The 72,089-nt window shown below is 39.3% G+C and overlaps 1 protein-coding gene across 1 annotated transcript; it reads left to right on the plus strand.

Moving 5' to 3' along the window:
- Window positions 1-32,376: 32,376 nt before the first annotated feature.
- Window positions 32,377-49,401, plus strand: AGA (aspartylglucosaminidase). The gene is made up of 9 exons (XM_072862685.1): window positions 32,377-32,542; window positions 34,509-34,662; window positions 35,308-35,420; window positions 39,009-39,121; window positions 40,098-40,212; window positions 42,248-42,323; window positions 43,135-43,242; window positions 45,356-45,489; window positions 46,329-49,401. The coding sequence occupies exons 1-9, from the start codon at window positions 32,395-32,397 to the stop codon at window positions 46,427-46,429; spliced, it is 1,062 nt and encodes a 353-aa protein (XP_072718786.1). The 5' UTR covers window positions 32,377-32,394; the 3' UTR covers window positions 46,430-49,401.
- Window positions 49,402-72,089: the final 22,688 nt, after the last annotated feature.

Consider the following 72,089-nt stretch of genomic DNA (forward strand, 5'->3'; position numbering starts at 1 on the left):
AGATATTCAGGGGAGGCAGATGATGGCATTTTTTTATTTTAAAAAAAAGCATTTCTTAAAGTATTGCTGGACAGGCATTTCAGCCCCCAGTGTTCTTAATCACTTGGGGAAAACCTCAGCTAGTCGGTCATATACTGTAAGTGGAGCGAGTGCCCTGCTGTTTATGTGTTTCATGCCTGTTGCGGTGAGCAGGGATTTTTAAAGTGTGTACATGAGTTACAGGCAAGCAAACAAGGTACAATAGGGAAAGGTAATGCAGGGCAGGCATTAAAATCCAGTTAAATTAAATCAGTATATTTCAGTGTTAATGGGCATTGGTTCTGTTTCCTCTCCTGTAAAGTGGGTATTGGGGTGTCAGACTCTAAAGTGTAACTCATAGGATTTGTGCTGCTTTTTCAGAGAAATAAGCAACAAGCTGATTTCACTGTGTCTGTGCCTCTGCAGAGTTGTCAGGGAAACACTCATATTTCCGAGGGGAAGAGAGCCAGTTCCTTCCACAGATGTTCTGCACTTACCAGACCTATAAACTAAGCATCTTAGTTGTTGGGGTTTTTTTCCTAACCTTTTGCTGAGCTCCTGTCTATTTGCTCTTGAGTATAAGGCACCAGCATCTCATCCAGCAGGAGCCTGATGAGCAGGATTACGCAGGTCAGGGAACTCTGCAGTTTGAGGAGATCCACAGGTTCCCGGCAGAGAGCAGTGCTCTGTGCCCTTCAGAGCACCAAGATGCTGACAGAGGAACACCATCTTGTCAAGTCTATTGTCCATGAGGAACTGTTGTGTCTACCAGTGACATACCGGTTGGGAAACGGTGCAGATGATAGTGTTCAAAAAATCACGGACTTTGAACCACAGCGAGGAGCTCAACTCTCAGCTCCCTTAGCACCGAATTCTTTTCCTGTCCTATGCCATACAGTGACAAATAAAAAATATTTGTGCTGGAAGCCAACCCTGCAGACCAAGGAAAAAAGTAGATTTGTTATCAGCAGACCCCTGACAATACATGGTCTAAGAAGACTCAGTGGTGTTATCATCCATCTTTGCTTACCTGGGATAATCCCCCCTTACTGAATTCCATATGCCTATCATGCTGTCTAAAGTAATGCTAAAATGAATCAAAACAGTAAGGAAGACAACAGAGCCCTGTACACATGAATATTGTACTAGTTAAGAAAAAAAAGGGAGGGGAGGAGTCCAAAGAGAAAAGGGAAAAGGGTAGATTTTCTCTAACTAGCCTATATCTTTTACACTGAATTCAGGGAAAGTAATTCCATTACATACTGATAAAATATTTCTACAAACTCTATGAAAGCTGACAGCAGAAACTTTGGAAACATCTCCTACTTATACAGATAAAACAAACCCCTAGATTGGAATAAGAAGTCCAGAGGAGGGATATTTTAAGATCTTTGTACAAGAAAGTCTCAAAAGTTAGAACTATGGATGTGTGTATGAAAAGAGAATATTTAGGTAGTGGGTTAGTTCAAAATTTGACAAAAGACAGAATTACTGTGAGGTTAATGAGCAGTTTAGATGAAAGGAAACAAAGCAGAGAGCAATTGTACATAATGACAGAGAACCAAACCCCGGTTACTTTACTCAAGTTCAAGATGAATGAAACTGTGTATGAACAAAACCAGAAGAATTTGACCTAAGATAGTAGTCCTACTCTCCTCCCACTGGTGGAAGCAAGTTGAGATCTGACATGAGTAATTCAAGTGAGTTATGTCACAAAGCATGTAAGAGAGAAAAGGGTATATCTGTGTGCAAAACCATGGCCTGAAATTCAGTTTTACAAAAGGAAGCTAAATATTAATAGACAAGTAACAAGATATGACAATATAAAATACATGTAAAAGAGTTGTTAAAAGGTAAAACCCCTACAGGCAATGCAGTTTTCAAGTAGCTACCCAAACCATAAAGTGGAGAACATTAAGCAAAAGGAAAAATCAGGGAAAACAAACTGGCATAAAATACTGAAAGAGTAATACAATGCACACAAAATGTGAAAGAGGAAATTGGCAAGGCAGTAATGCATGTTTATACTTAGAAAAGCAGAGACATGCTTAGGGATGTACAGAAAAGATGGAGGAGTAGCTAGACGACAGTAATCAAACAATTTATGTTTGTAAGTAGGATGGTGGGCATACATAGGTGGACATAAAGAGACTACAACTAATCAGAATAAATCTTGGAGGGACATGGAAAATACAGAGGGAAGTGGATGGGATAGAGCAATAGAGTGGAAGGGTACAGGGGGGAAATAATTAATATATGCCCAACTGCTCTGTGGCTTTTCCCACAATGAATGAACTTTTAGAGAAAACTAGACTGATGAGCAAGCAAGCACAAAAAGTAACTGAGAATTTAAAAAAGATTAAAGAAGGATTATAGAATTCAGTTAAGTTTGCAAACAAGCCTCAAGGAAAAAATCAGAAAACAGGAATGAAAGTTAAATTGCACAAGAGGTTAAAACACACAATAAAAGATTTTTAGAAACTGAAGAAGGAACCACTAAAGGTAATTGTAGAAGTGTTTATCCAATCCAGCTTCTCTTTGTCATTAACAGACATTGAAATCAATGAGATCAATGGGTTCAGCTGAAGCATGTGAGTCATTCTTATTCTCTAATAATAGATGAAAGCTCTTTTAAGCTGTGGGCTAGATGACTGGTGTAATGCCTGAAAGCAACAGCACATGAAGAAATAAAATGTTTTCTTTACAATCTGTTTATTTTGTGTATTTGTCAGCACTTGAGAATTATCCACATCACTGGTTTGCTGAAAGTTTGCCCCCTTTCTTCATCTCTACAAAACAAAAGTGCATGCCAGTAAAAGCAGTAGCAAAGCTGGAAGTGAAAAGGTAGTGGGAAAGGTATATAATACAGAAAAGTGTAAATAATTTATGTTAAGAAAAGCTAGGCATGCTGCAAACACAGGTTACCCTCAAAGCTAAGCTCTGCAGAAGAACTGAATGACATGGCATGACTTCGTGTGGTGTAGGAATGTCAAATCCCAGTAAGTCAACAGTTGCAACCCTGAAATATTAGCTCTCCTGAACAGTCAAAAGTAAGATAGTAAATACCACCAAAATGCTGCTAAAATCAGAAAATGACTGAATTATCTCAGAAGGAACTACACTTGTACTCCACTTCTAACAGACTGTTTGTGCCTATTTATGTTAATTTTGATAAGATTTGCACACACCACTGAGTCTTTTAAGAAAGAAGAAAGACTCCTATCCTGCTTGAAGGATTTTGAGTCTTCTTCCTTCTCTCAGCCACCTAATAATGACTCATTTTTTTCTTAATGACGGCAGGAAATGTTCAGCTCTTGAGTTTTCAAGAATAAAAACCATCTCAGCTTTTTGATCCTGTGGCTGTTTACTCTAAAAGCTATCAATTTAATAGGTTCTGAGTTTTGTTCATATATACGGATAGGACATAGTAGGATATTTCAAACAGTGATTTAGAAGTGAAACCTTCATGTAGAAAGGTTGAGAGGTATAAAGCTTGAGAAAAGACAACATCCATAAAATTTTGACCAGATCTAGGGTACAGAGGGGGAAACCTTATAAAGTCATAGCATACTGCTTAATAGAATTTAAAATATGCTATAACCCACAAAGCAGGGAATCAAATATAAAATGGAGAAAACAGATCCAGCGCTAGGCAAGTAATAGAGAATAAGATCATATTTGGAATAATGGGCATTGTTCTGGTCACCTTATTGTAGAAGTGTTGAAACCTCATTGGCTGACATCTGATACGAGGTGGTTTTGGATGTCGTCCTGTTTCTTCCATTATTAATTTTGTGCTCGAGGGCAAATGCCAGCAGTGCTCATTTTAGTTTTTACCTCCTGCTGCAACTTCAACTGTCAGAGAGACAGCAGGAGTCAAAAATTAAAGGAGCCACCTTATAGAAATGCTGTGCCACTATGTCATTTTTAAACTGACAGCTTTTTACAGTCCAATTTCTCAGGGAAAGAAAAAAAAGACTTTCATTTTCACCTCCCACTGCTGCTTTGACAGAGAAAGACATTCACCCAGGTTTGAATGCTGGTGGGAGGCAAAAATGTAAAACTGCGGCAGAGTGTTTGTAAGTGGGCTTTTACACCCCGTAGAAGGATAAGCTGATTTGGGACAAGTTGAACTCTAACCTTTGCTTACCAGGTGGCAAAAGAGAAAAATGTGTCCACCTGCCCTTAATGCAATAGAAGGAGACTATTCTGAAGGATGTACGTGAATAGAGAAGAGCCAGATACGCCTAAGGATTTCAGTTCATCTGAAAACATTGAAATGGCTGTTTTAATAGTCTTTGGCCTTCAAGAAATTGGCAATTGAGAAGATTCTTCAATGAGAACAACCATTGAGGAAGATAGAAATGACTAAGAGGAATTTAGGAAAAAGATAGCATGCTCCTTATATTAGTAGTATATAGTAAGGAAAATCCCCCTCAACCAAAGGACTCAGAAAAAGAAGCTACGAAAAAACTGAATGCTGAAGAACCACACATAATAATTTTTCTACAGTTATTAACATAATAGGTACCAAAGCAAAATATTTATGATGGTGAAAGCAAAGTAATAAGAAACAGTGATATTAAAGTACATCTATGAGAGATCCCTCTAGCATCCTAATCTATCTAGCTTCCATGACATGTATAGTATTTAGAAAACTGAGAATCTAATATAATAATATAATGTAGTAATAGAATATAAAAGTAGAAATAGCCCCTACTCGCTGCTTGATTCAGTTTTTCATTTGCAAAGTACCTGTTACATACTCTTCTGAGCTCAGAGTTAAAAGTGATTGCAACTCTTATTGTTAATCTTGTATTCCTTGTTTTGGGTCTCTGCTTCTAACAATGTCTATGACCTTGTCAGGCTTAGAAGGATGCACTTGACTAGAACATGCACAACGTTTGGCTCTCAAGGACAAGAACTCTGAGTATCTCCAAATGCATAGTTTAGTGAGACTATCTAGAATAGCAACAAAGATGTGGTATCTGGAAAACATGCATACTTTCCAAGAAAAATAGCATATACATATATAGGCTATACACTTACATATACATATATTCATACATATATGTATGTATTTAAAAATATAAAATAGCGTGCATTAAACACACAAGCTGTACCTGGGGTTTTCTAAGGAAAGTTTGGAAGTCTAAGCCTTGTAATAAAAACGCATCATGGATTGTAATGTTATCTCAAGTTATAATTAAATCCATGGGCACAGCTCCAAACGTTTTTCAAGTACATGGGACAGCAAAACAGCATTCTCCATTCTGCATCTTTTACACATTTTATTTTCTATTTTTTCAGTTAGAATGATTTTGAAATCCTATTTCATTCTTCCAAGCTCACTGACAAAATCTTTTTTTATTATATATTTCTTACCTTGTGATAATTTTACATGAAGAAAGTTATTTTCAAGTCCCCCCTGCCACTTTCTAAGATACTCGGCTGCTACCAAGAAACCACAGTCCTCTTTTCCCTACCTGTTTCATTTTCACACAACACATCCTGATCCACAATTTTCCTTTAAAACAAGTGCGCTTGCACACACAGATACTTTCCTGTACAGTTGATTCTGTGGTGAAAGATATTGAAACAATTCTCAGTAAAATTGCCTTCAGTGTTTCTAGGCTTTACTGCTATAAAAGAAAGCTTGAACACATGAACTGGGCAAAAAGCAATACAAATGATGTCTGCATAAGTGCCCTTGTAATACGAAACATTATCAGTTGTATTTATGAAGGGTCTGTTGATGGAAACATCAAGATGACAATAAGTGATACACAAAAAGAATGGGAAAGGTAGGACAATGTTAAATATATAAAATAAGCAGTATTGTAGTGGCTGAACTGATTGCATAATCACTTCCCGATTCAATTATTTTTTTATTATTATTTATTCTAAGTTGCAATGTAAGTTTCCGACTTTCTATCAATCAGAGCAGTTTACAGCAATTTTAGAGCAGAATTTGAATCCAGCTTCACTGGATGAAGCCAGTAAGAGGTAAACCAAGGAGCACAGAGAATTTATATGCCATCATATTTGAAATACCCATACAGTCTGCTGAGAGCATCATTTTATGTAGGTGGAGCTTATTTTGTAGTTGTGACTAAAGAGGGTATAATTGTCTCCTTTCCCCCTTTCCCGGCTAGCCAGCGCTCCAGAGAAACAGAGAGGCAGGTAGCTGGAGCGGAGGCAGAAGTTGCGTGGGAACAGGCTTTGAGGAAATGAGGAGGGGAAAAGTACTCAGGATAAACGGAGCAATTGTCTCAGAGATGTGAATCTCAGAAATGGAGTAAAAGAGCCCAGGTATGTTCAGAGGTAATTACATGGAATAATAGAGAGCGGTTTCTCCTAAGTAATCACCTTAGGGAAGAGAGTTTTTACCATTGATAGCAAAAGCAAGGCAGGCTGCAGAGAAATTACATCAAGAAGGGCTTTGGGGTTGGGGTTTTCTTTTCCTCTGGTGCTTAATCCAAAGTTTTCTCCGTTTCTGTCTGAATTCAGTGTAACTCGCCATGACTTACTGCCTTCCCCACTTACAGTACAATTGGGTTGGTTTTCCACCGCCTTTCAGTGGTACATTTGTTCCCAAGTCAGTTTTGAACATCAGCTTCAGAAAGGGACATATCTGTGAAAGTATCTGTGTACCTAATGATTTGGAGGAGGGCCCAGTGGAATTTCAGCTGTTTTCCAATAAAATCCCATCAAGCACTAAAAGAATCAGGTGATTCTGAAAAATTTCTGCTACGTACCCTTTTGTTTTAGAGTTTTAAAAACTCTGTTTCTTAATCAGACTGATAAAGCCAGAGGCCAAGTCAAACTGAGTATATGGTGGCTGTTTACTGCAAGTAAGGGGGGGGGGGGGGGGAGAAAGGGAAAAAAAAAAAAAGAACAAACCTGAAACAATATTGGTTTTGACTTTGCATAGACACCTCCTGATAAGAATTTTAATGCAACATATATGAAGTCCAAATTCCTCTCTTATTTGCACTTGATAGCTAGAGGAAATGTTTTGACTGACAAGAAGTCAGTTCATGTTCTGATATACAGCTTTTCATTACTACAGTGTTATATAGGTTCAGCATGAATCCCCAAGAGCAAATCCCTAGTATATCCTAGCACATTGTTCTTTTCACTCCTGATGGCTGAAATCCTAATTGAAATCTTATGTTTATTTATTTATTTTCTAAATCTTTCTTTCTCTCACTCAAACCTCAAGTGATTTCATTACAATTCCTATCTTTTCATGACTACTTGACCAGCTCTGGGTCTCACCTTGTCCACATTAATGCAAATATTCTGAAGAGTTTTATGGGGCCAACTATAGAAGCAGCAAAGACTCACTTCGGTGTGTTTTCAGGACTTTTGGTTGGTAAATTATTCAGGTTCAAATATTAAAGATACTGGTTTTTAATTGGCAGATTGGTTAAATGATATAACTGCAAGGAGCTACATTTATCTCTAGTATAAATCCCACGATGAAATGGCTGAGCAATGGCAGTCGTCAGGATATGGCTGGGATATTGTCAGAGGTGAATCAACGGCTACGGAGTTCACTTGACAAAGGAACTGCAGTGAGCCAGCAAGAGAAAGGTTCGGTTCTGCAGTAAGAAAGTGGATGCCAGGGTGGGCAGCAAAGCATAATAATAAAAGCTCTTTCTATCAACCCCCTCCCCCCAGAAAAAACAAACAAACCAGCAACAACAAAACAGTAATTACACACCCTATTTTTACCAAATGGGGAAATCAGCTTTTTCCAGCCAATCCACCAAGGCATCCCTGGAGTGCTAGGCATGTAGAAATGTGTTAGGAAGAACCACACCTGAAAAGAAACCTGCATTGCCATTTGTACAAGTGGAAGAAAGCTCCAGATGTAAATGATCCCTTTTGCATCATCAGAGGGAGAATGTTTGGGAATTTTTGCTATGGATTATGGAGTCGCACAGAAAATCCTCTGTTTCCTCAAGGCTAAACAGAAGAGGGTCTGAACCCAACTTAAACCTCATGACTCATAGTTAAGCAAAAGCAAAAAAATGTCCTTTAATTATATCATTATACTTCTGACTTGCCCAGAAGGTTTTACAAAATAATAATTTTAAAAAGCAGTATTTTAAAGGTTTGTGGTAGGGTTTTTTTTCTGATGAAAAGAGAGAGAGAAAATAAGATCTCATGAGAAAGTCTCTTCTCATACTGCAGTCTTCTATAACCAAAGGGTTCAAAAATTTGGATAAAGACTGACATTTTTACCCTTTCGTAATCAGAAATTTTTAAAAAGCTATCTTATTTTCATTTCATGACCACCCTGCTGCTATTATACTTAATACATATCATTATACTGATATTCTGAGGCACAGACCTACTAGTTATTAAACAAATCTAAGTATCTCACAGGAACAGATTATACTGTTGTATGAGTTACTGAGTTATTGGGATCTGTTTGAAACAGCAGTACTGGAGAATGTTGAAACAATAATAATGAAGGCCTTAAATTAATACAGAACCTTTTTATTCCATATGATCACAGCTACAAGTTTCTTCAATCATATGTACACATGCATATAAACAGATACAGACACAAATATAAAAGTATTTGGATACAGAAGCTTGTAAACAAGAGCACAAAATTCTTAACACAGAAAGAGACAACCACATCACTATGGTGAGGATGAGGAACTGCATCACAGTTAAATCATAATATTTTTAACTAGTCAAAATAAGAAAAAAAAATCTTTAAAAGTATGTCTCGATTCACCGACCCCTGTTTTGGAAATCTTGCCGAACAGATAGAGAAGGGAGCACAGACACAGAGTAGTTAATTTCACTTCTCTGGTAATACAGTTAATTCGAGATTCTGCCAGGATAACGCACAATGAAGCAGCAAAACTGGGCTGCAATTCTGTAGCATTTAAAGGAAAATTTCTACTACAGTTTACAGAAAAATCACACTATTGTCACATTGATGAGGAGCTTGTTCACCTTTTTACAAAAGCCTGGAATGTCCCAAAAATGCTGAACATCTTCTAAAATAAGCTTGATCTTAAAATAGGTATCTTTATTACATTGGAAAGAAACTTGGGAGCACCTATCTGTGTTTAAAAGAATTTTAATTACACAGAGCAGCCATCATTTATATACTCTGATTTGAGCAATTAACTTGCTATTAATTAGTATTTTAAAACCTCGATAATACCATGAAATGTAATATTTTTTAGTACCAAACAGAGTATTTAAGTTGTGCACTTACTTTCAGTCAGATCTGTAAAGATAAGAGACGAAGTAAATTGAGGCAAAGTTCAGTTGCTATCTCTCACTGCCTAAAAACCACAGAAAAAGAAAGGTAACATTGTCAGTGTTTTCTGACTTTAACTCAGTTGGGAGGCATCAGTGGTAAGTTTCAACTGCTGAGATGCATTTGATGAAAATCTTAAAAGCAATTGAGTAGTCTAAACTGTTGACTTTTATGAATTTGTATTGCGAATTACTCTTTGAAGGCTCTTTACCTGGGATGCTTTGAACTGCCATTGTTGTGCTAAGCTTCCTGTATTTGGAGATAACAAAAATTAACTTTTCAAAGATGCAGTGGTCTGGAAACTGGGAAGTTATTTAAAAGGTTTAGTTCCAAGAGTACAGCAACACCCCAAATCCTTAATTATTGGAGATAATCTTTAATGCTTATCATCCAAATAAGAACAGGTTTATTCATTATTTTTTTAAACAGATAACCTGAGCTCTTTCATTTGTAGATTAGTTGGACATTTGTTTTCACAGAATTTTATGGATGATTTGATATTGCCTTTGAAAGGTTGTGGGACACTGCTGTATTTACTTCATTTTCTTTTTATCCCTGTAGATGTTTTCACACAGTCATTAGAAGCACAAAAGCAGCTTCACAGCGAGTTTATCCCTTTCATTTTGTATCTTAATGGTAAGATACATTTCTTTTTTATTTCTGAGCATAAAGGGCCTGATCCTGCATGGTAATGAGTGCTTTTAGCTCCCTTCGAAGCTAACAGGCAGCAAGTTTGTTCAGCGTACTGCAGAAGATACCCAGCAGGATGCAGATCTGGGCTCAGAGTGATTTAAAAAGACAGTATGTGTTTCAAGTCCCATTCAAACCATATTTCTGCACAAGAAATTTATTTTGACATGACTGAAAGACAAATCAAGCATTCATCTTCTTTCCTGTGGCATATGAAATCATAGATTTAATAAACTCAGAAGACACATTGTTTACTGCAGCAAGATGGCCACTGCAGTGCTAGCCCATTCAATCTACCTAGTAAGAAACCACATTAATTACAGCAAGGAGACATGGGGGATAAACCTTCCTACTACCACAAGCTTGCCTGAACTTGAAGAAATGCAATTGTTTTTAACATCTGAAATACAGACGTTTGAGATTTCTCCTTTGCTTCAGCATCCAGTACTAAGTTGGGAAAGAATATCTACCTTTTCTGGATGTTTCTTGTTATGATTAGGGCTTTTCATACAGTATTTCATAGGAATCTTTAATTGTCAGTTTTGCATAATAGAGGGCATGTAGTTTGCAAACAGCTATCTACAAACTCAGACAGCTAGCAGAGAAGCCAAAGTATATCATTCAAATCCAGGATGCAACTTTTTCCCATGAAACATCAATATGATACAAAGGTAGGGTCGTCTCAGAAAAAAAAAAAAAAATTGCAAGATACTTGTTTTAAAAAGATAAACTACCAAAAATGGACTCTAACTTTTCTGAGAAAAACTGACAGTTTGAAGCTGCACAAAGGATTCTAGGGAAAAAAAAAGATTATTGAGAATTATTTTCTTTACAGACACTCTGAAGTCTGCAAATGTGAAGGAAATGTTTTGGTTAGTCGGAGCCTACCTGCATTACTGAGAAGCCTTACTACTCTCAGCAGCCTTAATACAAATCTGTTCTCAGGTCACTAACAGAGTCAGCAGAGCAGAGCTTAAAATTGCTAAGTCAAACATCAGAAGAACAGCTCCAGTTAACATCCAATTTGAGTAGGACAACATTTGTAATCCCTAATACTTTTCTAACTCACCTAATCTACAGAGGCAATGCAGTATAACCTACGCCAAGAAGGATGGAAGTCCACAAAGCAGAGGGAAATGAGTGGAAATCCTTTCCTCTCTAATTGACGGGACCTAATGCCAGATGACCTTGCCCTTTAAACAACTCTTCAAACACACATGCATAGTCTGGGAGGTGAGGAACGGACAGAATGTAGCATTACTACTGATTTCCAGAGTTGCTGATGAGGGGAAATAAGATCATCTGAGTTTCCCCTTCCATTCCCCATCCCCTATCTCCCCCTTAGCCTGTAAACCTACTGCCTCATACTTTGCCTCTCAGAAGGGATACGTGCTTGGACTGGCTGACAAAAAACATAGGAAATGCAGCCCAATACCTGGCTATTCTAACTACTGTCTCACATTGTAATTATGTCTTAACCGAAAGGGAAAGAAGTATGAAAGATGTTTAGCACACAAAGACTTAGGAATTTAGCTAGGTTTTATCATACCTTTAAAATAAAAAGTAAAATGGCAGGTCATGATTCTGACAAGCTGGCTCAGCCCTGTGGTGGCTGGATGTCCGCACACCTTAACTCCTGGACTCCCAGAGTCTCCCTGACCAGGGGTATTTCTGTATTCACCATAGCATTACACTAAGCAAAGCAGACTAGCAGGAGAAAAAGCTGGAACGGACTAAACTAAAGACAGTCTAAAACCCATTCAAAATCCACACACCGGCCAGACAGAAATATATTCAGGCAACGCCACAAGAGTAAAAGAAATAAGAAGAGGTTTTTTCTTCTCCTCCACACACCTGCAAAATACTGACTGGCAGGGATCAATATCAATTCAGTGGATGAAACGTTGGATTCACCAAACCCAGGAAGATGAAAATGACAATGATAAGAGTGAAAATATGCTTCAAAAAACTACTGGAGCACTATTGTTCTTTTCCGTTGAAGACAATTACCCTTTGTTCATCAAATGTCAATCTAACTCGCTACAGCTTTCATGATAAGGACTCATGAGTAGGTGCAAATGAAAGAAGAGCCTCTGTTATTTAAATTGAAATTCTCTTGCAATTCCTTGGTATGTAAATTACAGATTATGTTATACACTGATAGAGATGGTATAAATAGATCTGGCAGAATCTAAGGGGACCTTTTGAATTATTCTAAGTAACATGCACCACATCTGAATTTGGCCTTTTATACAGACACAGAGGCAAACACAGAAAGGAAAATTTAACTGCTGGAGAAACTTTGAATGTGTCTATAGGCAGTGCAGAAATGAACAGGCACAGCAAGGAAGATGATACGTCCTCCCTTACATTCAGGGTCAAACAAGAATATCAGCAAAGAAAGACATTACACTTTATGTGGAAAAGAAAGTTTCACCAAACTGCTTAAGATCCAATAGGACCGTTACCAGTAAAATGTCTCCAAATGACAGCAAGACCTAACACCTTGTGAAATCCAACCCTGCTTAGTACCGCTGGAGATGTAAAGCACAAGAATCCATGAAGGTGACATGACACAGGAAACCTTTACGTCTATAATGGTGATAAGGATTTTTTTATCAAAAAAACTTCCACAGAAGTGTAAGCTTGTTAGTCTTTGGGGACATAACGTATGGCCTCGCCTTTTAAGACATCCTTGTTTCTTAACTGAGAAACCAAGCGCTTTAGACTTGAAAGCTGCAAACTTCAGCAAGTCTGCTAATAACAGTATATTGAACTTGTGCAAAAGTTTAATACTCTGGCCTTTCTTCATGTACTGTAGATGATACATGTTATGCTGGAGGATAACATTTTTTATATTGTCATAATCATCAAAACTGCAGCTGACAAGAAGAAACAAGAGGGTGTGCTAAATAAATAGGGTATGTCTCATCTTGGCTTTGAAAGGAATATTACATATGCATGTAATAGAATACCTATATTGAAAGTTAAATGCTAGAAAATAACAGAAAAGTATTATACAGTATCCTGGCTGTGAGCAAGGATGACAGAATGATAAAGCACTTAGGGACCAATCCATAAGGTTATTTAGGTGTCAAGCTGCCTATATTCATTCATTTCAATGGAAAGTAAGATACTAAATAGGATTTAAGTAACTAGAAGCCAGTGTGGATATAGGACTTATTTTCTTTTCTCTTTTTTTTTTCTTTTGATCGTGCCTTTTTTAATGGAGCTTAAATGTGCAGATGATGCTTTCCACTAATCATGCTTAGTGGTAGAAACATGTTTCAAAATGTAGGCTCAATACTAAAGATGCAAATATATACATAGCATAAGCAGCATATAATGGTCAAAAAAGGGAAGGATTAGAACAGAAAAAAGACAGAACTATAGCAGCCAATAAACCTGTGTAATAATTTTCAAAGCAAAACTGTTTTTATAAGCTGTTTTATATAAAAAGGTCTTGTTTGCACAGCGAATTCTGTAGGCATTCGTGTGAAGTACACAATCAATATAAACAAATTGCTTTATATCTTATTCCAAAATATAGAAGGAAGAAAGAGCACAACTGCATAACTAAAGATGTCTTTCCTATCCTATCTGTGAGATACAAAAAGTATAGGTAAGGGAGGCTTATCCTTTTGACAGAGAGCAACATCTGTATTAGAAACACTTCTGTTATCTTGTTAAATTTCTTTGTATAAAAATCCTCTCGTGACTCTTAAAAAATCAGAAATGCCAACGCTATTGCTGGCATTTGAAAAGCCCTCTTGTAAAGTACAGGGATGCTGCAACTCTGAAACAGTTAAAAAAAAAGGAAGCCTTAGAATGTTCTATTAAATATATCCTGACACAAAAGAGATGCTGGTGACAGAAAGAAAAGTTAAGCAACCCACCACAGTCTTGACCTCAAGTCAATGACAAGACTGACACTCCAAATCTGTTCTGGCAAAGTGCATTCCATAGCTGCATGAAAAAGCTATGGGACACAGTGATTTGTAATTCTCGCTCTGAACAAATGAAAGCCCAACATTTTTACACTTGAGTAAAATTGGGCCTGGACAATAGGGAACCAAAAACTCATTTGGATACATGTGGTGTTTTAAAACACATCACCAGGATCTTCAAATCGATCCAGTACCTGATGGCAGGCAGCACTGAGATCTCAGCACAGAGACATATGATGACTGGCTATTGTGCATGTTTAAAATCTCAGTGGTTGCATTATTGTACAAGTTCTTGTTTTGTGAAAGGAGGGCTGAGTGAGACCTGCAAGCAGGGAATTACAGTAATCCAGACAAGATGTCACAGAAGCATGAATTAACGTTTCAGTATCTCTATGCGACAACGCTCTCAAACTTGTTATATTTCTAGGTTGATAATAAGAGTTTTGTTCCCCCTGAATGCACATGATCCCCAAAGAAAAGCCCTCAATTAAAGTTTACCTCTACATTTTGCACAGATGAAGACCAAGCAGTATTTATGTGCGGTACAGTGAAGGAACAAATCTTCAGACACAGTGTTAACAGCATTATTAAGCACAGTGGTCTCATCTTTTTCATGTTTAAAGCAATTTTGGGGCAGTCAGAACTACACTTCATAAGAAATGGGGATCAGATGCTCCTATTGAGTCTGTAGCAAAATAATGTAAGTCTTCTTTCCAATAGCTGTGCAAGCTTTTTACTTCTACTCTTCTCATCTTCCCCTGGATCTTATTATCCCCTTTTGTCTACGATGCTTAATCAGAGACACAGCAGTTTAAACTGCTATATGACCTGAGATATGACTTCTTTATCACCTCTGCACTTTTATAACATAAGTAAGTGACGGATAAATTGTATAAGAAAGCCCAGACTGTGACCTGAGCTAATAATTTTTGTGGGCTAAGTCCTGGCATTGTAAGTCTTGCACAATGCTTGTTCAGGCAAAACCCACACAGGAGTAAGAGCTTTATCAGAGTTAAGCCTGAATAAAAGCAAAGTAGGGACCTCAAGATTTGGCCCTTTTTGACCTTCTACTTAGAATTTCTTGCAAGCATATTGGGCCACGTTTTCAAAAGCATTCAGAAGAGTGAAAGTCCTTTCTGTGTTATTTTATAAAACACTACAGTTCTGTACCTACATTATTGGGGTATTTTCCAACAATTTTCTGAATAAATCCAATATGCTACACAATAGCACTTCAAGTTTGCCAATAAAATAATCAAAAACTTTAGCTTCACAAATTACTTTAGTTAGAAGAGATGGCACTAATACTGAAAAACCTCTAATGCATCTTGTCATTTTATAAGGGCTATGCTTTGCAAATAAACTTGGTGGTGCTTACAGTATCAAAAAAAACATATATTCAGAGCTAGTCACCAGTCAACAGGCTTCACCAACAAAGCTAAAAATTAACACACACTTTTAATTTCTCTTCATCAGAATATCCCTGGAAAAAGGGCTGAGGATGCTCTCTCCCAGTGTCCAGGCATGAAACCCATCAAAGTGAGTCATTGGGAGCAGCCCTCTGGATCACCTTTCAGACTAAGAGGGGTCACTGTGTAGGGGTGTGGGACACACCATGGAATGCAGGGAAGAACATTTTGGAAAGCAGCTTTGCAGGAAAAGACTTGGTTCCAGTGGGCAGCAAGCTGAACATCAGCCAACAATGTGTCCTTGCAGCAAAGGCAGCTAACGATACATGCTGGGATCCAGCATTATGGGGAGTGCTGCCAGCAGGTCAAGGGAGGCGATCCTTCCCCGCCACTCAGCACTGGGCAGGTCACACCCGGAGCAGTGTGTCCCCTTCTGGGCTCCTCAGTACAAGAGAGACATGGACATACTGGAAAGAGTCCAGTGAAGGGCCACAAAGATGAGTAAGGGACTGGAGCATCTCTCCTATGAGGAAAGGTTGAGAGAGCTGGGACTGTTCAGCCTGGAGGAGAGAAGGCTCAGGGGGGATCTCATCAATGTATATCAGTACCTCAAGGGAGGCTGTAAAGAAGACAGAGCCAGGCCCTTTTCAGTGGTGCTCACTGACAGCGCAAGAGGCAATGGACACAAACTGAACCACATGAGGTTCCCTCTGAACAGCAGGAAACACTTTTTCACTCCGAGGGTGATCGAACACTGGTGCAGGTTGTGCACAGAGAGGTTGTGGAGTCTCCAGCCCTGGAGATACTCAAAAGCCGTCTGGACATGGTCCGGGGCTACCGGCTCTAGGTGGCCCGGCTCAAGCAAGGGGGTTGGACCAGATGACCTCCAGAGGACCCTCCCAACCTCAACCATTCTGTGATTCTGTGAACTGGAGTGGGGCTGCAGCCTTGGGATTTTCTATGTCCAGGTCCTCACAACTGGAGAGACTAGGATCCAGGGGCAGCTACTGGGCAGACTGAGCATCTGAGCCTAGCTACTGGAGGGATCCACACTGCTCATATATATATATATATATATATATTCTCATATATATATATATATATGTTCCCACTAACAGACCTCTAACCTGCTCGGCCAGAGAGGGGAGCAGGACGAAGCCGTTGGTCCTGCCTGCGTTCATGTGAGTGCTCTGTGTGTCGGCCTGTGGTCTGAGTGGTTGGCTGCGTATATACGCAGGTATGTGGTGTATCCAGGTGCTCTGTGTGCTTCTGCGTACTGGGAAGACATTTTCAGACTCACTACTTGTTGGACCTGGGGGCACTGCAGTAGCCTCACCTCCCTCGGGCTGTCAGATCCAGCATGATATGTTTTCCTCTAACAGAACCAGTTATGATAAATTCAGAACTGTTAATTTTGTAGCTTCCCTTTATCTTAAGTATCTTTGACACAAGTCAGCTTTTTATTCCATTCTACTTCATCTCTTCTGCAAAGTCATAAAGCTGGCAAAACATAACAACAGCTCTGCTCAGCTCAATAAATATGGATCCAAATGTATAAAAAACAAGTGGTAGTTATTGTTTGTTATTACCAGTTACACGCTTCATCAAGAACTTCTGTTATCAATGTTCAAAAGCCCTGAGAATCCTGGCAGTAGCCTCTGACCAGTTTCATTCCCCAGTACGCATAATGTAAATACCATTGCTGCTATATTCTAGCAGTGCTAGTCATTCTTAGGGGCATACATTATGTTCGTACAGATTGTACAGGGCACTAATTCTATCATTACCAGAAAGCAGCTGTTTTCTTATCAGCAACTTGGAAAGTCAGCTTCATTGAAATCAACAATGCACAGGATAATTTTGCCTGCTAGTATTTTTGAATGTTTTTCCTCCACTTAAAAGCTCTTTTGTCTGCCTCCTGAATGTCCAGGATTCAGCAATCACCCCCAACCCAAAACAGAAGGCTTTTCTTAAACATCATAATAATTTTAAAATAAATTTATCTTTCTCTTTTACCTACTGTCTTTAAAAGCCTTTTGGTATATTCAAGTCATAGTTTCAAACTTCCCTTTCCAATTAGGAAGATAAAAATTTATATTTTTGTTTAGCTGAAAGCTGAGATTCTTTCTTGATGACATGATTCACAATGAGAGCTTTTAAGAGAAACAACAAATATTGCAAGGCTCACAATGCAATAATGATGGATGGTGTCACGGCGTAGGCTTTAAATTAAGTAAATATATATACATATTGCTGCAGAACCAGGGCCACAGTCACTACAGTTTGGTGTATCCACTTCATTCATGTATAGAAAGAATGCAAAGGAAGCTGAAAACAGACAGTAAACTTATTAGCAGGCACACTAACCTTCTAATTGAAAACAAGGGACTACAGGGAAAAAAAAAATTAAGTCAAATCAGAAGTAGATTTGAGAAATGTATGTTCTTCCCATAAAGAAGAAGTTTTTCATTTATGTTCATTCTGTAAAAAAGTTTTGGACTTCTGTTGGCCAATATAAAGCTAATAAAACCTGACTCTCCAAATATCCAGTTAAAAACTTTACAAATTCAATCTAGAAAAGACTAATCCATGTATGTATCTAAAAGCTATGGGACAAAATGCCTTGTTGAAAAAAAAGAAACTTGGATAAAGCCATACCGGGAAATCCTTTCCTGTTCTTCAGTGCAATGTACCAAGTCAATTGCTCAGAAATAAAGGGTTAATAATCAGTTCCTGTGTAATTAAATTACTTCTAATTACTCATTTTGTGGTCAAAGTAGGGATGACTTCAGAACAAATACATTTTAAGGATTCAGACTTAACTCAGGTAAATAATCCAGGTTTCTGCTTGGCTTTCCAAAGGAAGTTACTGGTTATGTGACTGAATTTTTACATGAAAGTGAGCAAAAATGCTACAACAGTTCCATGATATTATGGGTTTGGTTTCGGCCATCTGTATGAGTCATTTTACTGGGTGATACATAGAAACTATTAGCTAATCTACATAGACGTTAAAACCAGCAAGATCTCACACTGTGTAACATTGTGGATGGAAATGCAGTCGTAGTAACTGCCGTGCTGTAAGCTGGCATTTTATAACAACAGGTTCTTCCTTGTGTCACTGGTCTTGCATGAAGCTGGAGAAGACAGTGTGGGATATGAACAAGACCTTGTAAGTCAAAAACATGTTTCACAGAGTTAACAGTTGTGGCAGCTTTAAAGCTTGCTGGCTGGTGGGAATCTCAACAGAAAAGCTTCTAGTAGGCTTGTGTGCAACTGCGTGTGTATCTGTATTTGCATGCATATAACTCAACAGAGACCTCACTCGGGGCTATTGGGCAGGCTCAGGAGTGTCTTAAAACTGTGCATTCACACTTTATCATATATCTATAGATAAAGATGGAAATTTATCACATATTTTAACAGGCTGTTATGTGTTAGGGACTTCACTGGTCATCTCCCTACTTGCAGAGCCTGTAGCAACTCAGACAACACAAAAAGGCTGTTCAGAATTGTAACAAAAAGAGTTGTAAAAGTTTTTCAGAGTTTTTACAGACGACTGGCCACTTTTTTCTGTTTTCCAGTACTTAATAGGTAAATATTCTTGTTTTGTTAGTTTTACCCTGATGATAAACAACCTATATTGTTCTTAAACTTCTGTTGCATTATGTTGCCACTGCACGTCCCTATTAAAACAGAATAGCAAAGAAAGGTTTTAGTAGGGTTTCTAATGTTCTGGTGGAGTTGGACCCCACTATCCCCAAGGTGAGAGCCACCTCTGGTTGCAAAAGGCTTCTGATGTTTTGGGGATTTGTTTACTTTTAATATGGACAGCAAAGGAAACAAAAAACATACATAGGACCAATTCTCCTGAATTGAAGCATACATTTTAATAATAGCCAATAGCTACTTTTTACCTGGTCCCCTAACAAAACAAATCATAAGCATCAGAAACTCAGAGATATATAACAGGCCCAGTCCAAAAATAATTAAATGTCCCAAATAATTATTGTCCACTTGACAATTACAGCAGGGGTACAATCTATCAAAGCAATGGAGGGATAATTGAGACAATTTCACAGAAAGTGCTCAGGACAAAAGAGTGCTGGGTCAGACAGACTAAACCATCAGTGTTATAAAGCACCACAGCAGCAAAAACTTCTAAATGTAAACATTGCCCATTGCCCTAGAGTAAAAAGTATGGACAGCTTAAAAGACAACAAATTAACCAGTCAAGTCACATAATGAAACTTGAGAAAGCAAAAGGCTGCCTACAGAGAACTGGGCAGACAGTTAGCCTTGCATGAGGTCATTCTGAAAAACAGTAAAGATTGAATCTGCCTGATAGAAAGTATTTCATTAATTCACAAGGCAAACGAGAAAAAAGAAGATCTTGGCTCTATATAACACAGTATCTGTATTTTAACACCTCACATTTTATGTCTACAAAAGCAAGATTTAATATTGAAGTGATCAAATTATATAGGCAGCCTATCCATTGCATGCACAGTGAATCTTAAAAGGGGAATTGCAACTAATCCTGCTGCTGGTCTCCACTTCCGCAGTGTCTTCTTCTGGCCCTGTAGTGCAGACCTCATTTTGCCGCAGGTCCCCAGGAGAGAGCTGCCAGCTCTCACCAGCTCCACTGGGCTGGTGCTCCTACTGCCTCTAGCCCATGGCTCTCAGCCTCCTCTGGGCGCTTTCTAAAGCATCAGTGTTGTGAGAAAAGAGAGAAAAACCAGGAACTCATACACGAAGCTATCCACGACTTCCTCTGTTCTGAACCAGTCTTCACATCAGTGCTTACTGCTCTGATACAACTAGAGCAGATATACGTCAGAAACTCATTCTAATAAAGTATTTCTAATTCATGGCTGTAATCAGGCTTTTCTCACTGACTGAAATTAACTCTTCCCACTGAGGTGACAGAGCTGCATGCACTCCCTTCAGCACCACACTCCATTCCTGACACTTCAGGCATAAGTACTAGAGGTGATGGGGTCTGCTGGTTCCCTGAGCTATCCCTAAATACCTCACGTGACTCTTGCGGGCTTTGCAATCTACCACAACCTCATGTATTTTCTACTTAAGGTGCAGACAGAGTATGAATTCTTATGAGCATAAAATAAAAAAGTAGGACTATGAATTAATCGGCATTTCTTTATTGCAATCCAGTGTAAAACATTTATCTAGTGCAGTTACTTCTGATCAGTACACCTCTGCTGTTAAATTTGCTACAAATTACATACTACATTGCCACCTAGTGAATGAATTTGGAAATTCAACTAAAATAAAATGGAGTGCGCAGCAGCATTTTTATGATACAGGTATCCTGAAAATTCACATCTCTGGCTCCCTTGTGATAGTCATGCAGTGTGTAAGCAGGTGTTGACTGACCATCTTAATCCTTGTGCCTGTGTGCGCGTTTGTGCATGTGTACATTGCCCTACCTAATCACAATGCACATATGCATAATTATGAGTCTATTTGCAATATATTCACTTTGATGGACGTAAGTTTTACCCTGTAAAATACATATATGCTGCCACCAATGTCAAGGAAGAATAGAAACCTTACATGGTGCTGTCTGTCATGCTTGTCATCAAACCACCTATGCCTAGGTGACATTAAATCTGATTTGTTCAGAGTGATGAGGCAGTCCAAAACCTGCTTAGATATAAATGTAGCACTCATCGGACTGTGTTGGTTTACTTGGACTCTGCTACCAACAAGCTGGCCTATCAGAAGATTTGCCACGGTTTCTAAGATAGAGTGGGGGGATAAAAGATCTGTGGTGGAGCTCCTGGACTGACAAATTGCAAGTGGTATCTTGACAACCACCATATGAGCTTTTATGTCATGCTCAAGGCAGTTTAAGGACTGACATGGGACATGGCAATGCCAGACAAGAGTAGACAAGATGAAAATGTGCTGATCAGAGATTATGAAGGCATAAGACAGTGCTGTACTGAAAACTGTTGAATGTACTCAATCGCTCTGACTGTCAACAGAGTTGTTTCAGATGACATCTTCCTCACCACCACTTTCCACCAAGCAGGCAAGGTCAAGACCTGAGAAATTTAAGGACCAGTTTTTCATTACTTTTTCCTGCAGGAAACATCCAGTTTCTAAGCAAAAGTTGACAAAACAAATTACATGACAGGGATTGCCTGTTTGGAAAACTCTGGATCATTATATCGAAAGACTACTTTAACGCTATAGCTGTTGCCGTATTTTATGAGTGTGTCTATATAGAAGAATACATCCATACAAAAATACAATTCCTAATAAACATGAAACAAGTGTAAATTATTCATGGCATATATGTCAGCCCAGATTTTTTTCCTAGTATTTTTGAGTTTGTGATTAGGATTTCGCATTTCTGGAGTAGTAAAAAGAAAAGTATGCTTCACTATCAGCTGGAAATGGAAGAAGTTCCTTGCAATGGTGTCCTTCATTTTAAGTGGATACATACGGGCATTAGAGTGCAATTAAGTGGTAACCTATAATTTATAATTTTTTGGCTTCAAAGTCTGTTTGCTTGCATTCATATATATATTTACAATCTTTATTGCTCTCTAGAACAGTACTGGACAACAGAGCCAAATGCAGCTGATCCAGCTGTGCATCTAATTACTCATTTGCTGATCAAGGGTCATTCTCAGTGGTATACTTCCTCAGCTGCGTTCGTTCTTGTTGGTATAAAATAATCAGAATGCAGTCAAATACATACAGTGTATGGAACCAGATATACTTATATTTCACAAGTTAAACAATGAAAAATGCTGCTTGAAAGTCCACACACATATCTTACAATGTCGAATGGAGAGGAAGTTCCATGTCCCATTTGGTTTTCAAGGGAATTTTATTATATCTTTTAGATATATTTTTCAGCTTCTGGGTATTATGTTTATTACATGGATTGATTTGTAATCTGTTTTTCTCCTTGACTGAAACCTGTTTTTATGAGTGAGACACTAAAATAACATGCTCTTTCATCTGCTAGTTCTTATAGACTATAGACAGAAACATAATTTCATACTGTCTGTAGACTAGCAGGAGTCTGTATTTGCTACTTCAAAGCCAAATATGTGCAAAGTTAATGAATGTAAGATCTTTAAACACAAGCAGAGGCATTGCTTATAACTAATGCTTGTATAATTCTAGGAGTAAATACTAGTCAAAAAAGACACTTTTGTTGGAATATCTTTTAATGAGCAAAAAATAAATTGCAGAAAAAAAACAAGCCAAACTTTTAAAATTACAGACTTACTCATTTCACATTATCTGATCTATTTAATACCCAATTAATAATCTAGATTTGATTTCAAAGTGCAGAACAGACTTAGTCTCTATGTATTTTTATATACTTATGTAGAAATAGAAGTGTCACAGACCATACGACATTATCGCAGTACACACATCACTATGGGGAAATTAGAGAAAAAAAATGGAATTATAAAAATAGTAACAGCTTATCTTTGAATGCATACAAGAAAGAAAACTGAAACTGCTGAGGTGATAAACATCATAAACTGAATTGACACCAGCCATTGTTCAAAGGAGGTGAATCCTTTGCCAGAATAATCACCTGAAAGAACGGCCCACCACTATCGTACATCGATGGAGCCATTTTTAACAAAGCACTGGATGGTATTTTTGTTATTAGAAAATAATGCAATCCTTGATTCTGTACACTTTTTTTTTTGCAAAGTAAACGCAATTCATACATCTGATAGGAAATTATACACTATTAGAATGCGTGTTTGATTGGAGCAAACTCTGATAAGAGCAATGAATAAAACATAATACACAATTTTAGAAATCGCTTTAGAGAAAAGTGATGGCACTGTTTCAGTCATAGCTCAGATGACAGCAACCATCTTTGTTCCCATAATGGTTTTACTGATTAAAGTAGCTCCCAGGTGGTACATTACTTAGCCATGATCGTATTTCCAATTCAAGGATTACTGAAATTAATAAATGTGAGAAAAGATTTCTAAACAAATAATAAGATGTATTTTCTCTCGAAGTCTGTAAGTAGTTTCCTCTTAAATATTATTTGCTGGGATAGGCCTTTTGCACAAAATTTCATTAAATGTGTCACATGGATTAAGTCAAAACTTCAAATTCACTGTTTATAGGTAATCCTTACAATTTGAGAAAGAATTTAACAAAATAAATTATATGGAAAAATCAGCCACATTTTGTTCAATTTGTTATAACACAGGACAAGGGCAACTCCTCAGGATTCCCTGTTCCTCCTCCCTGCTGCCATATTCCCAGTAACTTGTGGTTTGATTAAAAGACATTAAATGGGTATGTTTTCAAAAACATTTTAGTTGTCATGTGGGGATTTTTCTGAAGAAACTATGCTTTATCAGTTAATTATGCCCTTTTATCATTACTATTATTTCAATAGCAATGCATGCAATTCTTTGACAGTGTACAAAAGATTGTTAGACATTTTTTGTACTGAGATCATATTGTTTAAAATAGACATAGGAAAGAAAGATATGCACAATAGAAAAGAAAAAATATTTCAAAGAAGTTCATTTAAGATGACATTGGTAGGTAGAAATGAAGAATACTAGGCTCTTAAGAAGCAGGGTGGACGTACTTCAGTCATCCACACCCCATTCTATATTGCTCCGTTCATTCTGTCTTCTCTAATGTGTGCTGTTCTTCCTTAGTGACTCTCACAGCCACACTAGATCTCAGGTCTTCATTTGTCTTCCCTAGAGATGCTCTGTAGCTGTGCAGGCACTGGTGGATGCCAAGAGATAGAGTCCTCTGAACATACTTACATGTGGGTCTTACTGCCGTGAAAGAGGCGGGGCTGCAGGTTGTTTAGCACATTTCTTAAAAGTAGAAGACGGAGATCTAGAGCCAGTGTGTCCAGATAGCTCTAGATTTAAGTCCAGGCTGTTCAGTATCAAATCATCGAATCATTTAGGTTGGAAAAGACCCTTAACATCGAGTCCAACCATTAACCTAACACTACCAAGTTCACCACTAAACCATGTCCCTAAGTGCCACATCAATTAGTTCACTGCTGTCTGTTCAGGGGATTATATTTCAAAGAAACATCTTGAGATTTAAGTCAGATATAAGTTGGTTGTTCAGAAACTAGCCGCAGGCCAGGCCACACTTCCAAAGGGTTTTGGATTCCTACCTCCTATTGTGTCTGTACTTTCACATAGTTGCTAGTCTGGGAACCTAAGCATGAGTCAGGAGCTTAAAATAGTTTTGTGGATCTAGGCTAGGTCCATGACTCTACTGCAAACTATCATGTATTTCAAATGTCATACGGTATTCCCTCTAAATATAAATTTGTAAATATAAACTGTTTTTTCACACTACATCTCTGGTAATTCTGCTTACAGGGGAGTCAGACATGATAAATTAGTCCTATTATGTGAAGCAACATCATAAGCATGCAAATCTGGGTGTTTTCTGGTGAGTGAATTGTCAGTATGTATTGGGTTTGCGTGGCAAGGTCTTGGTAGCAGGGGGACTACACGGGTGGCTTCTGTGAGAAGCTGTTAGAATCTTCCCCTATGTCCAATAGAGCCAATGCCAGCCCACTCCAAGACAGACCCACCACTGGCCAAGGCCGAGCCCATCAGTGACGGTGGTAGCACCTCTGGAATAACATAGTTAAGAAAGGGGAAAAAACTGCGCAACTGCAGCCGAAGAGAGGAGAATATGTGAGATACACAGCCCTGCAGACACCAAGGTCAGTGAAGAAGGAGGGGAGGAGATGCTGCAGGAGCCGGAGCAGAGATTCCCCTGCAGCCCCCGGTGAAGACCATGGTGAGGCAGGCTGTGCCCCTGCAGCCCATGGAGGTTAATGGTGGAGCAGATATCCATCTGCAGCCCGTGGAGGACCCCATGCCAGAGCAGGTGGATGCTGTGACCCCGTGGGAAGCCCGTGCTGGAGCAGGCTCCTGCCAGGACCTGTGGATCCATGGAGAGAGGAGCCCATACTGGAGCAGGTTTGCTGGCAGGACTTGTGACCCTGTGGTGGACCCACACTGGAGCAGTCTGTCCCTGAAGGACTGCACCCCGTGGAAGGGACCCACGCTGGAGCAGTTTGTGAAGAACTGCAGCCCATGGGAAGGACTCACGTTGGAGCAGTTCGTGGAGGACTGTCTCCCGTGGGAGGGACCCCACGCTGGAGCAGGGGAAGAGTGTGAGGAGTCCTCCCCCTGAGGAGGAAGGAGCGGCAGAGACAAGGCGTGATGAACTGACCGCAACCCCCATTCCCCATCCCCCTGCACCGCTGAGGGGGAGGAGGTAGAGAAAATTGGGAGTGAAGTTGAGCCCAGGAAGAAGGAACGGGTGGGGGGAAGGTGTTTTTAAGATTTGTTCTGATTTCTCATTATCCTACTCTGTTGTTAATTGGCAATAAATTAAACTAATTTCCCCAAGTCGAGTCTGTTTTGCCCGTGATGGTAATGGGTGAGTGATCTCTCCCTGCCCTTATCTCGACCCATGAGCCTTTCGCTATATTTTCTCTCCCCTGTCCAGCTGAGCAGGAGTGATAGAGCGGCTTTGGTGGGCACCTGGCATCCAGCCAGGGTCAGCCCACCACACAGTACAAGGGTTAATCCAAGCAGCAATACACCATCTATTAGTCTTAAAACAGATTTCACTAATACAAGCTAATGCAGTAATTCCAGTAGAATAAGAGACACCCCTATATTTGTATTGTTTGTGATTATGACTTTGAATCTAGCTGAAATACAGTCAGCTAGAGCCAGGTACCATATGGTTATCCATACTATAGCTCAACAGATATCCCCTAAGCTGCACAGCTGTCCTTAACATATATGAACACAAAGAACACATGGTAGAATATGTAATACAACAAACACGTACGGATAAATAGGGGGAAAGCTGTTAACATAGTTCCTCTCAATAAGAAATGTGTAGCATTTACGCACATGTATAGTGAGTGAAAATTCTGGCAGATCCTCTTTACACCCAAATGCAAAAATCATTATTTCTATTTAGAAGCTTGATTATTTTTATCGAGTCACAATACCGGCATCTGGTACCAGAGCAGCTCAAAATTACGACCTGTTTGGATGGAGGTCTGTAAAGTAACACCATAGTTTCAGTATGACATTATCCAGTTTTTCATCAAGTCTTACAGCTCCTTTAAGTAAAGTCTAAGTGATGTTATTGCTATAGTGATTGACAAAGGTTGTCAAATTTCAAATTTTGGAGCAAAACTAGATTAGCTTCTACATAAAGAGTAGCTAGAAGGCTATTGGGAAAATTAACAGATAATAAAGACACTGGACTTGACCAATTTTAGCTATTTTAGCTCAGTGATGTTTTTGTTTAATATTTTAGAAAATGTTTTTCTGAACAGATGTACACAAATGCTTTTATGAAAGTCAAGACAATGTAAAGATGACCACAGAGCATCGTAAATGAACTCAGTAATTGCTGTCTTGCACACCATTAGATGTGTTGTTACAGACTAAGGGAGCTCCAGGTCAGAAGGTTAGATATGTCTCCCTTTTTTCTCAAATGACCACCTAAGTTAGCTAGCCATGTCCCTGCATGGCACAGAGCTCCAGGCAATTGCCTGGTAGGTAAACTAGCTCTGCTCATGAGGGAGTAGTCATTTACCAGATACTTCTGCAATGAAGCCAATGGGACCATCCACAGCAGTAAGGGTTTGAAAGGTCAGTTTAACTATTATTTATTCACAATCTGAATTTGTATTTATGCTACAAAAGCAATGTAGCCTCCTCTTTCAACGTGACTTTAAAGTATAAGTCTAAAAAGTAATTGTAAAATCACAACCCTGGAGAGAAGAAAACATAGGAAGAGATATATTTTATTGAGATTTATCTAGGGTATGTGATGAGTCTAACTCATAACATTATTCCAAAAGTGAATATCAAAGATCACAGCAAATGCATGAAACAACTCCTTTCTCTCAAGTAAAGGCTTCTAGAATTTGAGAAACATTTATATAGAATGAAAACACAAAATCTGAAGCAAAATGTTGCTATTGTTTCAATCTACACAGTCTCCTTTGCATTCTGTGATGTTGCACTGGTGTGACCAGGAAAGGTTGAGATTATTATACTCAAATAATCAGACTAAATCCTTGCAAAGTAAGTAAATTCAGACTCACGCCTGCTGCTTAACTGTTGGCTTGCCCCCTTGTCTCTAGGCATCATATCCTATGATTTAATCAGTACAGAAGGTCAATTTCTGGCACAAAAATGAACTTAAAAATGTAGTGGTAGCTCATAACTTTGTATTTCTGTGCTTTGTATCTCAGCCATTTCATCTTAAAATATAGTTGGTAAAATGCTATTAAGAGGGGTTTTGTTTGAGATTCTAGTTTGTCAGTCTGAAACCAAAAAGATGTATTTCCCACTTAATAACCCCTGTGGTTAGTATCAGAGTCCAGTGGAACTTGCAAAGGACAGTAATTGAATGGTTGGTACATTGCTGAAACAGATTCTCAAAACGATTTTGACCTGATTTGTACACTTCTTCAGTGGTTTAGAAATGCTGCAGAGCTGTGGATACATCCAGTTGAGACATCATGGAGTACGAACTAGCTTTTTACCACTTCTCAGCCCTATTCTTAAAATCTGTCTTCAAAGTTTTTCAATCATCTCTACACTGAACACTATGGGGCTGTGATACCTCATCAAGCTTGAGTACAAGCTTGAGTACAAGACACAGAAGCCAGTATAAAACAAGGGGCTTGGTTTGCACAGACTAACTGTACATGGAGAAACACAGAATGACATCCGTGTCTCCTAACAAAGACTACAGAGAAAACAAATTGGGCAGAGCACTATGCACAGACATCACGCCATTTTCTTTTCAAAGTCGGGGTTTACACACTGTAAATTACCTCCCAAAGCAACTATTTATTGCTTTGGGGTGTTCTAACCATGAAAATATCACAGTGCTGCATGTGTCAATATGCCCTCTAGTCTTAGATAATCGTAACTCAGTGAGGATCCTGTTTAAAAGTCTTGGTAGGCATACTTAAACCACATGAAATAGATGTAGACACTGTATGTTGCCATATTTCTAAAATAATATTTGTATAATACAAGTTTCTGGTTACTTTCCTTTCAACATTGAAAACTTTAAGTATGCTCATTTAACAATGTCAAGATAACTTTCAGACTTGGGGGAAGCAAACAGTAACTTGCTGTATTTGTCCAACAACTTTATTATTGCCATTGATCACATTTATGAAGAAATCATAAAGTTACAAGGAGTTGTAATAAAGAAAGCAGTTCCAACAATGTAAAGTGGTCCATTACATGCTCCATATGACAACTTTATTACTGCAGTGGACCAGTATAGCAATTACGAATAGGAAATATATTACATATAACTTGTTTTGAGACAGAATGCTACAATAGGCCAAAATAATACTGTTTCTGTGACATGTAATAATTATTTTGAGGTTACAAAGTAAGAAAGTAAGCTACTGTAACTTAGCCACCTGATTTTAAAAAAAGTGGTAACAAAAGCAAATTTAGCAATGGAAACATGACTATTATTGTCTACTTATTATTTAGTTAGCGTGGCTGCTTGGTTATTATAATTAGCATCTGTATTTCTTCTCATTATATATCTATTAATGCTCATCAATGTATTGTCAAGGATCAAGGCGTGCTAAGCTAGGACACACTGGTGCTATATGCTGTACAAACTTGAAATGACAATCCATACCCAAAAGACCTTACAGTACAAGTAAAAGAGAACACATAACACATGAAAAAAGATTGTTGGGGAAGACATGAAAACATGAGAACAGTATTAATATTATCTGGATAATCATGTGATTTAGATGTTACACATTTTGACAGACCTCACACGGATGCTGAGTTTTATGGAGGATTCAGGTGAGGATAGCTAAGTAGCTTTGAAAATGTTTATAGATAGCTCTTCTCAAGCATGAGAGAGAGCATAAGGGTCTTTCCTAGAAGATTTAAGAGGTGGAGACATTCACCATGAATAAAGCTTTTCATCCTTTCCAGTGTCATTCAGTGAATGAGAGAACATATGTGTCATAAGAGGCCATGAAAGGGATCGAAAGAGAAAAAAAATAATTTTAAAAACTGAGAGTACAGTGATTCCACAAATCTACTCAAAATAGAAAACCACAACACAGGGTCATTTAAGAATGCATTTTAATTAGAAGCATGATGGATTCAAAATCCCAGTTGTCAAAAAAAATGACACTTAGGTAAGTTTCCATAGCAAATGCTAATCAGTTGATTATTTTTATTAAGAAAATTATTCTCAGATTTGCTTTTCATGTGTTTGTGTATGTTAATATTAGAAAGTGTAAGTAAAATCAAGATAAAAATGTAAACAAATTAGAGATATAACTACAATACTTCATTAGATTTCAAAGCACACTTATAGAAAGTTTGAGACAGCAAAAAGGAGCTAGGCATGCATTTTTGAACAGATGGTGCTAGATAAGGTCACACAGATATAATTGGGGTCAGAATTTGGCCACTGTAGGAACAGACACTCTCAGGGAGAGAGGTGAACTGCCTCCTGTGTTTTTCATTAATTACTCAGTGCCATTCAGTCACAGTGTTGTCTGTTGTAGATCCTCTCAGTAATCCCTTGTCCGTACAAGTCTTTCTCTAGAATATTCTTTCAATATTATGTATCTGAAGAAAAATTCTGTTTGTGGAAACATTGATTTGCTTTTTAGCTGCAGAGACAAAAGTCTACCAGTCTCACCATTTATCTTAGCTACAGTCTCTAAGAGAACAGTAAGTATCGGGGAGCAAACAGACTAAGGTGCAGCTTCACTGCTGACGTAGGAAGAACTGATATAAAAGAGCAGCTAATTTTTAGGAAAATACTAACAAGTTTTAAATTCAAAGACAAATTCTAAAATACTTTATATCAGAGACAGAAGGCAAATCAAGAGCTTGGATGGATGTAGCAGAACTAACTTGCAGAGTTGTCTTGGACAGATACTGCTCAAATTCTCCTCAGCTTTCAGCATGTAAAACCAGAGTTTTTTACCAGTTTATCGACCTTGCTGTTGATTTTACACACTGTACCTGAGACCAGTGTTTGCTTTGTGAGTTTTTTCACACTTAGCATAAAAATATATGATATTAAATAACATTATATACAGTAAAGCATGGATTCATTATTGCATTTACTTCTAGAAGGAAGTCATTCACATGAATACCAGTTAGAAAGCATACCACAGAAATCAAACCAACTGAGTTTCTACACGGACCTCAAAACATAATGTTATGCTGTTTCAAGTTGTACAAAATATTCTCTCCACAGCTGTGCAGTCTCAGCCTGCAGATGCAACCATCACAATCAATATTTTTATTTGAATGACACCCATATCAAAGTGTTTTTCTTTCATAATGGTCCATTTTATCTGGCTAAAAGAAAACAATATTTGAAAAATATAATTAATGTATCAATTTTAGAAACATGTTTGATTCTGTTTTCCTTTTCACTTGTTACTAAATTACTTTCCTGAAAACACTTTCCTCTTTTTTCCTTCAGTTAACATTAATTCAGATCCATATTTTGGCCCTTTTCCCTTCCCCAACAGCTTTACACAGAAATACGTGACAGAAATAAGAACAGTAATATCAGAAATAAATCAGCTAAGAGTATTTACCTGAGTAAAGGTTTCTCTAGACTACTTGTAGTTTTGCTTTTGGGAGCTGGCTGAAACCAAGGCCATGCTATTACTAAAGTCAAACCCAATACTGTATGTTATTATTTTGTGACTTCTGTAATAAAGGATAATACATTTCTTTTGTGACAACCATTTAATTCCAAAGACTGTGGATGGTTTTGTTACAATAAAAATAATATTGCTTCAGGCTTTTTAAATCAGCTTGGGTACACTTACAATTTATGCATGCCTACAAGCTTGAGCTTGTCACACACGAGGTCCAAGTATCTCCTCTTACTACAAATACAAGACCAGTGACACTGCTGGTAAAGTGTAATTGAGTTTGGCCCATCATATATTGAAAAGGAGTAATGAGAATGAGCTGAACAAGTAAAAAAAAAAAGAAAAAGGTATATTTTTCTATCCAATTCCTCTGGTAGAAGCAGAAGCTACCTTTTTTCTCGTCATTCAGAAATAATAGCTGGCTGATGATCGTAATCAGCCCTGAGCACAAATTGGTGCATTACGCTGAGAGCAGGCAAGCCTACGGACCTGAAAACAGTGAGACTACTACGCCAACGTGTCAAATGGCTTTAAACTATTGCTAATGGTTTATAATGAAAAGCTTGAAAGGCAGGGGCAGAATTAAGAAATTACTTGTTATGTGGTTTATGATTTCTATAAAGCAAGGCTTTTTACAAATTCTTCTGTAAGCTATTCGCTACAGCAGATCCCAAAATGCACCCTTTGCAGAAACACCTCTGTGCCATTAGGACACTTTTGACAAAAACATACATGTTAACAAGGCAGCACGTAAAGACACTGCATGTGAATCTCATGGGCATACATGGAGATTGCTTTTTAACACGTTTTATCTGGTGTGCCCCCACCCCACAGCCACAGGGCCAGCCTGGCTCAGGGTCTCTGCTGGCACTCACCACACAGCCCCGACCCACCACTGCCGCTCATCTCTGACACTCCAGCACCGGTAATTGCATCAACAGATTGTGACCGCCACACAAGGAAGCTGGCTTTAACACACATCCAGACGTACGATAAATATAAATTGTATTTTAATCTGCATCGGGCCTTGGCCTTTGCTGGGAGGCATTTACGCTTTTCCTTGCCACAAAAACGTCCCTCAGGGGGCCTACAGCAAGCCCCGGACTGAGGAAACGCGGAGACCGCTTAGCCACGGCGAGGCGCAGCACTCCACAGCGCCGAGCACCGCCCTCCGCGCCGCGCTCCTCTACAACCGCCAGCCGCAGTATCGCTCCGCCGCGGCCGGCCGCCTGCGCATGCGCCGCCGCAGCCGCCTGGTTCGTGGCGGCTGTGTGGGGGCCGGGCTGGGTGGCGATGGCGGCGGCGGGACGCGGAGGGGGCTGGCGGCGGGTGCTGGTCGCGCCTTTCGTGTTCGTCGTGCTGCAGCTGGCGGGCGCCGCCTCAGCCGCTGCCCTGCCTGTGGTCATCAACACCTGGGCATTTAGGAGGGCCGCAGAGACAGGTGCCCCGGCGGGGGACCGGGCCGGGTGGGGCAGGGCAGTGCCGATCGGTCCCTCGTTCGGTGCTCCTCCTGCAGCGCCCTCCTGCTGAGGGGCCGGCGGGGGGCTCTGGGTGCTGGCTTAAAAGCAAAATAAATCTCTGAGCCGTGACCGCGCTTGTGTGTGGTAAGAAGAAGCAGGCTGTAACCCTGCTTCTGTTAAACGGCTCTGGCTGCAGTGGGCCTGGGCTCCCTCCTGCCTGCTCGGCTCCCCTCACGGATCAGGGCGAGCCCCGGTACCGGCAGGGAGACTGCCTGCAGCGCCTCTCTGCGTGCTTGGAAAGGGCCTGTCTCGGGGGAGCTCGGCCCCGGGCCGGGCGTCGGGGAGCCACGTTACCTCCGTGTGGGAAATGGCCAAGCCCCTGAGCTTGCGTTTGCATTCGCGGTGCTCTGTCGCTGAGCCCTGGTGCTACCTGAGAGCCTGCAAGCAGATGGTTTAACTTTCGAGGTTGGGAAAAATGCGTTTTAAAAAAAAAAAAATGGGGTTATGAGCTGTGGAAAAGCTAGTTTAAAAACATTGTTTGCCAGTAATGTGGTTTACACTCTTGTGGCTGTTCACAATGGTGACTTGCTTTTAATGGTGCCCTTCTGAGATTCATTCTTGCCCCCAGAGATTTAGATAGTTCTGTTTTAGATCTCTGTGTTGTTTTGTGGTGTGCTATTGACAGTCAAAGCAGGTTTTCCTACGGCAACATAAATTAGTTGTGGATACTGATTTCAAAAGACTCATAAGCTATTTTAGCATAGTTGGCTTGTAAATAACTCCTTATTAGGGAAGCCTTGCTAGTGAAATAGGTTATCTATAAAGCCTTGTATAGGTCAGAAGTGAAATACAGTCATGAAAACTGCGAGGCTCTTGCTTTGCAGCCTTTGAAAGCTTGTGTTAAGGCTGCTCACAGCAATAAAGGTAGTAGGAATTGGAGCAGTATTCCTATTAAGTTTATTATAAAGGTAAGCATATGTGGAGTTGGATGCTAGGTATTAAATCTTATTTTTTCCTTGATGCAGGCGGTTTCATGTAGTTGCATGCAGCATTTGTGAAGATGAGGCTTCTTGAGATGGTTGAGACAGTGTAATAGTTTGCTTCTGCTGCCTCCCCTGTGCTGGGTCTGGCTGATGATGGAACACCAGAGCCAGCACAAGGAGGAGGAAGCAGGATTGCAACTGTCAATGGCAGCAAGCTCAGGCATCTTGGGAAATCTTGGCTGAGGTCCAACCTCATGAAATGTTATATGTGCAAAGCCTTCAGGCCTAGTTTATTCAAGTCATGTCATTTGGCACATCTGTAATGTCTTACGAAACTGCACCATGAGCTAGATCCTAAAGAATAGAAGACTAAGGGTTGAACAGGAAAATGTGGAGACTGTAATTTCTTGTATATCGTTTCCACTTTCTTCTTGTTCTTCTGTAGTTACTGATGTAGGTTTAGATCTTTTAGATCACTGTATGGTTTAGATCTTTTTATTCTGCAGCTGAACACTTAGTATTCTCATATGAAGCTTTTGAGGGCTGCTTGTTATAAGTTGGGGGGTTTTTTTGAGATAAAAGTCTTGCTTCTCCCTCTCCCTCCTCCCAAAAGGCTTTAAATAAACAGTGATAAAGTAATGGTTGGTTCTGGGCACAGGAGGTTATTTAATATATAGAAGTTGTGATGATTGTTAGTGAATAATACCTTCCTGGTCAGGGAAAAAAGCTTCATTTCTCAGTCAGAAACACTAATCAGATATGCAAGAAAAACAGTATTTAGAAAAGTAATGCTTTACATTTTGAATATATTTATATTTTTACTTTATTTCCCCTGTAAGTTATTGTTTACTTTTTTATCCACTTATATAGTGCATCTTCATCATGTCCTTCTTTAAAAGATTCTTTAAAGCAGTAGTGGAGACTGTTTTCACTGGTGACATTTGATTATTTGTGTTGATTACAGCTTGGAGAGTATTACAGTTGGGAGGTTCTGAGCTGGATGCGATTGAGAGAGGCTGTGGTCAGTGTGAGATTGACCAATGCGATGGGAGTGTGGGATATGGAGGAAGCCCAGATGAAAGTGGAGAAACAACACTGGATGCAATGATTATGGATGGGTAAGGAAACCACATGGAGAAAAGAATGATCCCTGTAATTTTTAGCACACTTTAATGTAAGGGTTGTTACAGAGATGATCTTGTTGTAGGGCTGACTGTGGGACAAGTTATATGTTAACTTACCAAACTAGGAAAAATACTTATGTAATTGGTGGAAGAGTAGCTAAGAATGTTTGTTATTGAACCTTTATGTGTAGTGTAGTAATCCAGCTCTACATATAGCAGTTGTAAAGCAGATGGTTTGTAGCATTGTAAGCTTTCCCTTTACATTCATTCCATAAATGCACTTCTGGAGCAATTGTCTTCTATACTTTATTTACCATTTAAAGCTGTCCTGATTAAAAAGCAATTGCAAGTGTGTGGTTCATGTTATGAGTTTATGTAATAATATAGTTACTCTATTGAAAGTGTTGCTGCAGAAGGAGTTATTGTTACTTGAGCAACATCCCCATGGCTGTGAAAGGAAACTGTATGTACAAAGTTTTTCCCTACTAGTGTGATGCCATCTGTCTATGGCATAGAACAATTAAAGCAATATGTTAAAGGAGCAAGCTTTCTAATTTAGATGAGAACACATTTTGTCTACTAAAAAATCTACAATTATTCTTGTATTTTTAATAAGTTTTAAATATTTCTTGTTTCCAGCAACACTATGGAAGTTGGGGCAGTTGCAGATCTCAGACATGTAAAAAATGCCATTGGTGTAGCGCGAAAGGTCATTGAATACACTAAACATACGTTATTAGTGGGAGAGTCAGGTAATTTTTCCTTTAACTGTTTCCAAGTCATACCCTCTTCTTAAAACACTTCCTGTTAAAATTGCCATATATTAATCTTGGTAATATAGGTGGAAGGATTCCCTGACAATCAAATGATTCTAGTCAAATAATTCAGAAGTGTTTACTCTCTTATTATGTGTGTATGAATTAGGTTTTAGTCCATTATTTGGACATGAAAATAAAAATACAATTTTATGGTTTTTCTACCGATTTAACTGCAAATATTAACTTGTAATCCCAAGGCTTTGCTAATATCACTGATACGAATGGTATCAAAGATGGTATGATGCAAGACACTATAGAAGTTGTTGGATGTAAACATTTCATTTAAAACCATGGAGTAACTTTTTCTAAGGGAGGACAGAATTAATAGATGTTTACAGTTACGTTTTACTATTTTAGTATATATTGAGCACAATTACTGTATTTCATAGTTTAAAAATATTAGTGGGAACTTGAATGTAAAAAATTACATTAGAGGCTGTACTCCTAGGGACAACAAAAGAGCAATAGCAAACTGGAGGAATAGTTGAGCTTTTTAAAATATGAGCTGCTCCTGTTAGAATAATACTGGTTTCAAAAGAGATGTACATTCCAGGGAGGTACATGAGTGGTGAGTGGAAGGTTACTTGGCTCACAGTTAAGGACTTTTAAAATGTATGTGCCTGCTCAGAAAGCAATGTGGAGATAAGTGTGGAAATTGACATCTGAGCATTAACGGTGAGTCAAGTGCTTTGAAACTGATAAGAAAAGATAAAAGATTCTTGAAGGAATTAATGTGTACAGAATGGTAGAGAAATAAGTGCAACAGCAGTCTTTTTGATGGAGTAAAATAGGGCAATAGAGGGAGGTGAGGACAGTGTTTGATAGAAGGTCTGAAAAGAGAGAGAGATTTGCAGATTCTATTTAATTCGAGCTGTTGGCCATGATTAGGTTACAAGTAGCTTTGGTAAGAGAGATTTCACAGGTGATGCTGAAAACAAAATTGGTCAGGTGTTAAATAGAGGAGGAAGAAATGCTTATAATACTCCTTTCCCCATCATTGGTAGTTATCAAAATATTTTTAACTTTTGATTGGTAGAATGAGCAGAAAAGATAAGGAAGATGAAGAAATGGCAGAATTAAAGTGCTGATTGAAAATATTTTTTCGAGCCTAAGAAGATAGATCTTTGCATAATGGAGTCATGTGGACAAGGTTGTTATGCTGAGTCCTTGCTGTCAGTGAGACCTTCCTCAGAAGAAACTGTCTAGCAGTAGTGTCAAAAGAAAGACAGGAAAGCTGAAGATATATCTGAGTAGAAATTGGAGATGGTGATAAATGTTAGTGAATGAATCAAAGCAGTGGAGAAATTGAGAAAGAATAATATTTCTTGTGAAGGAATGTATTTTCTGTGGAAATAGGAACTTGGATAAAGGAAACTGTAGTTGTCTTTACCAGGTGAAGATTGATAAAGAGAAAATAGAGCTATAGCTTCAGAAGAATACATTTGAACCTTCAAATCAGCATGTGAGAGAAATGACAGTTTATTTTCTAAATAAAAATATTTGCATTTTCACCAGAAAAGCTAGCTAGAATAGTAAAACCTTTTCATATAAATGTATATAATCTCTGCAGCGTGTTTGTATTCAGGATGCAAAATTGCTGAGGTTATTCCTTATTTTTTCCCAATAACTAAACTGCACTTTAATTTGAATATATTTAGTGATATAATCCAGAAAAGTCTGTCTCCTAAAATTTCATTTCTGAGTGGTTGACACTAGAGAGGAGGAGGCAAGCTGTGGCACGCATTAATTTTGTGTAGTTGATCATTTTAAAATGTGTGAGCAGTACATCATCCCTGGCAGTAAAGTTTTAATGAAAGTAACATGAAATTTTCATTTTCCGTGTTAAAAGCACTGATGGAATCTGTTAGAGTGCCATGACACCTGGATAGTCTTCACAGTTCTGTTTACTTTGACTCAAAAAATTGAAGTTTAGGTTTTTTAAAACCTTTGGTACATAAAGAACTTAAGGAAGAGGATGTATTACAGAGTCACAGAATGGTTGAGGGTGACAGGGACTTGAGGTCATCTGGTTCAACCAGCCTGCTCAAGTAGGGCCACCTAGAGCTGATTGCCCAGGACCATGTCTAGGTGGCTTTTGAATATCTCTAAGGAAGGAGACCCCACAACCTCTGGGCAACTCAGTCACCCTCAGAGTGTAGAAGTGTTTCCTGCTGTTCAGAGGGAACCTCCTGTGTGTGTTTGTGCCCATTGCCTCTTGCCCTGTCACTCGGCACCACCAAAAGGGACCTGGCTTTATCTTCTTTACACCCTCCCTTCAGATATTTTTATACACTGATGAGATTCCCCCTGAGCCTTTTCTTCTCCAGGCTGAATAGTCTGGAGGAAATTATGTTGAATTATGAAAGTTTCATAATCACAGTCTTCCTGACCTTTTCCCTTTTTGTCCTAGCAATACTTAGACCAATAATCCAAGTAAAAAGTTCAGAGAGTAAAAATTATCAACTCTGCTTTCTGGAACAGAAACAAGGCTTCGAAAGTCATGAAAGAATGACTGACAAGCATGCATGAGCACAATTTTACCTTAAAAAAAAAAACAAAAACAAAAACAAAACCTGCCTGTTTGTTCTAGAAATGGGAAAATAAATATCTGTTTAATTGAAGCTGTCAGTTTTCTTTTGCTCTGAGTGCAGACTTTAATTGTGTCAGTTTTTAAGAAAAACACAGAAAAGCTGTCCAGAAATAATTAAAGGCTTTTAATTCTTGGACTGGAGAAGCTTGTTCAGCTGTGTATTATAGTGACATTATTATCAAGGATTGGTAATATAAATTGTTCAAACATCTGAATCTAGCAACAGTATCTGTTGCTAGCGAATATCAAAGGTATCTACAACTAAAAGATGAAAGAACAGTTGATTTTTTTTTTTTTCTTTTCCCTTTCCCTAACTATAAAAGCCATTCTTAAAAGTGCAGCATTCTTTCATTGCTTGTGTTGGTATTTCTTTTGCTCCCTTGACACATACCGTATTAATTTTCAAAACAAGGAAGCAGTCACTTTTAAAGCTGCAAGGAAGAAGGGTAATATGATGTAAGCTGGTGGACTGATTTCTGCAAGTATCAGTGTTTTAGTGGCAAATGTTGTGCCACTATGTTACTTACATTTCGTAAAAGACTAGCTTTTTAAGGAAAATATACTATTATTTATACCATTTATTTAAATATTTCTGTGACACACGCAGCCCAGGCCACTCTTGCTCCAGGTTATTTGTGTCCAGTTGGTTAATAGAGTTGAATTTGTTTCTCTTTCAATGGTAAAACTTAACATGTGTTAACATAGTTATAGTGAATTGAGAAAATTTTATATTGCCAGTGAAGGGAGAGTTTGTTGCTGCAGTTGTACATCACTATAAATGGCTGATATTTGCTCCCTGAAGACATATTTCTCATCTCCATAGAGAATGTAGAATATCTTGCTTTCTAGATAACTTTACATGAATGCATTACCATAAAATATATAAAAATGTGAATAAATTAATGTTTTTTGTTTTGTTGTTGCTTTTCAAGCCTCCTTGTTCGCTGTAAGAATGGGGTTTCCATATGAAGATTTAACTACCCAAAAATCTCTTTCGGTGTATTCGAAGTGGCTTAATCAAAGCTGTCAGCCAAACTACTGGAAGGTACAGTGCAGTGGTGATGGTGAAGGGTGGGTTTAGAAAGTCAGTAATGCCACATTGCCTCTTCCTCTTAGCTTATATTGAACTTGTGCTTTGCATGTGAAGAAAAAAAAAAAGTCTTGCTTATCAAACAGAACAAACTTGGAATTACCAAGCATTTGGTAGACTCGGGAAGAGTATGTGTCTAGCTCATTTCTTAGATCCTGCTGGTTTTGACCTTGTTGCAGTAGCGTTTTGGTGTGGGAATTATTTTTTTAGCTCTAAATTTGGACAAGACTTCTCAAACTAAACAAAGCAGTGCATGTATTTTGATGCATGTATAAATTTCTGAAAGAAAACCTTACAGTAGCAATTAAGGTCCTTAAATAGTTAGAGAGGCTTTATGCAGACTTGTGAACACATCAGATAAGTGCAGCTGTCTATTAAACTTGCCTGTTGTGGTGAAATTGGTTTGTTGTTTTGGGTTTTTTTGTTTTGGGATTGGTCTTGCAGATTTCTACATGTTTGTACATTGTCTTCATTGTTTCTTGGATATGAAATGCTGCATTGCTGAACCATTTTAGTTCAATACATACTGTGATTTTCAGTTGGGAAAATATTTTGACTATGATACTGACTTGACAATAATATCTTGATGTTAGTAAAATGAGCTCAGTTCATCTGGTTGTTTTTTTAGCTTGAAAATTTTCTTCATTTTGCTGAAGAATGAGCTTTTTTTTTTTAATCAGTCAGTTGAGCAAAGGAGAATCTTTAATTTGAACAACATAATGTTCTAGTAGGAAAAACTTTTTACCATATAATACCAGAAGTCAGCCTTTATTCCTTAAGGAAAACAACTTGTGGGGTTTCAGTACAGCTTTATAAGTATTAGGCATCTGATAACCTGTGTAGTAGATTATAGGAATTGATTGTAGTATTTTTAAATTTGTCTGTAATGAAGCATAATATATTAATCATGCAAATCACAAAATAATTACAGAATGTGGTACCAGACTCTTCAAAATCCTGTGGACCATACAAACGGCCTGAAAAAGTAACTTGTAAAGAAGAACAGACCGTCTCACAAAGAAGTGTTCATAATCATGATACTATTGGTAACAACTTTTGGTAACTCTGATGCTGATTTTTTTTTTTTCTCATTCCCCTACAGATTAAATCATGCTGAGTTTAAAGAAAAGTATTTCATATAGGCATTGTTTCCTATTTATAGTGGTTTCAAGATTCTATTACTTCAAGATGTGTTAGGATGGAGTGCTTAAAAGTGGGATTTGTTTTTGTGGTTTGTTTTTTTTTCCCAGTGCACTGGCTGCACAGCCACTTGCTTCATTTTTGCCCTTAGCTATTTGTTCATTGCCCTACTGCTTTTCCCTCAGATACCTTGGCATAATTGCTTGGGCAGCTATGGATGCTCAGAAAACTGATCAAGTTTAAAAATAATTATTTTTATCTTGATTATGGTTAACTTAGGTCAAGTCTCCCCTGTAGCTGTCAGACCAACTTAAAAGTCTTTGTGGTGGTGGAAGAAATGAGTAAACAGTTAGTCCTGTTGCCAACCAAAAGCAATGTTTGTTGAACAGTCCTTAAACTTATAAAATAAAGCTTGCTTTCATTTTTCTTCTATTCTGGCTTTTTACTAAATCAATAAATTTCTATAGAAACTACTATGCTTAAAACAGGTTAGCAGTAGTAGTCCCAAAAACTTCTAAGAGTTTTTGATTGAGGACTACTGATTGAGGACTGTTAATTGCTAAGCCTATAAGCTGATTAATGAGCAGATCAGACAAAGGACTGGAGCAGTTACAGATTCATGTCTTTCAAAGCTTTATACTTTGTAGTCTTAAAACTTGCACTTTTTGGTTTAGTCTGGATTTTTCTCAGTTTAGCAATTCAGAACTTTTTGCCTGACAGTATTTGCAATACCAAGAATTAACAAGTTGTTTCAAGTGTGAGTCTTTCTTCTTTGCTTCCAGTCCACCCTACTAATAACGAATTAATGTTCTACAGAAGTCAGGCAACCTACCAAATTCTTAAGTTGGTAGGTAGCTTTCTTTACTGGGATATACAGTCTTCAGTATGTGCTAGAAAACTCAGAAATTGTGGAGTGTCAGGATGAGAGGGGAATCTGCTAAATACAGTTCAGGAATTGATGTATCATTAAGTAGTCCTAAGCTGTTTTGTAGTAAATGATGACACTTGTATTTGTACTTCAGGTTCTCCCACCCTGTTGTTTTATATATGAAATGTCTCCTTGATATTTTGAGAAGTCTTCATTCAGAAAGCATTTAGGAAGTTGGTAGGAACTGATGGCCTTCCAGTCTTTTTGCAGAGGCTAATGGTGGCCATAGAGTCAGTGCCTCTATGCTTCTAGCTTCCACTGATCAGGAAACTTTTCTATGAGAAGGAGATACTGCTTAGTGAGGTCAGAGAACCAGAATTCAGCTCTTCAAATTCTGCTTTTTGGCTCTCACTTTGTACTGGAGTTTGATGCCAGCAGCAATTTCGGCCCTCTCTTAAAGAGGTGCAGTCTTGCTCTATGGAGAAGCAGCTGATCCCAAATCCTGTTCCAAGTGGCAATCTAAGCTTCTCTAATATGAGGCAGTGGCTTCCTTATCAGCACAAAATTAGCAAGGCATAGGCTCATCTGAATATTTTATTGTCTGTTACGTAATTCTTGTTACTTTGGTAGGCAGTATTTCACCTTCTGCCAAATATAAGCTCATCCTTCTGATTTTTTTTTAATCTCCCTCAAGTACCATTTATAACTTCCAAACTTTGTTGTTCTGATGGTACTGGTGCAGGATGTGGTGACACCAGGTACTTGGTCTCTACTGGTTAACATAGGTGTATGTCAGGAGACAGTGGCTGCTTGTGCAGCAGTAATGCACAGCTCTGAACAGTGTGGCACTCGCTGTTCTAGGTTGCTTTTTGAGCTCTTGTAATACATCCAAAAAGTTTCCAAATGTGTTTTAAAAAGAACTTGTTTTCTTTGAGTACAACTTTTCTATATTTCAGGATATCAGTAATTTGAATAGTCTGGGTATTGTGGTTCTGTTTGATAACCATAGTGCCAATTTAATAAATTTGTTAGGAGTGTTTCTGAATATGTTTGATCCCTGTTGAAAATTTTAGGTATGGTTGTAATCGGTGGGAGTGGAGCTGTTGCTTCTGGGACATCTACTAATGGTGCAGTCCACAAAATTCCAGGGTTAGTATCTCTGGTTTTACAAAAAAGCTTTTTTCTCCCCTCATTTCCTATGTTAAGCTTGTCTAAAGGTTATATGTTTTAGACTGCGGTGATCACAAAATGGCCTTGCTTATTTCTGGGCACTGCTATAAATCCTGAGAAACTAATGCAGTTGCAAGATGATTTGTGTTTGAGGGAATGCTTGTTTTTCAGCTTGCTTAGTTCACCATGCAGACACAAACAACTGGCACGGTTGTGAGGCAACTTGTAAGGCAAGGCACCAGAGACAAAGAAGTGTTTTGGAGAGGTGCACAGTCTCCAAAGAAATGTACATAGAATCAGAGGCCCAGGCCTGTATTTTGTCTTTGAGATTTTTTTTCTACTCAGTTAGGAATCTTGTCTGTCAACCAAGTCAGACAACTTCTTGATTTAGCAACAAATTATTGAACATACTAATGTCCCCAGCTGCTTACTGTTACCCACCGGCTAAATCTTACTGCCCTAACTATAGTCAGTATAATAACACACAGTTGTGCATTGGAGGTGGATTAAGCCTCAGGCCAGTCAGGTTATCACAGATCACTTTTATCAGTGGTTTTAAGACAAGACTTCTGACTGCAGTGGAGTGACCTCTTTACCTGTTGTATTCTCCTGTGGGTTTAACGCTAACCCAGCTGGAGGCAGTAAGGTTGACAAAGTTAAGTGTGCCCAAGTCATAAGAACTTGCCAATATCAGGCCAAGAGCTATTACCTTAATGCAATCCCACTGGAATTAGTAAATTATAGTTTTCTATATTTTCCAGTTTTTGTTGTTTTTTATTGTTCACTACAGCCGTGTAGGAGATTCTCCAATAGCTGGAGCAGGATCCTATGCAGATAGTACAGCCGGAGGAGCTGCAGCTACTGGGGATGGTGACATCATGATGCGCTTCTTACCCAGGTTTGTCTTTAGGGCAGACTTTGCTAGCTTTCCTAGCAAAATGTGAGCTCAGCAAATGAAGTAATTGATTAAAAAGACAGTCTGACTTACTGGCTGCTGAAGTGAGAGTAAAGGAAGGAATGGAAGGGGAAAGAACAGTAGCAGAATCAAGTCATCCTTATGATCTCTCTTAAAAGAAGTGACTTAAATATCTTGATGACAGATCCCGTAATACTGCCAAGCTGTGAGCAAACAGGCAGCAGGTAATGAGTGTATCCCCAGCCTGCATGCTTTTTAACAGAACTGATTAGCGTTCTCCTCCAAAGTGTTTTGTTGTATGGGAAATAAGTGTTATAAATTGTAGAAAGGATGAGGGGTGAGTCTCAGATTACTCAGGAGTGTGGGGAGGTGTCACTGTAACAACCCTATGTAATTGCATCTCATTTGAAACTGGAAGAGGTGTTTTAGTGCTGTCGTCATGGTTGCATAACCTGCATAAAATATGACTGTTTTCATCACTGAGTCTTGACAGTCATTCTTGTGGGTCGGTCTCAGCAGGAATGAGTTATGGGAGTATGTGCTGAACATAATGGGCACTGATGCTTGAAGGAATATATAGCAGTGGCCTTCATATTACTCAGGTGCTTTTTCTGAAACTGGCAGTTATGGATGCCTACTAGCTGTTGCATATTTTACAAATGCCCTCAATGAGTTTCAAGCTATTCCAAGCCAGTCTTGAAATAAAAGGCAATTGACAACTTCATGAATTATCCTGAGGTATCAGATACCAACAGTAGTAGTGAGTTGAGCTCTGCTACAAGGTTAATCAATAAAAGCTTACATTACAGTTTAGCAGCCTGAAGGATTTGTCTGTAATGCTTAAAACATTTTGTGTTGGCACCAGTGGGTTTTAGAAAACAACTCAGACTAGATGGTTGATCACAGGTTCCTTGTAGATACAGATCTTTCCTAATTCCATGTTATTTAGATATTCCCACATGAAAACAAAGAATAGAATTGACCTGCCAGAAGTGAAGGAAGTGTCAAATAAAGGGAAAAATTGCTAATATTTTCTGTCCACCACCTTTGAGATAGTAACATCTTACTGAGTTTTTGATTAGTGAAGAGACCGCTGTGAAATATAGCTTTATATTCAGATAGTTATCTTTAGATAACTTGAACATATTTTATTGGTAGAATAAATCAAAGATAATAGGGAGTTTCAAAATGCAAGGGAAGTTCTCTTCCGCAGTACTTTGATAACATCTATAGTTAATGCTATTCGTAGATAAGTCTTAGTGTAACAAGAGTTGGTCTTGGTATATGCACCTTTCATCAAAACAAAATCTACTGTCATTTGCTTTATATTATGCATTATCTTTTAATCTTCAGGTTCTGAAAGAAAACGAAAATGAAAGTAATTTTTTTGCCTCTGAAGGACATTTTGGAAATGCAACTGATTCATCTCAAGCAATGCCCATACAGTCATTTGTCTAATGATACTGTAGATACAAAGGAAGTTCATTTTGATTACTCTTTCATTTAGAGTGAGAAGTTTTTTTAAATTGGCTTGCAAAAAATTTGAAAGTGGCTTAAATTCTTGATCAAAACATTGTACCTTCATATTCGTGAAATAAAGAGAATGTGTCAGTTTTGAAGTTTTCAGAAACTTAAGTTTTTTCTGAAAGATTTTTTTTTAATGCTTACTGAAATCAGTAATTTATCAGTAATGTGATATCGGAGGTCAGTTTTCTTCAAAAAATTATCTTGACATTGGCCTTTTTGAAAACTAGTAATAACTTTTAATGTCAAACTTAATCATGCAATGAAAAATAAAACCCACTAACTCTTTAACTGACCTGTTGCTTAGCCTCTTCTTCTGCAAATGAACAGAGAGTTATCCCAGGCTTGGTCCTGCCATAAAATGATAGATGACTTCTTGCAGTCTGTTTTAGTCGTGTTTCTAATTACTTTTCATGTAGAACTTGAGTAATAATTGCCAATATGAAGTTTGGCTAAAGGTTATTTATCATGTGTTTCCGTTATTCAAAGAAATCAAGGTCTCTCAATGGTAGTTTAGAATATATAACCTGAGTATGGCTAACTGTCTGGTTGTGGGGTTGGTTTTTTTTAGTTATCAAGCTGTGGAGTATATGAGGATGGGAACAGATCCAACAGTAGCCTGTCAGAAAGTTATTTCCAGAATCCAGAAGTATGCTCCAAAGTTCTTTGGTGCTGTTATATGTGCAAATACAACTGGAAGCTATGGTATGTATTTTGCTCAATAGACAAAGCTTGTTGACCCTAAGTAGGTCACAGAAGTACAAAACCGCAGGTAGATTTTTAAAGCAGAAGTCTTTAATTATTCTTTGAACACTGCAGCAATACTGGCCATTCATAAAATCAAATGCTGGTTAGCAGGGCAACTGTGTCCTAGTGTGGACTTGAGATATTTTAATTTTTCCTCTGCATTTTGATGTCTTAGACTTTCACAAAATTTATGCAAGTCTTAGTAAAAATCAAAAATGTTTACAACCTTCATGTGTTTTCCTGGACTATGTATGATTAATTTGAAGGTTTTAAAAAAGAATACTTATGCCTTCCCTAGATATGGCATAAGGCAGGGAGAATGTGAATGTTAAGCATAGCTTCAGAGCAATCCCAGATCAGTCATTGTGCCAGGCATCTCATTAGTGAACTCTTAGATCAGTAGGAAATACAATTTGCTAATCAACATGGCTTATTTAGTTAGACTGCTTATTGCTGTTCTTTGATCTCTTATTTCCCATAGTTCTGTGTTTAAGAGATTAGTGTTGGAGGAACTCATTAAGTTAATCAGGATTGAAAGAGAGAGATATTTTCCTAACTTATGTTACTGTTTTGAATTGTATTATAAGGGCATTAATTGCACTACAGCAGTCAGCAGCACTGTATTTTTACCTAAAAATTAAATACTTTCAAGATGTCTTGGGTTAAACAGATTGTAAAAGAATAATTACACCATTGTAGTAGAATTAGTTACTGGGTCTTTAGATGATAAAGTACAATGACAAAGACGCTAATCCTAAATGTAGCAAATTATACTTTTTTTTTTCTTTCTTTCCTAGGTGCTGCCTGTAATAAAATTCCAGGATTCTCTCAGTTTCACTTCATGGTTTCTAGCCCTTTGCTAAGTCAGCCAACTGAGCAAGTAGTAGATTGCATTTAATTTCTTTTGTCTATTAACATCTAAACTTAGAGGAGGAAAGTGCTAAGGTTTCCCAGATGTTACTTTTTAAAATAGTTGTTTATTTTCACTGTTGCGTAATCATGTGAACAAACACAAAGTATGTTGATGGTGCAGCTACTACTTCACTGTTTTTAATATCTTCTACTTTGTTACGGCTTTGTGTAGTGCAACTAAAATTAGTCTGTACTTTCCTAATGTAATTATCTTGGTAACTTATTTCTAAATGATTGTAGACTGGTACTATAATCTAGAGCGAGGTTTTAAAAAACTGACTCTATGTAGTTTGAGGGAAGTGAACATAGTTGCAAAATTATAGTTAGTGCTGATGGTTTCACAGTTAGCATAGGCAATTAATCTCTGTTTAAAAATCTACATCTAAGTGAAATGGCTGAAATTGATGTGCTTCACTACTGAGGTCTTTTGAGTCATGAATTTAGTAGGCATTACCTTGCATCCCAACTCAATTTTTAAACTTTTGCAAACCTGACAGTCAAACTGTGGTTCTAGATACCACAAAAAGTTACCTGTTGTATATTTACTTCCAAGTAATACCAAGTTTCACCTGCTTTTTGGGTAAAGTAGAGCTTTGGTCACTGGGAGGAAAAAAAACTTTCAAAGACAGCTCATAAAGCGGACAGGTGGTCATATGCATGCAAAGAGACCAAGTGTCTAATGGCTCTTATAGTCTGTCTGTTTTCATAAGAACTAAGTAGCCAAAACTGATAAATAGTTAAATTTGTTTTGCCATTTGAAAACATGTTTGGCAGAAATCTGGAATAAAGGGCAGAGAGCAGGAGGGGCTCTGCCTCTACACATGAGACTTATTTTGAGAATATTTAATTGCCTTTCTAAGATTTAGTCCAGGTTTTCTTTTCTCTTCAAAAGAAAATTGCATGCAAATGCTGACAGGCAAGGAAAGGGGATTGAAGAGTAGTGGAGCAGATTTCAAAGCTTTAATTAAGAGATAAGGAGCATCTCCTTGTGGACCTTTCTAAATTGTTTCACAACAGCTGAGAATACATTTGAATAGAGAGGACATCCAAACATCCCTGGTAGTACAAGCCTTCAGGGAGTGTTGTGTTGACTCTAACTGGATGTGAAGACAGGTGGAAATCTTCCTGTCACCTTTTTTTGTAGTGGAAGTTACGAATCTTAATCACAGTGATTTCCTTGTTGCTAATATGCTGTGCGCTTGCCCTTTCCTGTAGCGCATCTACCCCTGCAAAGGGGCAGTTGCATACCCAGAGCATGACAGTTACCTACAGCTGACAAAGCTGGGTTTGTCACTTTCTCTTTCAGTGTCTAGAGATGTTAGGATTCATTTGTAATAGAACTTCAGCATCTTGAGGATTTTTCCATAGGTATTTGAAGATCTGTTTGATTGTTTTCTTAACTTGGTGGCTTGCTGATCATTTGATTGAATCTTTGCTAAACTTGAGCTAGGAAAAGTTAAAAGGGGGGAGCAAGTTAAAACGAGCATGTCTTGTCATAAACACTTTAATTATTCTTTGTTTACTTGAATAAAATCATTGGGTAATAAAAGCACACCTTAATGTATCATTTATAAGTAAGGTTGTTTAGATGCTTGTGTACTGTGCTTTAGGATGATTGTTGCCGTATGTTCTGAGTTGGTATCTTTGAAAGTTGGAAAAAAATGTTCAAACTAGAATAGCCATGTTTAATGGCCTGCTGTTGAACTTCATGAACCAAGTAATTTATTTGGTGATTCACTTCTGTCACTGGATCTTTAGAGCATCTCATAGCAGAGGTCACTGTAGGCCACAACAAGCTTTAGTCAAAGAAGCTCTTACTGAATATATCTGCAGTGGTTGAAGGTAAGTTTTCTACCTGTCCTATCTACAACCCTTCTGCCATGGCTGCTGTTATCTTCAGACAACTCAGGCAGTCAAGTGCAAATAGACTAATAAAATCCAATGATTGTTACTTTGAAGATAGCATTGTGGGTTGTGAACATAGATGGTTTAGTACTGGGAGCTGAGTAGTAATGTCTTAAACTGCTGCAGCTGAATCCACCAGGATTCATTTTTGAGAGGGGTTGGGAACATCCGTTGCTTGCTTTCTAGTGTGCTTATGCTACTCTGTGCTAGCTAGTGTACACCTCTAGAGGCTGTGAGTGCCCATGCTGAAAGATCATGAGTACTCTATAACAGTGTACCTGAAGTCACTAAGCTACAATTCTTACTGCATAGTCAGCTCATCCATACATGAACTTGTCTCCGTGAGACATATGTACTAAGACATGTAGTTTAATAATGTCGGTTTCTTTGTCATGCTGAATTAGTTGTCATAAATGAAAGGTTTAGTTTGTGTAAACTATTTTAATATATTGTTAAATTGACAGTATATTAAATTATAATATTTATACATATGCTGTTCTTATGTTATGGACAGAATTCTTAATTTTAAAAATAATTTGCATAATATTTTATATTAAATATTTCTTTTTAAATGCTGTTAATAGTAGTGCTGTTCTCTTATGCTTAGCAGACACATGAGTGTTTCTAAGAAAGCTTTTTACAACTACAGACCCTTGCCAAAAGTAAGCAAAAACTCTATGACTGTTTCTATTGTGGTTGCAACAACCAAAAAATCTTACTGTTTCTGATTTCAAGGAATTTTGTATTTTTAAGGTTTTTTACTCTCGAACTTTTACTACAAAGCACAGAAAAAACCTACACAGAATATGAGTATTTGCAAGTTAGTGGTACAGTTGAATGCATCCTGTCTGTAAAGCTGTGGGGTCATTTTAAGTTCATTAATTTCTAGCTAGCCTGCTTTTTTATTTTTCTAATAGTTCTCACCAAATTATCGCTTTATCCAGTGTAGACAGGCAAAGAATCTTATCTCAGTGGTCTGACTAATAAAGCCAACTATGCCATGTTTTTGCATGCCACTGAATTGTTCTTTAATAAAGCAATCTATGAACCCTGACAATATTTTGTGTGCACTTACTGAAGAAAACTTCCCTGTCATTTCACTGTTTGTGGGTTACCACTGAAATACGTCCTTTCATCTGTAACTGCCTCAATCGGGAATAATTCCGAGTTTCAGAGAATTCAAGGTTGGACAAGTAATACTACATAAACTGGTATGAATCTATTATCTCTTCACAGGGTGAAAACAACAGCGGTGCTGATTGCTTTTTAGCTTAGAAATTCTTCTTTTAGCATTTGTTGTTTGGGTTTAGTTATTGCATGACTGTTGTAACTGTTATAACTCATTAACAACTCTGTTCATCCTTGTTTTGAAACAGAATACATGTAGGATTTCAGTTCTCTTATCTGTAGTCTCTGTGTGTGTGAGGAAACATCAGTAATACAGTTAAATTTACTTTAGCTCTAATATACAAGTAGTATATTACACATTAGGCACTGAACTACAATGTTCTCACTGGGGGGTCTGTTCATTCCTCCACCTAAGTTCCATTAGATTTACAGCAAAAGAACATTACTGAAATGTCCGTGGAGCAGGTGTGGCAGAATCTCAGGATTTTATGACTAGCTTTGTTATTATTGTTTGAGATGCTGCGTCAGGCAACAAACATTTTTAGATGTTTGTGCATTTAATAATATTTGCTGTGTTTTCATTCTTTTCTTTTTTTACCCTGACAGTTGGAATCAATGTAGGTAAATACACCTGCTGGAACAATGCTCTCTTGGTGCAATTAGCTGATATGTTTACAGTGACAGGTGGTGGTCTGTGAAATAAAAGCAATAGCAACTTCAAAGTGTGCCAGTTGTTCAGGGAATTCCTGGTACTGCTGATTTTTTTCTTAGTAGGATAGGGAAAAATCTTTGAAAGAAAAGTTTTTTATTATTCTTTTTCCAGGTACAGTTTTACAGAAACAACTGTGTTGTAAAAGGTTTATTGGTTAGAAATGGTGATTTCAGAGCTCTTCGTGGAAAAAACTTTCATGAGTTAGATGAATGGGAATTTTCTTGTTTTCACCCTTGGCATACTGTCTAGGCCGACTCCGAAATACATTTCAGCTCGGTTTGTTGCTAAATTATTATTTTGATTGCTGGTGTTGTGTAAAATACATGTTGTGGTTTAGCCCCAGTTGGCAATTAAGTACCACACAGCCGCTTGCTCCCTTCCCCCCTCCCCCCCCCATGGGATGGGGGAGAGAATCTGAAGAGCAAAACTAATAAAACTCGTGGGTTGAGATAAGAACAGTTTAATAATTGCAACAAAACAATAATCATAAAAAACTGTAATGAGAAGGAAAACAACAAGAGAGTGAGAGAGGAACAAAAGCCAGGAAAAAAAAAAAGTGATACAACCACTCACCTCCTGCTGACTGACACCCAGCCAGTCCCTGAGCAGCTGCCCCCTGGCCAACTCCCCCCAGTTTCTATACTCAGCATGACCTCATATGGTATGGAATAGCCCTTTGGCCATTCTGGGTCAGCTGTCCTGGCTGTGCCCCCTCCCAGCTTCTTGTGCACCTGGCAGAGCATGGGAAGCTGAAGAGTCCTTGACTGGTGTAAGCATTGCTCAGCAACAACTCAAACATCAGTGTGATATCAACATTATTCTCATACTAAAATCCAAAACACAGCACTATACCAGCTACTAGGAAGAAAATTAACTCTATCCCAGCCGAAACCAGGACAGTATCCACCCCTTATTCTATACCATCTACGTCATGCCCAGGTCCTAGTTAATCCTCCCTACATTCCAGTTAATCACCACCACTTTCCATGTCTTTTGATATACACACACAGATATCATTCCCTTGGTCTATGGGCCATCCCACTAAAATGTCTGTTGAGTTCATTTAGTCCATGACTTTGGATTCCGTCTGTCATAACAGTCCTTCAGGGCAGAAGAGATGGTGTGTGGTGTTGGACTGTTGCATGCTGAAGCCAGTTCTGGTTCCATCACTGCTGCACATTGCTTGGTTTCATCAAAGTTCATTCTTCATTAATCTGGGTGACTCTCACTGAAATACCATTGATACGGCATATAGCAACCAGAAAAGTGTTGACATACAGTATTCTATAGCAATTAACATCATACCATTCAGTTCATTGGCTATTTTCACCCCAAATCAAATCCCGTTGAGGTACACATCAGAATTCCCCATCCTTTCGCATTAACCACCAAGTGCACCCAGGTCCTTCAGCAAAAGCAATCCCACAAATGGGTTTTCCTTTGCCTGAGGCAGGAGTAACCCAGACTGTCTTCCTCAGCATGTTTTTTATGTGCACTACAGGGACTTTATCTCCTTCTACAGTGCGTAAAAGTTTTGATTGGGCAGAGCCAGCTCAACTGACAGATCATCTAGTGTAACTAACCAGGTGGCCTTTGCTAAATGTGTATCCCAATGTTTGAATGTCCCAGCACCCATTGCTCTCAGTGTAGTCTTTAACAGTCCATTGTATCGTTCCATTCTCCCAGAGGCTGGTGCATGATAGGGGATGTGATATACCCACTCAATGCCGTGCTCTTTGGCCCAGGTGTCTATGAGGTTGTTTCAGAAGTGAGTGCCGTTGTCTGACTCAGTTCTCTCTGGGGTGCCATGTCACCATAGGACTTGCTTTTCAAGGCCCAGGATAGTGCTCCAGGTCGTGGCATGGGGCAAGGGACATGTTTCCAGCCATCTGGTGGTTGCTTCCACCATTGTAAGCACATAGTGCTTGCCTTGGCGAGTTTGTGGGAGTGCGATATAATCGATCTGCCAGGCCTCCTCATATTTCTATTTCAGCCATCACCCTCCATACCACAGAGGCTTTAACCGCTTGGCTTGTTTGATTGTAATGCATGTTTCACATTCATGCATAACTTGCGCAATAGTGTCCATGGTCAAGCCCCCCCCTCGATCACGAGCCCATCTATATGTTGCATCTCTTCCTTGATGGCCTGAGGTGTCATGGGCCCACCAAGCTATAAATAATTCACCCTTATGTTGCCAGTCCAGATCCACCTGAGCTACTTCAATCTTAGCAGCCTGATCCACCTGCTGCTTGTTTCGATGTTCTTCAGTGGCCCAGCTCTTGGGTACGCGAGCATCTACGTGACGTACTTTTACAACCAGGTTCTCTACCTGGGCAGCAATATCTTGCCACATTGTGGCAGCCCAGATGGGTTTGCTTCTGCGCTGCCAGTTGCTCTGCTTCCATTGCTGCAACCACCCCCACAGGGCATTTGCCACCATCCATGAGTCAGTATAGAGATAGAGCACTGGCCACTTTTCTCATTCAGCAATGTCTAAAGCCAACTGGATGGCCTTTACTTCTCCAAATTGGCTCGATTCACTATCTCCTTCAGCAGTTTCTGTGACTTGTCACATAGGACTCCATACAGCAGCCTTCCACCTCTGATGCTTTCCTACAATACGACAGGACCCATCAGTGAACAGTGCATATTGCTTCTCATTTTCTGGTAATTTATTGTACAGTGGGGCCTCCTCAGCACGCGTCACCTCCTCCTCTGCCAATATTCCAAAATCTTTGCCTTCTGGCCAGTCCATGATCACTTCCAAGATTCCTGGACAATTGGGGTTTCCTATTTGAGCCCGTTGTGTGATCAGTGTGACCCATTTACTCCATGTAGCATCAGTTGCATGATGTGTAGAGGGGATCCTCCCTTTGAACATCCAGCCCAGCACCAGCAGTCGTGGTGCCAGGAGGAGCCGTGCTTCAGTACCAACCACTTCCAAAGCAGCTCAAACCCCTTCATATACTGCCAATATCTCTTTCTCAGCTGGAGTATAGCGGGCCTCAGATCCTCCGTATCCCCAACTCCAAAACCCTAAGGGTCGATCTCGAGTCTCCCCTGGTGCTTTCTGCCAGAGGCTCCAGGTAGGGCCATTCTCCCCGGCTGTGGTGTAGAGCACATTTTTTACATCTTGCCCTGCCTGGACTGGCCCAAGGGCCACTGCATGAACTATCTCCCGTTTAATTTGTTCAAAGGCTTGTCGTTGCTCTGGGCCCCATTTGAAATTGTTCTTCTTGTGGGTCACTTGATAGAGAGGGCTTACGATCAGACTGTAATTTGGAATATGCATTCTCCAAAACCCCACAACACTTAAGAAAGCTTGTGTTTCTTTTTTGCTAGTTGGTGGGGACATGGCTGTTATTTTGTTGATCACATCCATTGGGATCTGACAACGTCCATCTTGCCATTTTATTCCTAAAAACTGGATCTCCTGTGCAGGTCCCTTGACCTTACTTTGTTTTACGGCAAAACTGGCTTTCAGAAGGATTTGGACTATTTTCTTCCTTTTCTCAAAAACCTCTTCTGCTGTATTGCCCCACATGATGATGTCACCAATGTATTGCAGATGTTCTGGAGCTTCACCCTGGTCCAGTGCCATCTGGATCAGTCCATGGCAAATGGTGGGGCTGTGTTTCCACCCCTGGGGCAATCGATTCCAGGTGTACTGAACGCCCCTCCAATTGAAAGCAAACTGTGGCCTGCACTCTGCTGCCAAAGGGATTGAGAAATACGCATTAGTGATATCAGCTGTGGCATGCCACTTGGCTGCTTTTGACTCCAGTTCTTATTGCAGTTCCAGCGTGTCCGGCACAGCAGCACTCAGCAGTGGCATGACTTCATTCAGGCCACGATAGTCTACTGTTAGTCTCCACTCTCCATTAGACTCTTGCTCTGGCCATATAGGGCTGTTAAAAGGTGAATGAGTCTTACTGATCATTCCTTGGCTCTCCAGTCGATGAATCAGCTTATGGATGGGAATCAGGGAGTCTCGGTTGGTGCAATATTGCCTCTGGTGCACCGTTGTGGTAGCAATTGGCACCTGTTGTTCTTCGACCCTCAGCAACCCCACAACAGAAGGGTCTTCTGAGAGACCAGGCAAGGTGGACAGCTGTTTAATGTCCTCCATCTCCAAGGCAGCTATACCAAAAGCCCAGTGGTACCCTTTTGGGCCCTTGAAATACCCTCTCCTGAGGTAGTCTATGCCAAGGATGCATGGGGCCTCTGGGCCAGTCACAATGGGGTGCTTTTGCCACTTGTTCCCGGTTAGGCTCTCTTTGTCCTCCAATACAGTTTGCTGTTGGGATCCCCCTGTCACTCCAGAAATATGGACGGGTTCTGCCCCTGTATAGCTTGATGGCACTAGGGTGCACTGTGCACGGGTGTCTACTAGAGCCTTATTCTCCTGTGGGTCTGATGTGCCAGGCCATCAAACCCACACACAGGAAAAAAACCCCAAGTGATACAACTACTCACCACCTGCTGACCGACACCCACCCAGTTGTCCCCTGGCCAACTCCCCCCAGTTTCTATACTGAGCATGACGGCATATGGGATGGAATAGCCCTTTGGCCAGTTGGGGTCAGCTGTCCTGGCTGTGCCCCCTCCCAGCTTCTTGTGCACCTGGCAGAGCATGGGAAGCTGAAGAGTCCTTGACTGGTGTAAGCACTGCTTAGCAACAACTCAAACATCAGTGTGTTATCAACATTATTCTCACACTAAAATCCAAAACACAGCACTATAGCAGCTACTAGGAAGAAAATTAACTCTATCCCAGCCGAAACCAGGACATATAAAAAGCGGCGAGCTCTGCCACTTGAATGTAGTTGTGAAGTTGGGTTGCATTTTGTATTTCTGCTTTCATAGCATTTGTCATTTAAAGATCCTAAGGAATAATAAATTCAGTTTAGCAAGAAATCCAGTGGCCTTGGTTTATTTGAATATTCTTATGTATAGATGGGAAGAACCTGAAGTGGTTACTTTTTCAAGACAAGCATACAGAGATTGTTACAGAACCTAACCCTCCCAACAGGAGAAAGGCTTTTTGTGAAAGAGCGTACACTTAAGTCTGATCTTCTGACTGCATTTGCAGACTGTATTTAGTCTTTGTAGAATGTCAGGGTAACTGAAAAGAAAAAATGCACTGTGATACTCTGACTTCGACACTTTAATTTTTTGCTTTCATTGTTACAAGATCAAAATGTTTAAGATACTTGTCTGTTGAAGATTTAGTAACTTGAATTCACAAATGTATATGGTCTCAGTTACAGATGAGCTTTTTGTCAAACTGACAGATTTTGGTAAATTTTTTTCCTACTGATTGATTCTTATAAAAGAAATGAAATTACATATTTACATATAGATATTTATGTGTTACAGTAGTCTTTCATAATGTTATATTAGGCAACCATAATATTAGATCAGCTTGCAATTGCAACACTGAAATGGGAAATATAAACTAAGTAATTTCTCTCACATAGAATTTTAGGATCTGGATGTTTTATTGTTTGAAAGTCTGAAGAATGTTTGCCTTCATGTTAATTTCCACAGGCTATGTTACCACATTCATTTTACTCATAGCCTTCACTTCAGTGGCTGTGTAGGTTCTCTGTTGTTGCACAGGACCTTGACAAATTAGATTCTCTTCAGCTCTGTGGGATAAACAAGGTTTTTAGGGAAGTTGTTTTCACTTGTCACCCAAATTCTCCTGCACCCCTTCCCACCCCTTGCTTCTGCCCCATGCAAAAGTAATTTCATCTGAGGCTTAAAGTAGATTTTAGGATGACTTTTGCTAGGGCTAGTATCACATACTGCTGAAGCCATTTCACAAAAATTTCACAAAATCACCTCCAATCCAAATAGATATATTGCTTATGCTTGCTACAAACTACAGCAATTTTTAAGTACTCTCTGGTCTGTCTAAAGCCTTCTTCCAGGTATAGGCATGCTCCTTTTCCTACCTCCCACCTCTGAAATCAGAAGAATACTGGTGCGGTTTTTGTCATGTTCTCCTGCCTTTAATGGTACTTATACTTTCTTCAAATATATAGTTTGTTGTTTTATGAATGTTTTCTCCATATTGATTTGCTTTCTTGTTGCTATCAGCAGACCTGTGTCATTGTAACAGCTTTCTGGACACATTCTGACTACAGTTCAACTGTTGGTTAATTTTCTTTCTGAAGTTTACTTCCTGCGTGATGTAGACTGCCTTGTATTATTATTTTGCCAAGTAGTATTTGGCAGGGAGGATCCAAGTTCTGGATGTTAAGACTTAAAGATGGCATAATTCCTCGAGCAGTTAGTCTTTTTTCTTGATATTTTGGGGGGGAAGGAGAGAGGGGGGACTTAAGGGTTTTTTTGTGTTTGTAAATACAAAAAATAATAGATAATACTGCATTGTCCTGAATTAACTAATAGCGAGTTAGTGATTTAAATGCTGGCTACAGAAGTTGCATTTTTGAGGGCTGAGGGGGGAGATATTCAAACTGAGAAGCAGTATCACCGTAGATTCCAGTATCACAGTACTACAGATTTAGGATTATACTTAGCTAGGTCATGAATGCTTATTGTTCATGAGTAGGTGCTTGATGCTATATGTGGTTATTTATTAAATACAATGTGACAGGCTATTTGGAAATAAAAATGGTTGTGCTGCTAGCTTAATACTACTCCTGGATATTCATTGTTACGAGAAAAATTCCAAGGCAGGCTAATACATAGAGAACTATAAAGGAACTGAAACCTCCCATAAATTAATATTTTTATCTGCAGCACTTTTCCTGAGCATTGAGGAGCAACATAGAACTGACAGTTTCCTACTTTTTTTGTGTAATCAATTCTTTATCTATGTAAGATTTTTTTTTTCTGACAGATTTATAGTAATAGATGAAGTAAAGCATTATAGATTAAAAGGGTGAATGTAAAAAGTATTATAAACAGGTTTAATTCATATGCAGTAAAGTGTTTTTTGCTAATTTGGTTGTTACTGAAGACTAATTTGTATGTTATAAAGTAGAAAATAAATTATACTGGAGTAGCTGCAGTGTTAACGAACTGTAACTGTTCAAATTCAGTCTTTACTGATTCTTATGAATCCATCAACATGAAAAGTCCTGTGATCTCACCTCTCCGCAAGAGTTATGACAATTTTTGTTACTGCTTAGTGAAAGTGCTAGCCCCACAAAATGGGTCTTTAGTGGGTAACATCACTTTGCTGCATGGGCGTAAGGATGTTAACAGACTTTAACTGATTTCTGCAGTGCTACTTCTCCTCCCTGCCCACTGTATCTCTTTGCTGGAGGTTGCTGTGCCTGTACCAGGACTGGCAGACTGAAGTGTATGCATTCACCCAAACAGCTTCATGCCAGCTCCAGCAGTTTAACCTCTCTGACCTCCGTCTGCACTTTGCACTGAGAATAGCAGATGCCTGCACCCCATTCCACTGGCTCTGCTGTGGGGTGCATAACTTCTGATCAAAGAGCAGTAACAAACAACTCCAGGGCAATTTGACTGCAGCTGTGTGCTGGGGGAGTATGCATCACAGCCCTCAGGTACGTATGTAATGCCATCCTCATTCCTGTGAATTGAGCTCCTAGCTCATAGTTACAGCAGTGGTAATAAAATCCACAAAAAGCAACTGTACTGAACAAAGAACAATTCGCTAATAGTGAAGTGCTGAAGAAGGTTATGGTTTAAGCTTTATCCATCTCTGGAGTATGGTTTCAGCTGGATAAAGACTTTGCTGCCCTGAAAAGGGTGGTACTACCCGCATCCTCCAGTATGCATTCTGTCTTCAGTTATGCATTGGTTCTGGTGATTATGCAGCTCCACAAAATGGGTCAGCTTGCTGGTCTGGCTGAAAACTAGTCTTTTTTTCTTTTTTCAGAGCATGAGTAAGCAAGCTGTTCTGTTTTACCATTACAGCTGCCCAGCTGCTAATACCAACACAAGGCAGACTGCAGGAATACGCAATAAGGCACTGAGGAGCACAGGAAATTATCTAGCTGGTGGCGTCACATACTTAGATTGGCAAAAGCAGACTCTTCAAAATTTTCCTGCAGGCTGAAGTAAGGTGTCTGTCTCTCTGCAGGTTTCATGATTCAACCCTCAAGCTAGATGCCCATCTTACTATTTTTCCCCAATAAAATTCAGCAAGAGACATGACAAATCAGGATTTGAATCCAGGACTCCCACTACTTCAGGGAGCATTCTCATCAACAGACTATTGTCATGTTCCTCTATTCTCTCTTCTGTCATGTAAATATTCACTTACCATAGGTTTCCCATCTTCAGGATGGGAAAGCACAGGGTCTCCATACAACCTTTTTCTGATGGCCTCCTCTTTGTTAAAATGTGAATTTGAATTTCTTCTGACTGAGGAGGCTTTATAACTGAGATCTCATACTTCAGAGAGAGCAACTACTGTTACTACAATGCTTTATGAAAATGTGAACATGATGAATTCAGACTCCTTGACTGGCTATTTAATTGAAAGTTGCCGTGAGATGTGCTTTGTGTTAGCACCACTGTGTTTTGGACAGACTACTGTATTGGGCTCTCAGAGGTTTCTGTCACAGGGATATCTGGTTACTAAATCACAAAGAGGTTTAGGCAAGAGACAAGTGCCAATATGCTCAGCAGAGCTAAGATAACATCTCCAATCACATTCAGGAATAGAGCTATAAGTCTGTAACTTAATTTGAAAAATCAAGTCTCTTTCAGAGCTGAGAATAGCAGTTTGATCTTGCATAAAGTTGTACTTGTGTAACAATAATGCAGTGCCTCACTATGGCAAATCTAACTGCTAATGCCAGATAAATATTCCAACTGTTGTTTATAATTGTCATTTATGTACCTTTGGTCAGTCTTAGCTATTCATAGTATGCCAATCAGTGTCCTACTTAACCATAATGTTCTACTTTGTACCTGTGATTTTTCCAGACTTAGCATTTGGGAAGAACTTCAAATGCATACTAGAAGTTGAGGCAATCTGGTCATATAATAGACCATCTCATGTAAGTGCCTCTAAAGCATTTCTCACAGTGAATATCAAAATCACTGAACAATACAGAACTACTAAAGCCTTTAGTCTCAGCATGCAAAGATTAGAGTGCCCCATCCTTAGCAAGGGAAAAGGTGCCCTTTCTTGGGAAGATCCAAAAGGGACTTAGGCAGCAGAGTCCAATGTTTGAAGCTTTATGGGGACCTCAGTACTTCATCTCAGGTGCTGCTTTCTAACTTTGTAGGTATCCCACACCTCCTGTATGTGTTTCTGTTAGTGGGGGTGCATAAAACCAGTAACTCCTAATGCTAGGAAGCTAACAGGCCCTCATGCTCTGGTCATTCTCTTATTCTTCTAACCCCAGGGCCTGATCCAACGAGGATGCTGACCCACTGAATGCTGCTCAGCAGATGGCTAGAGTGAGTTTGTGTGTCTGTGGCTTCTTGCACTTGCTTGTTCTAATGACTGTGCTATTATATGTGAAACATGAAAATCTATGTTCAGATACTGACCTGCCTGATTATCCTAGACCACTGAGGCCGAAGAATCTTTTCCTCCTTGCTATCCTATAGTAAGTAGCAATTCATTTATACAAGTGGCGTAGTTGGCAGAATGGCAAGTAATATCACTAGTTATTTACAGAGGCATGGAGTGAATCCGAGTCCCAAATTCTCAGCAGAATGGACTCATGACAATTGGTGTAATTGGGAAGCCATTGAAGAACACCTAAAAGTAACTAGAGGCCACACAAAGGATGGAAAAGGGAAAGGAGTTATCTGCAAGATGCTAGGTGCCTGTTTAGAAGCTGCACATCAAGAGAGAACAGAAATAAAAAGGAGCAAGACCTAGAGAACGAAATAGAAGGTAGAAAGGCAACTGACTTGTTACTGTCTTTAAAAATTGAACAACTGCAGAAACAATTACAGGAGGAAAAGGAAAAAAAGACAAAACTTGGGAGAAAAGATCGAGATGATGCTTACACAGGCTCCCTGCCCCCCTGAAATTGTACAGATTAGGAAACTAACAGTTTCCCCTGAAGACTGGGATGGAGACATCTGGGGTGATCCCGATGATAGTGAGCCAGAAGACAACCCTTTGTTCCCCACAAATCCTCCTGAATATGAAGCCAGACCCGCTGTTAAAACAGAAACAACTGTGGGACCTCGGGGTGGTCATCTGCAACATACTACGCAAAGCATCCCCTGTGTCACCAAAATCAGGAATAAACCTCTTAACACCAATGTAGCATTAAGAAGCAGGCATTCTCTTTATTGCAGTGCTGGATGCACGGGAGATCCTTCTGCCTAACATGCATACCAGTTTACACAGATCTAGGTTCATTTATACAGTATATCTTACAATATGCATAGGTTTTCACGCTACTAGGCGGGACTATGTTAATTAGTATCTTACATAATGATGATTCAGCATAACGCATGCTCAGTTTTTCACGTGGGGGTCCTCTGGTGGTCGCTGGTGGTCATAGACCCCAAACCCATGCTTTTCAGGTCAGGAATCCAGGGTCATTCTGCCTTTTAAGGCTTAATTTTCTCCATTGTTAAATATCACATGCTAGAAGATCTGGTTTTACCAGGATATTCTTGGGTTTTCTTTTGTTTCTTCTTGGTTGACCCTTTGAACTTTATTCTTTACATGTTCCTCACTTATTTTCCAACACCTGGGATCCGTTGCAATTGACAAATTTGCAAGAGAGATACAGCAGAAAACCAGGTGAAACGGAAAACGAATACTTGTGGCGAGTATGCCTCAGTGGCAGTGACCCAATAATGTTGAGTGGGGACGAAGCAAGTGGCTATTGGGGTTCAGGAGTTTTCTTAAATTTAGGACCCGACCTGACAAATACACCCCATTCTATCACCAGCCGAGTAGCTTATTGGGCTGGAGGAATAGACACCATGGAGTGAAGTAAACCCTCAATAATGCCCATTAAATCACTAAGTGAGGTCTCCACAGCAGTCACAAAAGCCACTTGCATACAAGCCATGCACAAATGATGTCCCACTGCCTGCTACTGTAGATTTCTCCATGTTAAAACCACTGATTAGAGGAGCCCAGGCAATTCTTAAATCCCATTTAGTTGCAAAACGAGATGAGATCAAGAAAGACACAGAACACAATGAGGGACTAGGTGACAACGCTCAAAATGCCCGCAAGCAGCTCCCTGCCTGGGCAGAACTGATGCACGGCACTGTTAACTACAGCCGGGAAATGGGCCGGGACGATGCACCAGCTGAAAAACCAAACCTGAAGCCCCGGGGAGGAGATCACAAAGTAAGACCCGTGAAACAGAACAGAAACTAGATCGAAGAGAAACAAATTTTAAAACCCGCAAACAGAATCTCGAGAACAGAGAAATGAATTGTGGAGGAATGCATTAGCCCTAGGCATTCCCAGAGCCGCGATTCAAGGTCAGCCTACTGACATTATTTTGAGTCTGACTGAAGCATTCCAGAAGCAAGATAACGGTGAAAGGAAGGCGCCTATTTTGACTCCTCCTGCGCCAGTCCCCAGAAAGGGAGACAACCTCTTCCTTCCCCTTAGGGAGGAACTGCAGGGCATGAAGTCCAAAAACGAGTAATATCCGGAAGGCAACTGGGCCTGCCTGCCTGGAAAGTGGAGGCTTATCAGTGGGTAAATGATAATGGCCCATACATTTTAATTCCAGTTGGTCCTCAAGGACAATTGGTAAAGTTTTTAATAGATACCGGAGCACAAATTTCACTATTAACACGACAAGGTGCCGAGAAGCTGGGTCAGCCCCTGCACTCCCTGAGACACAAATCCCTCCCGTGCCGCAATATCCCCTTTCTGCTGCTGTAGTCTGACAGTGTAGTCTAACAGGAGCTGGTGGAAGGCCAGGGCTTACGTAAAGCTGATAAGGGGGATTCAGGCTGGAAAGCGGAATGTCTAAACAAGAATTACTGTCCTCGGGAGAGAAGCACATCCTGGAGAAATATGTAAGCTAATGACGATGTTTTGGGAACCATCTGAAACAACTAGCAGAAGTGCGATAAGAAGCACCCTCATGTGAACTATCCTCATTATAATACTAAAAGTCACAGCCCTTGAGCTGGAGACCCCAGCCCAAGCAGAGACCCCTCACCTTTGAGCGTGCGCAGAATAGTAAAGTAGCGCTGTAGCTTTAAATTGAAATAAGAGAAATGTAGACCAATGGAAAACTGCTTTGTGTAATTACTCATGCATATGCATAACTGGACTGTATAAATACTGTACCTGTATGACCGAACTTTATGCTAGCTTTGTGGAGCTACCACCTAGCACCCAGCTCTGTGCAGACATGAAATAAAAATACCTCTGCCCTGTGTCTATACTGGCGTCTTGCACAGTGGGTAAACAACCTCACACTTGTGGGATAACAGTACCAATATACAGATGATATTCTGATTGGAGGAACTTCCCCTGAAAAGGTTAGGGGAGTGGCAGCAGCAGTATGGCAAGCACTAAATAAAGCAGAAACTGAGATTCCACCCAGAAAATGTCAGGGACCAAGTAAAGAAGTAAAATTTTTAGGTACTTGGTGGATAGCAGGCAGTGCAGTGATTCCTCCAGATACCTTAAGAAAAATCAAAGAGCTGCAAATGCCCCAGTCAAGGAAGGAGTTAAATAATTAATGGGAACTTCAGGATATTGGAGGAAGCATGTACTTGGATTTTCTGTCATTTCCCCTTCCTTATACTTACTCTTATGGAAAGGCAAACCCTGGGAGTGGAAATCAGAACATAAAGAGGCGGTCAAAACTCTAACTGAAGAGTTAAAAACATATCAGTCACTGGGACCAGTGCAGCCCCACGACCCTATTATAGACGAATGGGGTTTCGCCGAACACGCTATTTACTGTAACCTGTTCCAAACTGTCCACAATGGGCCAAAAAGACCTTTATTGTTTAGCTCAACCGCATTTAAAGAAACAGAACAACAATACTCCAAATGGGAAAAGGGACTTTTATCTTTAGTCCGAGCAGTTAAACAAGTTGAGAAAATACATCAGGGACAGCCTGTGCAAACTAGAGGACCATTTAATTTAGTAGAAGCAATCGTAAAGGGGACTGCTCCCCCAGAAGGAGTTGCACAAAAACCCACTGTCTGAAAATGGTAAGCCTACCTAACAGGAGTTGCAGAAAATATGCAACTAACTGAAGGACACACTAAGGTTTCCAAATTGCAGATGCCCATAAACACAGACCCTTTAGCATTACAACAACCTTTTAAACCTTCACCCATTCTGGATGCACCGCCCCTCACTGAGGGTATACCAGCAGAAAACATTTGGTTTACGGATGCTTCAGCAAAAAGGGTAAACGGTAAATGGCAATATAAGGCTGTTGCATTAGATATTACCACTGGCAAACAAGTAGTAGAAGAAGGTGAAGGCAGTGCACAAGTAGGAGAAATAAAAGCAGTTGTTTTGGCAGCACAGAATGGAGCAAAAATCATATATGTAGACTCTTATGCTGTGTGGGCTGGTGCCACACAGTGGCTCTGTCAATGGGAAACCTTGGATTGGGAAGGAAATAGATCCCCAGTTTGGAGAAACAAAGATTGGCAATTATTACTAGATATAGCCAGGAAAACACCTTTCAAGATGGGATGGGTAAAAGCTCATGCTAAGAATAATCAACCAGCCACAAAGTGGAATCAAAAGGTAGATGAGCTAACTAAAATTAGGAAAATCACCTTCAATCCTGAGTGGTATCGATTGGGAGAATGGTTACATCAAAACCTAGGCCACACAGGTAAAGAAGCACTTTACTTTGCTGCACAGAGTAAAGGCTGGCCTATAAACAGAAAAACTTGTGAAACTATTCTTACAGAATGTCCCCAGTGTAGACTGAAATTACAAGCAGATCATCCTGCTAAAGCACCATCTTTACATATCAATGAATGGAAAGCTTTATGGCCTACATGGCAAATTGATTATATCGGACCATTCAAATCCTCTGCAGGATATCGATACATCCTCACAGGAGTGGAAGTAGTCTCCGGCTTGCTTATGGCGACTAAATCTCGGAAAGCCAATGGGTGAAATACAGTGCGAGGGCTATCATTTTGGTTCTCAAATCTACCTACTCCTGATGTTATCCAAAGTGATAATGGCTCACACTTTTTGTGTAAGGAAGTGCAAGATTGGGCAAAACAAGAGGGAATTAAATGGGTATTCCACACCCCATACTACTCCCAATCGAATGGGAGGGTAAAAAGAGCTAATGGCTTGTTGAAAAGGAATCTCAAACTACACAAGGCTCAATGGGATACAAGACTTCCCAAAGTACTCCATCAATTAAATAATCAATATGGGCCTACTGGAAGCCCTATAAGCCAAGCATTCTTTGTAAAAACTGAGCTTAGCGCTCCTACTAAGGAAAGAAGAATATCCAACGACATTACAGCCAGGACAGCCTGTGATGGTCAACTTACCACCCATCGGTACTGTGTCTATGACTTTAATTAATTAAACCTCATGGCCCACTTGCCTGGGAAGCTACCGATAGCAGTGGTGTAAAACACAGAATTAGTGCACGATGGATTTTTCCTTCTTAACAGGGTAACCTGTTTGGACTCTCCCCACCAAAACAAGTCTCTCTTTTCTCTTACAGCACCCCACAGGATGGCAGATGGAAATGCTGTGTTTGTGTTACTATTCCAAACCCTAACAATGTTACTCCTCTTAGCCTGTGGTCAGGGAACCCTAGAGTGGCCGTGGTCTCAAGCTCGTGTTAAGTACACTGGGAGTGTGGGAATACGCTCTAGTAAGGGAGATTTAAAGCTTTCCACCGTGGTCATGCATAGAACTGAAACATACTTAGAAAATGAATGGAGCTGGGATAAAGATGAAGCTGATGATAAAGTTCTCCAACTTTGGGGAAAGGCAGGGAAAGAAATTAAAATAGGATGCCGGATGATCAATGGGTCTACCCATGAGAAGGCATCTCAGATTTCTGTGTACAACATTACATCCAACCCAATAGCCAAAACTTTGCGCCTCTGAAAGGCTGGACTGCTGGTACAATTTTACCTTAATACAATCTGTTTTTGTAGTCTGCCTCTGGGCTCACCATAGCGTGGGACTATCCTTTAAATTTAAAATAGACATTACTGAGCCTAGTACAACAACATCCGCCCTGATGGTAAAGGATAAGAAAATTCTATCCCCACAGATTTCTGAAGTTGGACCGTAAGTTATCAAAAATACAGGCCAACAACGAGTGTTATTTAATCCATCAAGGTTTCTTAAACAAGTAGAACTACTGATGCAAATTAATATATCTGCAATCAAACTGACCTGTTCACCATTCCTAGGTATGTCCTATGCAGGATGTTTAGCACGGTTAAACATGGGCAAGCTCTCACCTCTCCAAGACGAACAAGGAGAGATGTGACCGGTATCATAGGGACAGGATTGGGAGTCTTAAATAGTATAGATGCCAAAGTACTCATAAACAAACTGGGCACAACAACAAGTGATTTAAACAAATTAGAACACACATTGCAGTCTTCTCTATTAGCATTGGGAAGTAATCAATCGCTCTTATCTGATATATTACCTCAGTGGGAAAAAATTAATGAAAGGAACCACCAGCTGATTGTGGATGCACTTGGTGTAGCCCAAAACAATGTTTCTCTAGCTCTTAGTTGTATCCAAGCTCAACTGTGGATGCAATCTATGGTAGCAGCAATCATAAGAGGGCACCTTACCCACTGAAATTTGAAAGGTGATTCGGAATAATGCAACTAAATTTGAGAAAGAATTCCAATCCTGGTGGTATTTAGTCAATTTCGCTTATGACCCCATCAACAATAAGGCCACAGCTTTTGTCTTAACAATACACAATGCTTCAAAATATACCATATACCGAATTAGGGTATATGGATTAAATCACAATGGATTTAATTGTGATTTAGGATTGTATTAGGATTAAATCACAATGGAACTATATTCTATCCATTAGAACATAGAGTGTGGGCCCAACGGAACAGAAACAAATCGCAAACTGTTGATGTTAATGCATGCGTTGTATGGGAACAACAAGGATTTATTTGTGAGAGTAACACCATCAAAGCCCAAGACATTTGTCTTGACACTGAACAAAATATTTGTCATTTTGAAATACAACCCAATGAAACCCCTGAAACTGTACTTGTATATATTGGAAAAGATGTGTTCGTATGAGAACCCTTTGTGATTTTATATTCGTAGATGACATTACTGTAGATATAAGCAATCACTCAAATATTTGTGTTTGTAACTTTACAAAAATTATGGCATGTGACTTCAATTATTTAGCTCCTATTTATTAAGTAATCAATTGTTACAATCTAATTATACATTGAGTCAAGATTTATTGCCTACCCCCATTGGAATGATTCTTACATTGGTAAAGAAACTACTACAACATGATGACCTGTGTCAACTGCTGGAATGCATCCAAAACAATGGACAGAAAATGCTGATCACCATTCATCATGATGCAGAAGAGAGACACTATGTCTTGGAAAGAGTGAAGAAGGATGGAGAACACCATTGATGGGAAACTTTTCTTGGATGGTCACCAACAGCAACAGGAGTGTTTAATCTTATGCTTCACCCAGTTGTGATTTTACTCACTCTAACTTTAATAAGTCTATTGCTTATAATTATACTGTATATAGGGGTTTGGTACACGATAAAACAGATAACCCAACTTCAACCACCCAAAACATACAAATTAACACATAACAAGTAGCAGGGCTTCACTGTCTACTTACCGTGGATCTATAAGCGCACAAACTATCAATATACTATTTATGGCACAGAGGCAAGAGGTGACCGTACCACCACTCTGTGAAGGTAAGATGAACTGACTAGAGTCTCGGGGTGGAGTGTGGCGGTGTGTTCCCCTGCCCCCCGCTGCGTAAGCAGTAACCACCAGTGGGAGTTCTCCTGATAGCTGCATCCAGCTTATGCTGGACCTTGAGGACGGATGGCAACAAAATAGCCAAGGGCTGCCTGAAGCAGGCGATCCAAACGTCTTGCTGTTATGCAAATATGACTATAAGTCAATCATCTTACTCCTTAAATAGTGGACAGCCCAGGGCCCATTGAGCTCTCCTGCATGGCAGCGGGCTGCTCACCAGGATCTCCCCTTGAGCAGGCACACCTCGCAAGGTTACTCCTCGAGGCTGAGAGATTCCTTGCCACAACAGATCCTCAGTAAGTGACTAATAGCATGTTAAACTTTGAAATCTTAACTAAGTGATATAAAGGATTGATTGTGCATATATAATCCTTTAGACATAAACTGTTGACCAAGTCTGGGACTAGGATTGGATCCAGCCACACCCAGACTCCTCTCTGAGAAGGAGTTTAGAAAGCAAGGGGGTCCTTTCTGAACCTCATGACTCAATGGGGGGGTCTCCCTGACAGTGTTGTCTTACCCTGTCCTCTATGCAGTAAACAATCAAGTGTACCTTGCCGTTGAATCTTGTTAAACCACTGTCACGCTGAACTTTGTTAACTCCCTGTTCTATATCAATAAAATATATTTTTGCTTCTCTCTTATGAGTGAAGTGCACTCTCACTCCATCCACGACAAGAAGATGAAACAGCTTCAGTAAGAAATGTGAGATGGTGAGGAAGATACCACATGAAGATCTGCTTCCTTAGAAGGGCATAAGTAAGATTCCATGAGGATACACGTCCTGACGTATGTCTGTTCCTCTGCCAGTATTGGTTAGGTAGTACATGGTACCAAGCATCTGGTAAGCATTTCCTGAATACCAGCAGAGCTCAGAAAATGGGCTAAGTTCCTGAGCAGTTCACCAACAAACAAGACATTAAGGGCAACATTGTGGTGAGTAAAGAATAAATGTAGATTTCTGACATCAAGAATCTTCTATCAGTGAGGTTCCTGAAGTTCCCATCTATTACATTTCCATAGTAGTAAGTGTCTGTTCCCAGGACTTTTATAAAGGCACGACTTAATAGTGAATGACTAACAACATGCTGAAGCACCACAGAGTTACAAGCTAGGTGTTCTTCTCTCGTACCTATGAAATGCAATTGAGTAGATTTTATTCTCAAACCAAATACATGAGATTTCCACACTAGGCACAACCTTTCCCTTTATGCAATCATAGTTTCAGGCCTGCCATCCCCTACGTGTGGAGAACAATACAAATCTCTTCCTTTCACACTGTTGACAAATTTCAATGTTTTAAAAGAAGTTCTGGCAATGTTAGCAGCCTATCCATGGGAGAACAGTTTAACAGATATCATTGTAATCTGAGTAATTAATTAGTGAACAGTAAATCTTTCTTACATCCAAGAATGTTTACTTTAGCCTTACCTAAAGGGGTTACCAGGACCTGTGTTCAGGTGATGCTTCGGAGTAAGCTACCTGGCAAGGCGGTGTTACAGCCTGAAGAGAAAGTGGATATACTGTGCACTGGTTTAGGTAAGAGATAGTAATTGCCATGTATGTTAATCATATGGCCAAGCACATGAGATGTTTATATTTCACGGTATTTTATAACTGTAAGAGCTACATTCATTAATTCTTATTGCAGGGAATAAGTGGGAAATCTTCTGTTTTCTTCTGCAATCTGAATAAATATTTTCCTGAATCTTGACTGCCTTAAACACAACCCTTATTTGGGGAGTCTTCCAAAAGTTCTAGGGAAAAGTGTAGTTTTACCAGTTCAAAAATAAATTAATATTAAATAAAAATTGCTTTAATTGTTCATGTACCGGAGCCAAGAATTAGGGGCAGTTGGCAGGCCCATGAAGAAATTATCATAGAATAAATTATCATTATTACAGTGTTTATCATTATGGCAAAAATTAGGTGTGAATGGACATAAAGGGCATTTGCAGGTCATTCCTGTTGACCTTACTGTCTACTTCCAATGCAAAAGCTTTCTACTATTTGCAACATCTAGGAAACAGTATTTTCCCTGGATATGAACAGTATTCCCTAACTTAGCTGCTTTCAATAAAGCAAGATAAAAATTCTAAATGACTTGATTTTAAATACAGTGGGAGTTAGTTGGGTGTACCTTTCATTTTCAAAGCTGATGCAGTTGTGCTCTTTTAGCACTTAACAGCTAGTATGAATGGTTCTTGACTCATCATGAACAGACTTGCAGCCTGCTGCCAGTTGGTGCCTGAGGCTGCAGTACTGCCATAGAAGGAACAGAAGCTGAGAGCTGCAGATTTTGTTTTCTGCCCAGTGTCATTCTTGTTCCTCGGAAACAATCCCAACCTCAGTTACAAGTAATTTCTTCAATCAAGCAGCCTAAGCAATCTGTAAATATAGATCGAATATAATCACCTAAGCTATCATTAAAAGATTCATCTCAATCAGCAGAGCCCGCTAGCTGATTGTCACCTGAAACCTTGCAATTAACACGACGACTCGTATTTTTGACAAAATAGCTGAGTGTGGCTTGATTAATAGTGCTATCTCAGGAATGGCCTTTTCCAGTATTTATTACCATCAGAGCTGTCAGTCCTGCATACTGTTATCCTGAAGAGATTTTACAACAGCTAAATGGATATATGTAAGATAGGCTTTATCTGGCTTCTGGAGATTTAAGTAACAAAGTTCAAGTGCTTGAATTTTTCATGTGCTTCATGTATTGATATAACAATAAATTAAAAATATACTTAATCCATCTTGTGCAATGAATCAGATGCTTTAAACTGAATTTGAAATTAATGTATACTAGGTAACACCCAAACCTAAATTGTGTCGAGCAGTGATGTAGTCTGACAGTGTAGTCTAACAGGAGCTGGTGGAAGGCCAGGGCTTACGTAAAGCTGATAAGGGGGATTCAGGCTGGAAAGCGGAATGTCTAAACAAGAATTACTGTCCTTGGGAGAGAGGCACATCCTGGAGAAATATGTAAGCTAATGACGATGTTTTGGGAACCATCTGAAACAACTAGCAGAAGTGCGATAAGAAGCACCCTCATGCGAACTATCCTCATTATAATACTAAAAGTCACAGCCCTTGAGCTGGAGACCCCAGCCCAAGCAGAGACCCCTCACCTTTGAGCGTGTGTAGAATAGTAAAGTAGTGCTGTAGCTTTAAATTGAAATAAGAGAAATGCAGACCAATAGAAAACTGCTTTGTGTAATTACTTATGCGTATGCATAACTGGACTGTATAAATACTGTACCTGTATGACCGAACTTTATGCTAGCTTTGTGGAGCTACCACCTAGCACCCAGCTCTGCACAGACATCAAACGAAAATACCTCTGCCCTGTGCGTATATTGGCATCTCGCACACCGGGTAAACGACCTCACACTCGTGGGTTAACAGTGAGGGGAAAAAAAGTTGTTTGAATTGCAGTGGATTATTGTTATCAGGGGCTGCATTCAGCACTGCAGTGTAACCAGATGTAACCAAAATTATTAGTTCGTTCTTTTGTAACTAAGCAACATAGAGATAGGAGCAGGTTAGACAATGCTTTAATATTGTGTTTGTACACCTATGGCTATGGATATGCTACTGTGCCCAAAGACAATTGGACAAGGAGTAGTACGGACATGCTGCTATGTTCCCAGTACAGCCCCAGCCCATCTTGACAAAGAGTCGAGGGTGGTTAGAATAATTGGTTTGTGTTAAGGGTGCCAAATCATTGTTAGGAACCATGCACCGTGAAGAAGGGGAGCAAGTTACATAAGCAAGGTGGGATTGCGCATGTCCAGAAGAAGGGGTCACCTAAAGGACACACCTGTACGGCCACCAAGGACCACCAGAGACCCCCACAGAAGCCCCTCGGAGCTCAAGGACGCATGCGTAATGACCACGCAAATATGATAATTAGTTCAAGGAAATAGAATGAATATGCATTATCATTCTGGGAAATTTGATGCATATGTATGTAACTGGACAATATAAGTTTCGGCTGATGTAACCTGCGGTATGCACGCTAGGTGGAACGATCCCCCGTGCATCCGGCGCCATAATAAAGATTGCCTGCTTCTTAATACTACATTGGTGTTAAGGAGTTTGATTCCCGATTTCGGTGACAGCAGTACCTAATTTATTACATTCGAACGAGCATCTCATAGTGAGCTGGGATTTGTGAAATAAAGTTTTAGGTTAGTAACTAAACCACTTTTTTTTTTTTTTTTGGCTCCTTTTGTGCATGCTACAGTTTCAGGGTTTTATTTCCCCCTGCCTGAATTCCACCTTCTGTTTTGTCCCATAAATGCTTTCCTCCTTCTATTTTAACCCATAACTACATAATGCCTGTTCTAATTTATCCAAGCAAGCTATGATTAACAAAACATAAATAGCTGAAGCTTCTGTAGTTACTGTAGTATCTTGCATACCTGAATAGTTTTATGGCAAGAGTATAGAATTTCTTTTATGCTTACGGTTCATTCTGCATTGCTATGTACAAACAAGCAAAGTCAGGCTATAGAGTGATACTTGGAACAGTTACACCTTGCTTTGACCACCTGATCTTCGTCAGTATTGGTCTCTGTGGGAATCCGAGAACCTTTAGTAGCCAACGTCAGGACTACATGTTTAAAACATTTCCACTGAAAAAGGAAAACCTTTTCCAGTGTGATTACATACTTTTTTTGACTTCTAATTCCTTTTCAGTGGTTGCATATCTCTCACAAAGATGTAAAAGTTTCTAAGATAACTTGCTGAAACCTGTCCTTATTGTGAACTTCCTGTATTTTGTTGCTGCTGCTCTTAGCATCTGATACTGGATTAACCTACGTATAGTCATCCTGAGTAATTTATGAAAAAAAATCACTTTTTTTTAAATTAGAGGATTCAATTTTATTAAAACACAACTTTGAGAAGTTGTGCTACTACAATAGTAAATATTTCTGTTCTGGTCTACTTAGAG

The sequence above is a fragment of the Ciconia boyciana genome, chromosome 5 (genome assembly GCF_034638445.1).
Source record: "Ciconia boyciana chromosome 5, ASM3463844v1, whole genome shotgun sequence".
Classification (NCBI taxonomy): domain Eukaryota; kingdom Metazoa; phylum Chordata; class Aves; order Ciconiiformes; family Ciconiidae; genus Ciconia; species Ciconia boyciana.

What these genes read in the sequence shown, in the direction of transcription:
- AGA (XM_072862685.1), top strand. Translation starts at nt 32,395, where the DNA reads ATGGCGGCGGCGGGACGCGGAGGGGGCTGGCGGCGGGTGCTGGTCGCG. An exon ending in GTTATTAGTGGGAGAGTCAG is followed by an intron (nt 35,421 to 39,008) that starts GTAATTTTTCCT and finishes TTGCTTTTCAAG; the next exon opens with CCTCCTTGTTCGCTGTAAGA. An exon ending in AAATACAACTGGAAGCTATG is followed by an intron (nt 45,490 to 46,328) that starts GTATGTATTTTG and finishes TTTCTTTCCTAG; the next exon opens with GTGCTGCCTGTAATAAAATT.